This window comes from Ptychodera flava, chromosome 5 (assembly GCF_041260155.1).
Source record: "Ptychodera flava strain L36383 chromosome 5, AS_Pfla_20210202, whole genome shotgun sequence".
In the NCBI taxonomy this organism is placed as follows: Eukaryota; Metazoa; Hemichordata; class Enteropneusta; family Ptychoderidae; genus Ptychodera; species Ptychodera flava.
Window position 1 is genome coordinate 9,283,371 of NC_091932.1, and position 72,089 is coordinate 9,355,459.

General features: G+C 37.9%; 2 protein-coding genes and 2 long non-coding RNA genes across 5 annotated transcripts in view; 1 reads left to right on the forward strand and 3 right to left on the reverse strand.

The window, feature by feature from the left end:
* Positions 1 to 1,447: 1,447 nt before the first annotated feature.
* Positions 1,448 to 6,143, reverse strand: LOC139132948 (uncharacterized). 2 transcript variants are annotated; one of them, XR_011552500.1, is made up of 3 exons: positions 5,801 to 6,143; positions 4,491 to 4,559; positions 1,448 to 2,243 (listed from the first exon to the last, which is right to left on the reverse strand). It is a non-coding gene; the product is annotated as an uncharacterized lncRNA (long non-coding RNA). The 2 variants fall into 2 exon arrangements; XR_011552501.1 differs by lacking the exon at positions 4,491 to 4,559.
* Positions 6,144 to 24,315: 18,172 nt separating this feature from the next.
* On the reverse strand, positions 24,316 to 27,076 carry LOC139132949 (uncharacterized). The gene is made up of 2 exons (XR_011552502.1): positions 26,880 to 27,076; positions 24,316 to 25,973 (listed from the first exon to the last, which is right to left on the reverse strand). It is a non-coding gene; the product is annotated as an uncharacterized lncRNA (long non-coding RNA).
* A 2,798-nt stretch (positions 27,077 to 29,874) lies between these two features.
* Positions 29,875 to 33,259, reverse strand: LOC139132950 (insulin-like growth factor-binding protein complex acid labile subunit). The gene is made up of 2 exons (XM_070699290.1): positions 30,248 to 33,259; positions 29,875 to 30,187 (listed from the first exon to the last, which is right to left on the reverse strand). Exon 1 carries the CDS (start codon positions 33,175 to 33,177, stop codon positions 30,808 to 30,810), a length of 2,370 nt encoding a protein of 789 aa, XP_070555391.1. The 5' UTR covers positions 33,178 to 33,259; the 3' UTR covers positions 29,875 to 30,187; positions 30,248 to 30,807.
* A 29,874-nt stretch (positions 33,260 to 63,133) lies between these two features.
* LOC139132951 (uncharacterized) overlaps positions 63,134 to 72,089 on the forward strand; it is a 13,637-nt gene continuing 4,681 nt past the window's right edge. The window contains exons 1-6 of the mRNA XM_070699291.1: positions 63,134 to 63,291; positions 63,612 to 63,755; positions 66,065 to 66,250; positions 66,964 to 67,297; positions 67,936 to 68,268; positions 68,653 to 69,009. Coding sequence (XP_070555392.1) covers positions 66,964 to 67,297; positions 67,936 to 68,268; positions 68,653 to 69,009 — 1,024 coding nt within the window. The 5' untranslated portion in view covers positions 63,134 to 63,291; positions 63,612 to 63,755; positions 66,065 to 66,250. The remainder of the gene's footprint in view (positions 63,292 to 63,611; positions 63,756 to 66,064; positions 66,251 to 66,963; positions 67,298 to 67,935; positions 68,269 to 68,652; positions 69,010 to 72,089) is intronic.

Here is a 72,089-nt window from a genome sequence, read left to right on the forward strand (position 1 = left end):
TCTCTGAGATATCTGCGTGAACGGACGGACGGACGCACGGACGGACGGACGGACGCACGGACATGACCAAACCTATAAGTCCCCCCCGGACGGTGTCCGTGGGGACTAATAACGACAGGAGCCTAGATGTTTGTCAGTGATGTCAACATAGTTTGCTTAACTCACATAGATAACTAAGCCGTGTATATGGTGTATTTGTAGACATCTGTCTCTCATTAGCAAACAATCAAGCAAATTATTTTAAACAACAAAAATAAAAACATTAATTTGCACCTACAGGGTATAATTTCAATGAAAAGTATTTCATTATTGAAATAAGAATGTGACGGACATAAGAAGATTTACAGGAAGATTAGTAGAGGTATAATTGCTCACTCATGATAATTTTGATATTTATAGTGTGGTGAGAGTCAACTGCACCTGCTTGCCACTAATTATGCTGAAGTGCTTTCAGCTTTCTAAACAGTCTTGATATCCTGAACTGAAATTCACTTTTTCACAGTAACAATGTTGACAATATACATAAGGCTGTGTTTAACAGATAAATACAAACATTTTGACATACTTTAGCCAACAGAGTAGGTGATAAACAGAACAAAATTTCCAGAAAAAATGAAATCTTGGAGCTGCATACTCTCGAATATCATTTGGCTTGAAACAGGTTTCTAATATTTTGTCACTCAAAAAATCCCTTTGGCTCAAAGTTGGTAGTCAACGAAGATTTTTTGACCAAAAACAGGAAAACCGACCCAAAATAAAAATATGCAAAATCACTGCAATTTGACAAACCTGACATGTCACCCCTAGCAACCTGCACATCAAATTTCAAACTTGTGCAACAAACTCTTTTTAGAGATTTTTTGACCAAAAATGGGAATTGTCCCAGACTTACAAATTCCACAATTGTTCGAACAAACTTGTTACCTCTAGCAAACCACATACCAAATTTCAGACCAATAGAACAAATGATTTCAGAGGCGAAGATTTTTTGACAAAAAACCAACGAAATTGCTGGAAAATACAAATATGCAAAATTTGAACTTCAGTTATCCTTAAGAACCTGCAACTGAACTAGCAGTTCCTGAAAAGAAGATGAATGTTGATGGCACACAGAGGATGGAGGACTGAGGACAATCCACTTATCTGAATAAAGCTCTGTGTCATTGACAGCAGGCTAAAATCTCACTTATGAAGCAGTCTGTAAGAAGTGTTGTGCTTTAGGAGCAAAATTAGTGTGAAAGGAAGATATTGTATAGCACTGATTCTCGATTCTCACTACATGAAAGATGAAACACACATGCAAAGAAAATATCTGTAAAGGCATTTTTCCATCAAAAGTCACAATACTCAACATCGTCAAACTCTAAGGTGATGTTGAACTTGTTAACCCATAATGCAACTAACATTATGACACCCCCTGAAAAAGAACTCACGAAAGATGATACAGTTCAAATTGGTAAATAGGTGCTTTAATTGAAATATATAGAGACCTCTTGCATGTGATAAAAAGAAATATGTTTGAATGAAATCTTATTTGAAATTCACAATGTTTGTGCTTGCAATTCAGTGAGAAGACTCAAAATCACCAACAAAGTTGCTGTTTTTCTGTATTGCCCTTTGCATGATAAAAAGTGAAACTGATAGCAGGCCATCACATTGACATTTCAGATCTTATCACATTTGAAGAAAATTACTGGACATACGTGGGTCATGGTGCACTTTCCTCAGTTCACACCTGCCAAAGTAATATTTCCAGACATAAAAATAATAATGGCTGGCAAATTTGATAATATCAGAAAGAAAGTAACATTGCATATATGTATGCTCAAATACATTGTCCTTGTGTCTAGGGATTAAAAAGCTACTTAAGTTTGTGAGAATTACATCATCATATCAATTTTACTCCTTTGTACATGTATGTATCATTTATATGAAGATGCAATCCACATGGGGTTGGACTAATCATACCAGTGTGATAATTAATATGATCCTGCATTTGCATTGCCTAGGAGTAGTCTATGTGAAATTGTAGTCTCCTGTAAATGTTTGCTTTCCTAATGCTATGGCTCAGCTTTTAACATGCCATTTCAGTTATTTCCAGTCCCTGTTGTACAAAACTTTTCCCTGTACTAGGTAATTTTCAGCTTCAGACTTTGTTACTGTGACAAAAATGCCTGTCAATGGCTTCTTCCTCGGCCTCAGTCAGTGGTACTTTTCATCCATGAATGTAGCATGCTTCCTTCCTATGGAAAGGTAAGAAATGAGAAATTGAACAATTTAAAAATTAGAGACATGAGGACACTGAACTTTGATCATTGTTTTAACTCTTTATTACATGCTCAGGATGTCAGTTTGTTTCATCCTCTTTCTCCCAGGTGGTATTTATTTCTATGGTTTGTCTATGGAGCCTGGTAGAAAGATGATTATATGGATTCAAGATACTGCCATGCATCAAAATTAGTGTTGTTCAATGATAGCCTACACTTGAGTATTAGCCCCTCACATTGTCTAATATTCTATCTACCCCATGATAATTCCTTCCTAAGCCCGATCCCAAGTAAAATCCATGGCATGACTCTTACAAAGGAACCAGTTTTAAAGATCCCATTCAAAGCAAACAATCACACAGATATACCTTGTTAAAGCGAAGCAGTCTGTGGTACTGTCTCAGATTTTGAAGCACTGGGGTTGAATGGAGGGAGATCACTTGCTTAACTGACATAGTTTCTATGGAATTTAACTTGAATAATGCAATACAGTATAGATACAAACTACATTTAGCATCCACTACATCCTAACTGAAAGGCCACTTTGAGACTGGTTTGATTAGCTGTAATACATAAACTACACATTTGTATAGACATCACAAAAACACACATCATTAGACAGTCTAATTTAAGTTTAAAACAGTACAGTACACCTGTTACTTTTCTGATTTAAAAAAAAAATATTTTGTTTTTGTACCAACTTAACTATCTTTTCTTCTCCCTTGAAATATCAAGTTTTCACCTCATCAAAGTGCACTGTGAATTTTGGTGTGGACTAAAATTAATTTGCTAACAATCACAATTTAATATATGATGTATGCTGTCTTCACAAGTTGAACACTGGACATGCAACGTGCTTTCGCAACAGAAGAAGACAGTACAGTTGGTACAATTGAGAACAAAATTAATAATAAAATCATCAAAACTTACAGCTACTGTTCTGAGAGAACAAACACAGTGTCTGAGAGTTGTTCTGAATAGATAGGTTGCAGTCAACTAGGATTGTATAGTTTGTTTGAAAAATGGTCAATATAAAAATGGTTTCACTGAATTTCCCTGGATACCACAGAATCTGGTTTTGATGATATGAATATATGCAACCTACATGTATTTATACACATATCTAATGGAACTTGGATGTGACAGGATCAGACTCAGAATGGTGGAGATCTTTTAACAAAAGCAGTTTATACCTCACTTAAAAGGGAAGAAAGGACAGGATAAAGGTCAAGAAGAGGTATTACTGCAGAAAAACTTGGGAAGGAGAATAAAATTCCAGAGTTTAATATCATCATTACTTCAACGTCAGTGCCACATCCAAGCTGCCATGAGTGAGAGGAACAAAGAAACCCTATCGATGATCATTCATCCCTCACAGAACTGTAGATTTCCCATAATTCATTGCGATTTGTATCCTCGGAGATACTTGAGTGAAGTCTACTATATCTCCCATGTGTAGACAAATTCACAGACTATCTATCAAAATTTTGAAAACGTACTTTTATGCACACCATTCTTCTCAATTCTCATTTTAAATAATTTGGAAAATTATGCATAATTGAGAGAGGAGATAGCATTTTTGTGAAATTTGCCAGAGATTGTCCTCAGCCATACAGAATAATGTGATGGAAAGTAGGGAGACTAGTTGCACCTGTTTTATGAAACAAAAGGATATTGATTTTTTGCAATGGAAATGACAAAAGAAGTTTGCATGCTAAGATTTCTGAGAGAATGACTCCTTCAGTTTGTCATAACTTGCTAGCCTAAGAAGTATGGCATTTGTAGTACCCGCAGAATGTGACATTTATGGTTGTTTAGTGGTTATTTTCAAAATTTCACTGAAATATCTAAACATACTTTTACTAGATATTATTTAAAAATTATTCTGATGCTGCACACTAGTACTTACATGCAGAACTGAAAAAGTTTTTAGAAAAGTTACCTTCAAGGATACAAATCAAAGAGTATTGTGGGTAATTTATTGTACTGTGTCCCTCTAGTGTGCATAAATGAGGTCTATATCTAGAAACATACTGACGGCTGTAGGCCCTAATGACTGCAAGTTACCAAAATAATTTCCCCTTAACTTAAGAATTAAAGGAAATTATTTAATTTCAGGTAACTCACAACTTAACAGGCAAACACATGTACATGTACTGTGTTGTCCTTACAACCACTCAGTACACTGGCAAGGCGTCAGTATATCATTAACAATTCACTGACCAGTTTTATATGGCTTCTCTTTCCCATTTTCAGAAGAACATGGTGCTTTCTTTCCTTTGCATCTTTTCCCTTGAAGCAAAGCAAAAAATAGCATACACCATGTATAAATCATTTATCAAACTAAATATTTTTACCTGCAGTCATGTAACTAATATTCATCTTAGAAATGCAGAATGTCTGTATTTGACATTGCAGAAGAAGAGATAACTTATGAGCACTACTCAATCATGACTTGGGAACACCTGCCAGACAGTATCACTTTCCCACCTGCAGAGTCAGTAAAAAGCATTATTGAGCCATAACTATATGTATTTTCAACCACTTGGCTTTATATGTTGTAACAGCTTTAGTCTGAAAATCATGTGTACAGTATCTCTGTCTTCAGGGACCTTCAAATCTTCAAGTCTATGTTAAAATGCAATGTATGGGACATGTTTTGCTTCACAAGTTTTACTACCTTGTAGGTAAAAAAAACAATTAACAAGGAGAATATTCCCAAATCATGATAATGGAAAAAGAAGGCTAAAAATGAGAAGCTTTTAAAAACAAAGTAACTTTCATTCTCATATTTTCAAATGACTAAACGGGAGACTTGATCTACTTACAATGCCAAATATCCTTCAGTTAAAACACTCTAGACTTTATGAAGCCTGATCTTCCAGTCTATCAATTTCATGTTCTGTGAGCACCATGCCCTCAAGAAATTTGCAAGATGCAAGAACAAGCACATGTGCAGCATTCTGAGACAGTTGATGAATCCCAGGCACCGGGAAAAAGTTTATTTACCAAACATGCACACGCTATCATGTTTGCAATTTTCTTGGCAATTGATAGCTTCAGGTACATGTATATGGCACGTAAGCCCCTGATATTTTAGGAGGGGGGTTGATGCAGTTGGTCTATATTAATAAATTGATGATGAGAAACCAACTTCATTTTTGGCCTAAAAGATTGAAAAGCAAACAAAGTGATACTTTGGAATGAAATTTATGTATAGTATACATGTAGTTCATCATGTGAGTGTTTGATTTTTGATCTTGTTTATCTTTTTTTGAAGTGATCGGATTGGTTGATATGCAAATGAGCCAATGGTTATTTGAGTCCACAACTGCAGAAGTGCCTTTGCTCAATACGACAAAAATAGGAAGTAACAACAACAAATGCATAAAATGGTCATATTTATTCCTATATGTGCACACATACTGTTGCCCAGTATTTGTACCATGATAACATGACTTCTAGGTGCATGATACCATCTAAGTCTATCTGGCATATATTTATACTGCATTAGGAAATTATTCATAACTTACAATTATCACTTTTATGATCAACATCCTTGGGACAGAAATTCATGACAGCGACCTCAGGACTGGGATCCATGGTAGTGTCCTAGGACAGGTATCCATGACAACATCTTCACCCAACTCCTATAGCTTTAAAAGAACAAATCACATACACACCGAAGTGAGTTCAAAATGAAAGCTTGTGACTCTAAGTCTTTATCACCACTTCTACAACCTTGGCACTTTTTCCCCCCATGATTCAAAATAAATCAAGTTGATGAAGCCCTAAACTGCAACTTCTGTCACTAATTTAGCTACTGGACCCCATTAAAAGAGTATAAAATTGTATTTTATAATCACAGTTCTCCACAGGCCCTTAAATGTGGCAGAGTGCTGGAATTACCCACTTACAAAACATGTAACAAAATACTGTATAAGACATGTAAGGCCACTTTGGGATGTGACTCTTCTTTCAACTCTGTATTTTTAAACCTTTCAGTATTTATCATTGTCAATACTCTTACAGAAGTGTTTCAACTTCAAAGGACATTTTTTTCTAGAAAACTGACCGGTTTTATGCTACATGTAACTTCACTTGATACACAGTGAAGTTCCATGTAGTATTCTCGATTGCTTTTTGAGAGTGTATTTATCATGTGATCATCATGTCTACTGTGTAGAGTGACATATTGAGGAAAGTTGTGACAGGTACTTAAATTTTATGCAAATAGTATGCTAATATTGTTTATGCTAAAATATGGAAATGAGGCAGCACAATTTTTCAATCCAATCGTGGAGACCATTGATGTTGCAATTTGCAAGATTTATTATATTACTATGTAAACAGAATTGCTATTCCCCAATATGTCAGAGAATTTGCCATCTTGATGTTAAGAAGTGGACAGTTTCATTTGATTTGTGAATACAAGCTTTGGGGAGGGCAGAATTTGAGAAAAAAAAGGATCGGAGTGTCTCCTTGAATCTCATGCATACCAATCAACCCCGACCCATTGCTCATAATTACTGAAGTCTCCCTTAGTTTAGTTTGGTACAAGAAACATAGCTTTTGATTGTTATTGGGAATTGAAACATACCATGAGCGTTAACACACTGAAATCTTGAAAATGTTTTGATAGTACAGCATGCCAGGAAATAAAGATTGTTCATGCTTCCATGTTGATTTATTCTCAGCAAAGTCAGACACGCATCTGAATTAAATTCTGAGTGAATCATAAACCATAAGACATGGGAACTTGGTACATGATTATGGAATGTGAAACATAAATTAGGCTTACCCCTTCAGCATTGATGACTTTCTGATTAATTTTTTCCCAAAGGATATGCTCGTGAACTTTATATTTATAAGCCAAGATTAGTTTCAAACTCCCAAGAATACTATAATATTAACACATAATCTAAGTATTCTTACTTCACTTGATGATATAATTTAATAAAATCTCTTTCACCCACGCCCATAGAAAAACTTCAAATATATGTAGACAAAGAGGAAATATATAGGGGAAAGAGCATTCCTTAAAGGGGAAGTTCACCAAGGATGATTTTTACATATGTGCTAGCTTTGTGGTCACTTACCCTGGAAAAGCTATTTTCGCCATTTATAACTTGCACGATTTTTACAAAAACCGATAGAAATAGTACAGGAAGTTGCCCATGTAATTTGAATCATGGGAAAAAGCGCCAAGCTTGGAGCTTGCATAATGTGATATGGAAGGCACCATTTTCCCATGGGTATGATGTCCACTCACCCATGCTTAAACCAGGCTGTGCGTATTTACATAACTTTTGTTTATACTGAGTATCCTCGCATAAACGGTGAATCATCTATAATAAACTGTCCACTGTCAGATTTTGTGTTGCTGTTTACTACTGTATTACTGTGAGTGGACAATGTGGGGGCCATACCCATCCGAAGATGGTCCCTTCCGTATCACATGATGCAAGCTCCAAGCTTGGTGCTTTTTTCCCATGATTCAAATTACATGGGCAACTTCCTGTACTATTTTTATCATTTTCGTAGAAAATCGGGCGAGTTATAAATGGTGAAAATAGCTTTTCTGGGGTAAATGACCACAGAGCTACCACATATGTAAAAATCATCCTTGGTGAACTTCCCCTTTAAGATACAACAATTATTGAATGTTTGGACTGGCCTAGGTATTCTAAGCTGGATTTGAATGCACATGTAGGCAATGTGACGCCAATGGTAAAGGCTTACATTCACTGGGAAAGGGCTGAACGAAGGATCATAGCGAAGGACCAAGGGACAACTGAACAAAAGAAGAGTGAGCTCTGTCTCAAATATCTCCAGATTTCCATGGAAGCACATGTTTGACATGGCCCAGACGCGCACGGTTTGCGCTTCCACTGAAAGATTAGAGATTTTTGGAGACAGAGCTCATACTGTTAGCTGCAGTAGGACTGAGTCCCGGGCTCGGAGTGAGTCACCTCGACACCTGTCCGTTTCGACCATAGGGGATAGCCTATATGTCCGTCCCCAGGGGTGGGTAGGTGTTTTGTTGTATTGCTAATAAAGGTTTATTCTACCAAACTTTGGTGTTTTGGTCTTGCACTGCCCTTGACAATCTTGTGTAAACGTTTTATCAGCATCTATTATCTGACCAGTTTGATTGCCTAATTCGCCAAAGAAAGCAGGGTGGTAATTTAGTCTATTATCTGATGAGTTTGAGTGCCTAATTTGCCAAAGTAAGCAAGGGTAAATTACTAATCTGTGGACGCTGTGACCAGATTATCACCGGATTAACTTTGACAAAGTCAACAACGAGCGCACCAGCAAGGTCTTCAGTCATACCTTGCTGGTGCGCTCGTTGTTGACTTTGTCAAAGTTAATCCGGTGATAATCTGGTGACAGCGTCCACAGATTAGTAATTTACCCTTGCTTACTTACTCAAACTTATCAGATAATAGACTAAATTACCAGCTTGCTTTCTTTGGCGAATTAGGCAATCAAACTGGTCAGACAATAGATGCAGCATGCTGATAAAACGTTACACAAGATTGTCAAGGGCAGTGCAAGACCAAAACACTAAAGTTTGGTAGAATAAACCTTTATTAGCAATACAACAAAACACCTACCCACCCCTGGGGACGGACATATAGGCTATCCCCTATGTTTCGACCCCAACACTCTCTTGTCGCTAATTGTGTTCACCTCTACCTTGTCATATCTTTCTTGTTTCATGACGTTTTACTGAATATATCATGCATCTTTCCTGGGAAAATTGGCTTCTGAATAAACAATTTAGCTGTTTCGATACACAAATGCAGAGCTCAGACACTTTTACGACCAAGCGCAGCGCGCAGACAGCTGTTCGTAGAGTTTGGTGACTTTGATAGACCCGGCCCTAGCCCTGTGTACAATGCTGTGTGTCCCCAGAGTTATACGGACCGGGGAGGCCGTATAAGGCCGGGAACAAACAGCGTCGTACGCTGGGCTAGGACTGCGACCGGCCGTCTGCCAGTTGCGAGCTCGGCCAGTGCCCGCGCCGACCAACTCGGCCAGTGGGAGAGGTCGGCCACTTACATTTATATGATTGGGTACATTTTCTCTTCACATTCAACAGTGATGTTATGATGTTATTTTGTTGAACATTCAGTAAACAACGAAAAGACGTTCCACTCTGACAAACACATTGGTGGCCCTCAGCCTTTCAGCAGATCGCGGGTAGGGCGTACGATCGAAAGGTACAAATTGGCAGTTAAACATTGCTGCGAATCCGTAGCCTTTGCCACTCGGGTAGCTTGGTCATTCCCAAAAGAACATGCCAAGGACTGGCAGGGCTCGTTTTCGCAGCAAGCAGTAACAATGACTTAATCGTTGATCGTTGGATGAATAACGTTTTATGCTATGGTTTTTATGGTAGTAAATCGTAGGTTTTAAGTTTTTTTAATGGAAAGCAAAACACGATGTACCACATACACTGCGCAGCCGATTTTCATCCTGTAGTTAGCGTTGAAGCGAGGTAACCTCCATGGGGAAGGAAGTTTGCAAACATCGCGCTCTTGAATGACATTGACATCGCTTTCACATTATAATTTTAGCGAGACCTAGAAAATAGAAGAACACTGTAGTCTCATCATATAACCATACTCCTAATGGCCGAACTCGCAACTGGCCGACCTCTTTTTTATTCGGCCGGCCTGGCCCTGCATCAAGAATTACATAGCGGCCGCCGTGGTATGCACAACGGCGGCCGCTGTGTTAACCACACACTGTGCCCTGAATACCGTGCTGTGTGTTCCCGGCGTCCCACCGCAATGTATATGGTGTCCAATCCATGCCAAAATTACTACTTTTATTTTACAACACAACATGCTATTTCACAACTCAACATGCTATTTGACAACACATCATGCACTTCCAAATCCTATTTTACAACTCAACATGCTCTTCCCAATTTCATTTGACAACACATCATGGACTTCCAAATCCTATTTTACAACTCAACATGCTCTTCCCAATTTCATTTGACAACACATCATGGACTTCCAAATCCTATTTTACAACTCAACATGCTCTTCCCAATTTCATTTGACAATTCAACATGCTATTTCACAACTCAACATGCTATTTGACAACACATCATGCACTTCCAAATCCTATTTTACAACTCAACATGCTCTTCCCAATTTCATTTGACAACACATCATGGACTTCCAAATCCTATTTTACAACTCAACATCCCATTCTAAAGCTAGCTCTGCGGAGCAGGGCAGTGTTACTGGCTATCGAACAAGATTCAAAATGGCGGACGCGAAATGGTCCCCTCGCACAGAGAGAGAAATGCGAATTTGCACAAGTCTAAAAACGCAGCTTAGTACATTGTGTATCTAAACAAAATGAGCGTGCTCGAAAACTAGATCGATCACGATTATAAATTAAAAATTGGCTGTTTTTGGAAAAGAAACTGCGCGCTGCAATCAGCAGTTTTGTCTATTGTGCACCGTGCGTGGGAGGCTTATCGTGAAAGACCGAGATTTACTATATGGCGCATCTGATACGGATATGGTCCCATCGCATAGAGAGATGAAAATAGGCTTTGTCTAAGTTCAAAAGCACAGCTTAGCTCATCGTGCATCTAGACAAGTTGAGCGTGCTCAAAATAGGAGATCGATCACGATTTTGGGTGAAAAAAACCGATTGTTTTCGGTGGAGAAACTGCGCGTTGCAACCAGTGGTTGGTTTTGCCTATGGCGGTCAGCAGGGCTGTGGTGGGAGGCCTTTAGCCGGCAAGGGGTGGACCATTGGGGAGTGGAAAATTTTCGAAAAAAAAATTCCCCACAAATTTCAATAAAAATAATCAGCCAAGAAACTTGAGAAAAACAGATGACGCACTTAGGTAAAAGGAAAAAAAATCCGTCAAAAGTTACTTTCTGAAACATTTTTATTTTAGTCTGCATCAGATATACTATGATTCTTTGGCCAAGAAGGGGGGGGAGGGGAGATCTGAAGGGTATGATCGTGGCCAGTAAATGAAGTAACTTTTTTATTTTATAACTTTTGTTCTGTTCATCATATTTTTTCTTTCACTGAAGTTTGGCATCGTAAAGTAATTCGAGATATAAGATAATATAAAAATCATATCTGTGATATCGATTGTTAACAACTGTATTGTGGGTCTTTACACTATGATTAATTAACAAGAATTCAACAATTCAGGCAGCTTGCATCGGTACATAAAATGGGAAATATTCACCAACCATATGACAAACAATCACTTTCTTTGTATTTCACTATTCAACGAAACTGATTTCCATTGTAATGTTTAAACTTTATTTTACAATTAAACATTACAAATCCGTATTTTTCTTTTCAAAATTTCATTTGTACACTTGTCTTGACGGTTGAATACCGTGCGTGTGAAATGCAATAGTGCAGAAGAATACGGATAGCGACATTACAGCCATGACAACTGACAACTAAGCCTCAGCAAGCGGAGATGTAAAATACGAATATGGGGCCAGACAAGGGTCAAAGCTCTGTTGGAACGGACTTCGCGAGAAAGACTGTGTGGATAACAACCGATAGAGGTCGCTGTAATGTCGCTATCCGTATTCTTCTGCACTATTGCATTTCACACGCACGGTATTCAACCGTCAAGACAAGTGTACAAATGAAATTTTGAAAAGAAAAATACGGATTTGTAATGTTTAATTGTAAAATAAAGTTTAAACATTACAATGGAAATCAGTTTCGTTGAATAGTGAAATACAAAGAAAGTGATTGTTTGTCATATGGTTGGTGAATATTTCCCTTTTATGTACCGATGCAAGCTGCCTGAATTGTTGAATTCTTGTTAATTAATCATAGTGTAAAGACCCACAATACAGTTGTTAACAATCGATATCACAGATATGATTTTTACATTATCTTATATCTCGAATTACTTTACGATGCCAAACTTCAGTGAAAGAAAAACATATGATAACAGAACAAAAAGTTATAAAATAAAAAGTTACTTCATTTACTGGCCACGATCATACCCTTCAGATCTCCCCCCCCCCCCCCTTCTTGGCCAAAGAATCATAGTATATCTGATGCAGACTAAAATAAAAATGTTTCAGAAAGTAACTTTTGACGGATTTTTTTCCTTTTACCTAAGTGCGTCATCTGTTTTTCTCAAGTTTCTTTGGCTGATTATTTTTATTGAAATTTGTGGGGAATTTTTTTTTCGAAAATTTTCCACTCCCCAATGGTCCACCCCTTGCCGGCTAAAGGCCTCCCACCACAGCCTTGCTGACCGCCATAGGCAAAACCAACCACTGGTTGCAACGCGCAGTTTCTCCACCGAAAACAATCGGTTTTTTTTCACCCAAAATCGTGATCGATCTCCTATTTTGAGCACGCTCAACTTGTCTAGATGCACGATGAGCTAAGCTGTGCTTTTGAACTTAGCACAAAGCCTATTTTCATCTCTCTATGCGATGGGACCATATCCGTATCAGATGCGCCATATAGTAAATCTCGGTCTTTCACGATAAGCCTCCCACGCACGGTGCACAATAGACAAAACTGCTGATTGCAGCGCGCAGTTTCTTTTCCAAAAACAGCCAATTTTTAATTTATAATCGTGATCGATCCTAGTTTTCGAGCACGCTCATTTTGTTTAGATACACAATGTGCTAAGCTGCGTTTTTAGACTTGTGCAAAGTTCGCATTTCTCTCTCTGTGCGAGGGGACCATTTCGCGTCCGCCATTTTGAATCTTGTTCGATAGCCAGTAACACTGCCCTGCTCCGCAGAGCTAGCTTTAGAATGGGATGTTGAGTTGTAAAATAGGATTTGGAAGTCCATGATGTGTTGTCAAATGAAATTGGGAAGAGCATGTTGAGTTGTAAAATAGGATTTGGAAGTGCATGATGTGTTGTCAAATAGCATGTTGAGTTGTGAAATAGCATGTTGAATTGTCAAATGAAATTGGGAAGAGCATGTTGAGTTGTAAAATAGGATTTGGAAGTCCATGATGTGTTGTCAAATGAAATTGGGAAGAGCATGTTGAGTTGTAAAATAGGATTTGGAAGTCCATGATGTGTTGTCAAATGAAATTGGGAAGAGCATGTTGAGTTGTAAAATAGGATTTGGAAGTGCATGATGTGTTGTCAAATAGCATGTTGAGTTGTGAAATAGCATGTTGTGTTGTAAAATCAAGTAGTAATTTTGGCATGGATTGGACACCATACAATGTATCTGTCGAGCCCATTCAGGTGCGTTCCTGACGTTACAAGATTCAACTAAAGTCTTTCAGGATCTCTTCAAGTATGCTGCCACGGAACTACCCGGCGGACTGTACCATTATTTTCTAGGGGTGGCCGACTGTTGTGAGGGGCTGAATACATTGGCAGGAGTGGCGGAATAAATTAACTACTAATTGAAGGGCGGGACTTTGCAGTATAACTGTTGGCATTAAATGTTTTTTAACGGTATATCTCTTTTGTACGTTTATGCTAGAGGCAGAACGTACGTTTTACGTTTATTCGGTTTGTTTTTTCGCCGATTTATAGAACAAGAACTGAAAACTGGAAATAGAACTAAAAACCAGGATTTAACTTGGGCAGTTAGGACTTTACGTAGCTGATCTGGGTTGAACAGTTAGGACTTTACGTAGCTGATCTGGGTTGAACATTTGTACGTTTATGCAACGTGAGGCAGAACGTACGTTGTACGTTTATGCAACGCTCAGGCTATAAATAACTTGTTGCCATGTAGATTCCCGTGGGGAATTGTGGCGTTTGTCGGCGACCGAAAGCGTTATCGTTTTAATTCATGTCGGCTATTTCTTCTGTTTCATTTGTCGGTTCTTTCCAATTTTAATGCATGTACGCTATTTTTTTCTAGTTTCATTTGTTTTCATTTATAGTTTTCATTTATAGTAGTGACAATCACCCGCCCCTTTTGTCCCTCCTACAAAGAAACCCAATTAGCGCGCCAATGTATTCAGCCCCTCACAACAGTCGGCCACCCCTAGAAAATAATGGTACAGTCCGCCGGGTAGTTCCGTGGCAGCATACTTGAAGACATCCCGACAGGGGTCGATCCCGCTGGCTGAAGTTGTTTGCACTAGTTACTCACACATGGCAGACATTTATAACCATACGAGCTCAGAATGTAGTGCGTGCCGTGTTGCGCTTGATTGACACGTTAAAAGTTGCTAGTTTGGTGTAATTGTTTGACATTTAGCAATTACTATATTTTTAAACAATTGCTAAGTAGATGAAAATAGATGAAACTTTGAAATTATGGTCCGCTACCTCCGCTACCCTTCGCTACCCAAAATCTCATTTGCATAAATGAATCGTGCCTCGAATCATGCAATAATTGCAAACTTTCGGAACATAGTAGATCATAGCGTCGTAGCAGTCTCTCCTCTCTGAAGAATAGGCGCACGGCGAATTTTAAAATCAATTGTCTGTATTTTTATTGTTGAAACATGCATTTTATTAATAACTGTGCAAGCGGAAATCGTGCGGACAGCTTTTGAGACATCCAGTGAACAGCGCCCATCGGTGCAGTGCACGGCTAGGCTGTGGCCGTTCAACTCTGCTGTTACCTATGCACTCGGTGAATTTTAAAACCACTTGTCTGTAAATGAATGGTGAAACATACATTTTATTAATAATTGTGCAAACAGAAATCATGCGGACAGCTTTTGAGACATACAGTGAGCAGCGCCAGCCGTGCACTGCACTGATGGGCGCTGTTCATGGATATCTCAAAAGCTGTCCGCACGATTTCCGCTTGCACAGTTATCAATAAAAAGCATGTTGCAACATGAAAAACACAGAAAAGTGATTTTAAAATTCGCCGTGTGCCTATGCACACTACCATGCATTAAACGCAAACAACCAATAAATGAACGATGTGTCGAGTTGCTTAGCCTTTACTGACAAACGATAGAACACAAAACAAGACAGTCAACTACAAACAGTTTTATGATCAACCAATAAAGTGGATTTTTCGTTGTGTCTTCCGAAGGTCTGCTTTCTTCCTTCTCGTTGATCTTCTCGTCGTCTCCTGTAGTTCGTCAGTTGCTGTGGTTTACAACGGACACCTTTAGAACAAGTCGGAACAGAAAACGGCTCTGTGCTTGATCGTCAATTTCAAATTGCTGTGTCTATCACATAAAAATGATAAGATCAGCAGAGGAAAAATAATCACAACATGGTAACTGACTGATTCAAGATCCACGACTGCATCTCATAATTCTTTGTGGATATTAAATTTTCTCTCAATGTTGAATTCTACCCAACAAAACGAAATAGCGTTTTCTGCATTACCACAACACTCATTCGTTTATTGTTAATTGTACATGTACACAAACTTTTGAGTATGTACATGTACACGAGTTAAATTTAGTTTGAAAGTAAAACTTTAAAAAAATCATGCAAAAGGTTGTAGCTGACGGGCTGACAATTTGTGACGCAAATTTTGGTCGTCCTAACGTCAAATAGAACAGATTGGGTAGTATATATTTCAGTTGACGTGATAATGAGCATGTATTATACGTTGCTGTCCCGCATAGTTTGAAGATTGGGCCGATCAACTCTAATGCAGAGTATGTATAACATACCTTACCTGATTACAGATGCAAAATATTCTGCTCGTTCGGCAAGTTCTGAGAGCCTTTCAATTTTACTATTCACTCTCGTACTTTGTTGTGAAGCTGCAGGGATAAAATTCATCACTTTATGTGAGAAGATTACTTCCGACTATTAATAACGATCACTCTACACACCACAAAATCAAAAAGATGTGTTTTGTAACACACAAATTTGAGAATGATGCAGTGAGATACAACTGGCTGTGGATAAGTATTATAAAATTAAGTTTAAAATGTGTTCAAAGACAGTGATTGACACCAACAATATAAACATATACGTTAACCTCTTTATTACAATGTCATGTATTTTAAACGTGCGCCCTTCTCGTTGGGTTTTTGTGACCAGTTAAGGAATATTTTCAGACCAGTGGCCTAAATGTATCAGAATAAATTATTTATGTTTCAGTATGTACGTATATATGATGTGAAATTGCTTCACGTTGAGACCAATGCGAGAACGACAACCGTATAGCTCAAATCAATTAATAATTTTCCAAATACCTTGCCAAGAAATAAACTTTTTACAGTAATTTTTCCGAAAAGTTAAGATTTGACACTGCATTTTTGACATGTATGCAACCCATTCTTAAAGCTGGGTGGCAGCCTACTTCCTCATGATTCAAGTATGGCTCGTTTTCAGAAATATTATTCGGGATAAATATCATACAAAGCACCCTTACTTAAATAAGAGCATGTCGGCGGATATTGTTTTACGATTTTATTGCTTTCGAGGAGAAAAACGTAATAGACGAGAAAAGTTGGACTTGGATTTTGAGACATTTCCTGTTATCTTGTCAGGACTTAAAATTTGTGAACGGTTATAGAACAGACGCGAGGAAAAAACTGAATTCAATGACATAATTTCAACATTTCAGTGGGTAAGATTTGAACAAGTGACCATAGGTGGCGATATAACCAGCTATCTTGGGTTACCTCTTCATTCCCTCTGAGCGCATCTTCCAAGGCTTGTCTCCTTTTTTCCGCAAGGTCCTTCCAATATGATTCCGGCACTGGCTCTGGAATGAAAGGGAATTATGCACTAGTTTGATTCACACTGAAGAACACGATACACATCTGAATGCCACAGGGAGATATCAGGACATGCCTGCAGCAGAGTCTGATCATATCCTGTAACAGACCCTGAGAAATCCCCCTGTTCGAACGCCTTAAAACTTAAGCAGATTTGAATCAGGCATGAGAGTGCAGGACTATATATACAGCGGTGAAACTTCTGATTTTTAGAGTGCTGTAAGATAATGAACAGCATGGGTGTGTTTACAGAACTGTAGACAGTACAGAGTTTGCAGGGCCTGTTACAACCGTAACTAACTGATAATGTATCAAACCCGATAATGTAGTAAAAATGTACCGACAACGTATCCAATCAATCGATAACGTAGTAACGAACCTATGACGTAGCAAAAATTTACCAATAACGAAGTAATTTCCTTACCGATGACGTATCAACAAATTGACCAATAACGCATCAAATCAATTGATAACGAATCAATGAACCAATCACGTATCAAATCAACTGGTGACGTATTGGATCACAAGTGGGATAGATCTATTCTCGATCGACCGATCAATCCATTGATCGATCGATCGATCAATCGATCTAAGGATCGATTGATCTCTCTATCGATCTATCGACCATCTATCAAACATCGATAGGATATATCGAGAGATCTATCGATTGCAAACTGAGTAATCGTGTCTCTGGATCGATCGGTCAACCTATCTATCTATATGTCTATCTATTTATAGATTTGTCTATCTATCTATCTATCTATCTATCTATCTATCTATCTATCTCTCTATCTTTCTTTCTATCTATCTATCTATCTATCTATCTATCTATCTATCTATCTATCTCTCTATCTTTCTTTCTTTCTTTAGATCTATCTGTCTATCGATCTATCTATCACTCCCCATGAATCGCTTGATCATATGCGCTATCACTTAATTGATACGTTATTGGTTGCTTTGATAGTTGATTTTATACGTATACGTTATCGGTTCACTATTACGTTATCGATTGATTTGATACATTATCGGTAAATTTTTACTACGTTATCGGGTTTGATACGTTATCGGTTAGTTACTACTTATCGGTTGTAACAGGACCTGTCTCATGGTTTGAAAAATCGTCAAATTATAGGAATCGGGTCAAACATTTTATGGTACAGTTCTGCACAAAGTCTTGTCGGTAAAGGTAATGATGCAGGCACAAATTTCAGTCTCTTACATCAATGAGTCCACAACACTCAATACAGTCCTGTATATTGTACACGTGCTGAGACATGCATCACTGTGACTACAGCACTGTATGCAGTCATGCTCTCACAGCGCCGGATACATATTTTTATGTCAGCCACTGTCACAACCATATGTGACATCAACGTCTATGCTGACACAGATCTGTACCATAGGGTTGTGCCAGAGCTTGCAACAGGGCCTGCCCAAGGGGTGGAATGTGTTCGCTGTGTATACATGCGATTGCATTGAATTATGTGGTTTCAAACATCTGCCAGATAAAATTAATTCCAAAATTTCAAAAAGAATGATAAATTTAAATGTGTTATTGTCCTTGCACCCAATGATATTTCAGTTGATATTTATTGAAGCATGTGAAAAAGTTGTGAGACGACGAAACGGAGTCTAATACCCTGAGTTAGTGATCACATATTAACAGGCTAAAGGGTCAAACATTCTGAATAAAGTGATCGCTGGTCAGACACGCCACAAAAGACTTCACTACTCACCAACTTCATATTTTATTATTGACCATCATAGTTAGAGAGCCTCTTGTGCTGGTGACTTTGTTTTCTGCGGGAAGCACAATGGAGTGAAATTAGCATTAGATGAGCATAAATCTCCACGGGCTGTAAATGATTGAAGAATTTTGCAGTATTTTTGTTCTGATTCTTAAATACAGCTTCTAGTTGTTTTACGCGCAAAATTCAGCTTGTCACCACAGCCTTTGCGTAATGTAACGTCCAGATCATTACTAATTCTACCGCGGGCGAGAATCAATTTGTCAATTGTTGCACTGCTTGTTGTACCGTAACAATAGCTGTTTGTTGGCAAAGCTATTTATACTTCGCATTTCGTCATGCTTTTCGGAGAAGATAAAAAATAATGAAAATATCATCAAAAGTTACAGCTATTGCCTCTGTAACTCGTGGAGGAAAAACAAAAAGGGAACAGCATATACATATGTATGTAGTTCCACAGTTACTTGTGGTTTTGTGTTCCATTGCAAATTTGCATGCTTTCATATGTGATGAAGGGGGCGTTTTGCCTACCTTTACTCAAGAAGAGCATTGAACACTTGATCTATGAGGCTATCCCGTGTCAATTAAATAGCAAATTTCATTTCGTTTAGTTTCCTCAACATTAAAAAAAAAAGCTTTGTAAATGCCCCAAATATCAAGACAGAATTCTGTTGAAGGGGTTATTACACATTACAGGAAAGGCCCTTACGGATATTACAATATATGAATTCGAATAATCTTGTACCTCACAATCAAAGAGACCGTATAAACAAAGTACTAACATTGCTGGAGAGAGAGTGTATTTCATTTCATTCTCGTTTCCATTTCGGGTGTGTCCATCTGAAGCTCCTACATAGTGACACCTCTCAGTCTGGCAGGAGTGATTAGGGACCGTTCGAAGTCTTCAAATTGAAGTTGAGAAAGACTTTTTGTGACTTTAAGATTTCCTTCATTCTTGGAGAATAATCACTCACGTTCAACCAATTTCTCAGGACATATCACCTTACGTTTGCTTTGCTTCAATCAGTAAGAGTCGGGCACTTTTCAACGCACAACAAATGTGTTCAACGACCCGTTAAGTCGTGCGTGTCTGAAGACTGGTCCATGCCAGTGTAAATGTCACCCCAACGTCCGATCTGTGCGAAGTCCGTATTTCGTTTTTCCCAAGCTAGAGGTGTGTAATTAAAGCAACATTCCGGTCAATCGGAAGGCTTGCCAGGGTTCTCAGAACAAACCCCTTCGTTTCCAACACTGAGACAACAATGACAGGCATCACCAGTTACCTGTTCTCACCGGCGAATTAGAACGCCCTAACACACTAGTGAGTGAATACGCATGTAAAAATCTGACGTACGAAGTCAATCGAAGTCGAGCACTTGCAGGTAACAACTCTGAAAATCTGCCGAGCTCACGAATTCGCCGGAGGAACTCTGAGATAGCAATGAATTCATATGGGATGAGGGCTGGACTTGCTCCAAGTCTGTGGGCATTATAAATATCAAAACAGAATAGACTGATCCGTCGCGTCAGGCTGTTACATTGATTGTGGTGTGAACGCATTGGCTCGCAACTCAGTGCTGCCGAGAAAACTGAAGCAGAGCAACCTGGGGCCAGTACTAATGTAGATGAGGGCAAGTGATTCCCGGATTTTAGTTTACAATATTTTGCATTAATACTGGATTTTGATTTTACGCCAAACCTAACATCAAGTTAGACAATCGGTGATCTCCGTGAACCGTTTAGATTTCAAAAATATTTAATTAAGTAGTGCCATCGTATTCTTTGATTTTTTCCTTAATATGCATTTTCCAAGTCTTCATCCTAGTAAGAGATCTTTAAAAACGTGTCTTATGACATTTGATGATTCAAAATTTAAGCCTCTTAACCCAATATAATTTTGACTGGAAATAAGAGAAATGTCACCCGTACCGAAATGCAGTGTGGGGAGTACAAGCGCAGTTTTTCGTATCGTTGTCTTTCTTCGAAGTACTGCAGGTTCAGGTTCAGGTTCCCTGAACAGAAGGGAAAAATCTTGAGAAATATTTTTGCGGCAAGAAGTGGTATATCACTGTAAAGAACGAATAATGCCACAACCGGTTACAAACTGTCATGTAATCTTAATAGAAGTATCAATTGAGCAACTATTATTCAGTATGTATCTTTTTATGAAACGACTTTTCTTCCAAAAAGTTGAATGTCGGGTATTTGCTTGTCTCCATTCAATTTGCCTTAGCTGGACCGGGAGTTCGAATATGTCGGACATTGTCCATAGCTATTATATTCATTCAGTCCTCATCAACATAATTTTCAGTGTCATTGGGTGCCGTTCACTACGGCCCAAAGGCACCCCGTTTTGTACGATAATAGCGTCCCAACTTTTCGCCACACATACGTGTCGAGTGCGCGTACGGAACGTTTTTGAGTTTAGTTATGACTAAGACCCTCGAGAAAAACCGAGGGACTATACTATGGACTAAAAAAGAGCTCCTTCAGATGATTTCATGATGATGTCATCTGACGTGTAACATTTATGTTGTGGTCTGATGCAGCGTTTTAGAGGATTTATGATGTCCGAGACGTCAGTCGGAATGATACTAATGTTGTGACTGGGTGTGTTAATTAACTGGCCTCTGACACACTCACCGTTATATACACATTGGTTTGTACATCAGTATTTCGAAGTGGAAAATGTAACTATTCTGTAGACTACTTATTGTCAAACCATCAGAATATCCGCTTGGGTTTAGAGCCATAGTCTTCTAGTATAAAGTCGGTAACTTATAGAGGGCGCTGTGCAGTCCCCATAAGAAAGCACCCTTCTCAGCTGTCACAAACTTTAAGAGCCTCCACTCAAATGTAAAGTTTCCTTTTATGAAAACTTCACACGGTGCGGTACACGCAATTTACTCAACCCTTTACTCAACCTTGTAATTTCTGCCAGTGTGCAAGAGCAACCTTCAGATGAATATCTGTGTGAGTCAACACAACTTTTGAAGGGAATTTGTGCATATTTTTATGTTGATTGTTATTAAGGGAGACATTATTTACGGCCTGGGGTTCGGAGGAATGTCACTCAAAAAATTGAAAACTTCAAGAGGGGTTGCTCAAAATGTGGTAAGGAAGAAGGGGGTTACTAAATTTTTGGTGCGAAAGAAATTGAAACGCCTCTCAGATTGCACCATATTGTACGCATCAATTTCTCAACATTTTCGATGCGAGAGGGGGACACTCTCCCTCTTTGGGTATTCTTTACTAGTAAAAAAAAATGAAAACACCCCTCAGATTGCACCAGACTGTACCATTGCACACATCAATTTCAAAAAATTTTCACAGGATCTAGGAAACTGAGCTGTTGTGAATTCATCCTTTATTGTCACAGAAACATATATTTAAATTGACTTCAGTTCAATAGCCATTTTGACATTAACCATACCATAATAAGGTTTTTCATTAGAAGCTGGCAGCTGGAGAAATGACACCAGGAGGTCATAGATTTTCCATTCCTGCATATTCTTTGGTCTTTAATCTCTGGCAAACTGAGAACTGTTTTCACGAAGAGTAAACCAAATATTGTGATTCAATCACAGATCATGCAAAAAATGTCATAAAAATATCAGTGTTCAGTGTCATTTTCAAACAATTTTACCAAGTGCAAAATAAATTGAAACACCTCTCAGATTGCACCATTACACACCTCAATTTATCAAAATTTTTGACGCGAGAGGGGGATACCCCCTTAAGGTGCTCTGCCCCTTGAGGTTTTCTAACAGTTTTCACTTAGTAAAAATGCAAGTTAAAAACACCTCTCAGATTGCACAAAACTGCACTCTATATGCAGAGAGTGTACATTTGGAAAGCGTTTCATCGGGTCAAATATTGATAGCGTCCTTGTACATTATGTTTGAAACACCATCAACACAACAGTTATGTTCGTTGACTTTTATTGGTCAACAACAACAAGAACAACACGAGTAATATAAACATAAACAACAATACCAACAACAACTAGATTTCTGGGTTTCCTATGGTCATACAAAGCAGTACTTCGAAAACACATACAAATCCATCCAATTAGAAGAGAAACGGACGCGTGCAATAATAAATTGTGATTTTATTCTGCTGAAAATTCAGATCCGCGAACCCTGAAGATCGTCGTCGGCTATAGCAAATCAAATTTGAACACACATTCCAGCACCCTTCAATCATTGGACGAAGTGGAAGTGCAGTATTCACACAGTGCTGTCTACTTAGATAACAACACAATACGTTGGAGTGTGATGCGGCATTGCTGGATTGTTGAATGCCCCTTTACTAAGATGGGTTGAAGAGTTGGAAAACACGTCGAGAAGCCTGATAATGTAAAACGGTTGGTTTAGCTGACCACTTTTTCATATATATAAGGGTGCATGCTCATTGCATTTATAGAAGAGTCCGTTTGGCCAATCAGTGGTCAAGCTTGCTACAGTTTCCTATAAAAGCGCGTACACAAACACGTAGTTATGACGGATTATACATTTGCATAAGCAGAAATCTGCGAAAATGTTGTCGCTGGGGTCATCGTAGCTGCAATAAATAGTCTACGAGCCTTGCAGCTTTTTTTGTCATGTCTGTCGTGTTTGCTGTTTTGTGCTGGCCTGTACCGGTATGTGTTACAATGCCGGACCACTGAAAACGCAGAAAAGTTTGCCCAGTAGATCTAGATCTGCTGGGAACAGAAATAACTACAATGTTGTCATGGCAATATTCCAGTGGATACACTGGCAGGTTTTTTTTTCCAACCTCACTGTAGTGATGGAATTCATTTATCATTTCTACCAGCCAAGACAAATGTTTTCCTTATTCTTGTTAGAGCACACTAACTATGCACAAAACTGCAAGTATTGATAAGAACCATAAATTATGTTTACATTTTTATACCCGTTGTTGTAAGAATGCTGAGAGATTAAAATTCCATTGTTGTGTTGAATATGACCTATGATGAACCATACTAGCAACCAACCTACCCAACCAGATGTATGTCAATATCTGTACATAATTTCTCACTGTACAAAACTATGTGATGGCTATTCCGACTGACAAAATTGCAAGTATGGCTATTAGGCATTATGATTATCAGCATTTTTGCCTCAACCTGTCAGCATTCCAAGAACAAAACATTCTTGTGTACAGGGCTAGAAATATGTCTGCGTTGGAAGCGATAATTTGAATTTCAACTTTGATTGTGAAGAATCATGTAGCCCTCTTAACGAGTCAAGTACATGACTCTCAGTAAAATGCACATCTTAGTCACTCATCAGTGTCAGTGAAAGTTTATAAGACTAAATTTACTTTCCATAAGAGCACACATTAGGAGGTTGTGACAAAATGGAAGAGAGCTGTATTTACAATGAGAAGTGGTTTCTTAGAAGTTTACAAGTTTACAAACACATTAAAAGCACTTCCAAAAATAGAATTTTGCTCATTTTAACTTAATTTTACTAGTCTTTCGTAAAATGATTTTAAGGACAACTTTAACACAACCGAAATCTCACTTCAAGAGAAAAGTTTTTTAAAACAAAAAGTGTTAGAAATATGCCTGTTGTGCGGAGTTGCCTGTAAAGTGACAATTTTGTTTCTCTGAACGATATGGATATTGTAGATGCTTTATTATGATCATCAAATTTGATTATGCTATTCTTATATAAAAGACTTCGATGACATTTCAATAATGCAAGATTACACAGCCACATCATGCAAAGTCAAATGTGTTCTACTGTAGCAGTAAATGTAATTAATATCTTGAAATCATGTGCCATGATGTCATATTGATGATATGAAAAAGAAAACTTATCTGAGTGACACAAAGTCCTAGTTACAGATCAATGTGGGCTCTGTTATTGAAGTAGTGTCATGTTCTTGTTCTAAAAAGTTGTTATGGTTTCTAGTATAAGTTGGAAAATGAAGTTAAAAAAAAATTGAGCATAAAACCTCTCCTACTAACAAATAAAATTTCGTTTTGACCATTCGCAATAATTCGGAAACAGTTTATTAATTTCAAAAAGCTATTTAATTTTTGAAATGATTAAGCAATAAAGCACACAAAGCTACGGTATACTGCAAGATTTTGACCAGTTTATGACATGTATGCATGAGCGACAGCAAGTGCACATATGAATTGAACTGGTCAAAATCGAGTGGTATACTTTGACTGGGTGTGCTTTATTGCTATTTTATCATCACAGTATATTCAAATTCAGGCATGGAACGTCAAAAAGGGATTTTCGCTCCTGCTGAGAGCCAACTGTGCTATATCACAATTATACCACCATTTTTTCACATCTCGACCAATCAGATTGCAGCATTTGCGCCATCAATATACTGGTATGATATAATGTACATTATATCATACCATATTGATGGTGCAAATACAGCGATCTGATTGGTCGAGATGCGAAAAGAACCATGGTATATTGGCAATACTGGTATACCACGGCTAGCATATGCACGAGTTCTCAGCTTGAGCAAAAATCCGTTTTTTGACGTTACACGCCAGAATTTCAATATAGTGTTATGATATAATAGCAATAAATCACACTCAGCGACGGTATACAACTCAATTTTGACCAGTTCACTTCATATATGCACTCGCTGTCGCTCGTGCATATATGTCGTGAACTGGTCAAAATCTCATGGTATACCGTCGCTGGGTTTGCTTTATTGCTTAAATAATCGATTTGCTGCTGTTGTTAATTGCATCCTGATGCGGTTCAACAGATGAAATTATTATCAGTGCCTAATTCAAAGTGTTGAAAATCATGGATACTTACAGTCTCATAAAGATTTAACCATATAAGATGTATACATGTACACATGATACGATACCTTGAAAGTTAATCAGTTGACTTTGTTCTTATCAATAAATTGATATTTTTGCAATTTTACCTCAATACCAATAATAGACATAACAAGTCTGTACTGACAACAAACGTTTATTGTAAATTAAATCAAACAGCCTAATCTCAACTTAAAATATATCTACACCTAGGTATATTCAATTTTCTTCACCAGTTCTTTAATGTTTATTCTCTCATACTAGTCGTATCCAATGAGATGATTGTAATCATTGACATTGAAGAGCTTGGCCTCTCTCACTATCAATGTTGCTAGCCCTTGGTAGATGATCCGTTGACCTTTATCTGAACTTTGACCTGCATCCTGGCAAGGAATTGTTGCCTTCCTGGTTACCTGTCTCTGTTGAATGTATTGGATCTGTTGATGAAACCTTAGTTGTTGATGTTCTCAATAGTCACTGCAGAGAGAGGAAAAAGACACAGAAAAAGGTTACAACAGCGTCTTCAGTTCAGATAGCAACAGATAAATTCAAATGAAATAGGAATATGTACAGTTAGAAGGAGTATGAAAACATTTTCTTTGAAGCAGCTGATTTGCAAATCTACTGGTACTTTTACCAGTAGCTATACTGGTACTCTTACCAGTAGCTATTCCAAGGAGCACTATTGTAAGGATAGTTTGTGAAACCAGTTGAGAGCAGCAATCTTTGCAATCATCAAATGCACATTATTTTTCTTCATAGTATTCTATTGCTTTCTTGTAATGAATGATACTTTACAAGAGTTCATGTGAACTTATGACAAAACCAAAGTATTGAGGAATACTTGAAAATGTAATACTGCATAGTCTTAATATACATGGATAGCTGTCTGAAGTAATTCCTTGCATGGTCAAAGTGTCTCTAGAGGTCAAATAGGATCAGCCAGACCATGCCATTCAATAGATTAGATAATGCACAGATATGTACCGATATGGGTATTGGACATATAGTAGAATTATTCATGGAAGACACAAGAACAAGACAATCATGTGCCTACTACTTGGCACTGATAGAAGATCAAAAACACCAAATGCAGCCACATAAACTTTTATATGGCAATGAACTTGAACAAATAAGCTGACCATCTGATGATTGCATTGCAATTAAGGATTTGTAGATTTTATTTTTCAGTAGTCTCAGTCTAATAGACTTTTCCAGGAAATGTTAAGATCTGACAACTGAAACAGACACTGAAATCACATACTTCTAAAATATCTGTAAAGTATATGGAATGATAAAAAAGCATTATGCCATATTGGTTGTGGTTTTGGAATGCAAAAGGAGGACTGCCATTGTTAGAAATGTAATTTTAAGCTTTCTCACCATGTATGTCTTTGCAGCTCAGCTAATCCACAAAGCAAGGGCAGACAGTAAAACAGCAGAGAAAGGACGCCAGCTTTCAGAAACGACTTTGAATATTCTGCTTCATCTGTTGCTAGAATCACTGAAAGCTACACATCGATATCTTCAAACTGTAGGGTCTACATCACAGCTGCATGGAACACCTGATAAATCTTTCTATTACCCGAAAAAAGGAAAGAAATGTCAAGGTTTTTCCTGAAACAATAACAATAAAATAAATAGCTCTTCTGAGCGTGATACAGATTAATTACACTAAGTCTTGCTTTTCTTTCTATTACATGTATTATGTATACTGTTATGTTTCAAGTTCTATTATTCCACAATGGACAAGAACAAACTGAGTAACATTAATATTTAGTGACCATAAAATGCACTTGAGTCCATCAATGCGCCACTACACTTACCAGTATATGTCTATTTTCTTGTCAATGCTTGGGATAATGTTAGAGGAAGTTTATAGAAATAGTAAGACAATAGAGAATAGTATTGACTTTAAATTTACACTGTGTGACCGATGACTATTTTTGTCAGTTTGGCGTACCTTTTAGCTCTGTGCCTCATTTTTTGAAGGAGCCAGATTACAATGGACTAGTTACCCACATTCCAAACTGTGAGGGCGCTCTAACCTAAGGCAGACTTACAGCACCATATTTGATGACTGAGCATAACAATTCTGTCAATATGTCGGCTTTATATAACAAAGTGCTTCCATGGAGATATGGGTCAAAACTGTGTCACTTAATTAGGACAAACTGTATCAATAAGCTGAGAAAAACTATTTTGGGCCACTTTTTTGATATGCTCACATTTATCTTGTGTCAAATTTATGTTAAGTTCCATTTATTCTCATGGAAAACAAGCTGACATATTTCTTTAACCGAACAAATTCATTTGATCAATGTTAAGTATCCTCAGAGTCAAATATGTCAAGTAAATGTTGTCTTTCAAAACAATACTACTACAATATACTGGCCAGTATATTAGAAAGAAACTTACTAGCAATGACAAATTACCAACACATGTATTTTCTCTCGTCATCAACATTTCAGGCTTGCAATATGCAATCTATTCTTATAGAAGGTTTCAACACGGACAGACAAATCTGTATAAATACTAATCTTAACCAATTCTGAAGCCAATCAACAGCTGTCAGAGATCAACATTGCATTTCCTGAACATTTACAACTAAATCAGAGCCTGTATTATGTCTTTGTAAGTAGCATTACTGTAATGTGGACCTTAGAGCATGGTAAACTGTTACAAAGGTTAGCATGCAGTGACTATATGTGTTTGATAGTACCAGTACAGAAAACCGACAAATGTACAGTGTACAAACAAATGCCAACTACCACATACTGACAATGAAATGCCAACATCCTCCCTCTTCAATATTCAATACAGAGGATAAGGAAACATACACACACAAATATTTTTCCAAACATTGGGAAATTGTGTTCCCTTCAAAGAGAGAGCCATGGTGCATATACATCATGCAACTAAGTTGATGAGTCAAAGCTTCAATGATTATATTTTACAGTTTTGCTACAGAGAATGCCCTATTGAAATATGATTTCACACTGTAAATACAGAAGGAAATCATTACCTCATATACATTTACCTCATTCATGTCTCATTAACTTAACAAATCACAAAGTCACATGTGAACACTTTCTTGTATGTTTGGGGTTTGATCTATTCAGAGTGAACAATTTTCTTGAACCACTTCCTTGGACTCCAACAAGCTGACCTTCACAGGTACTTTTTTAGAGGTTATATACGGCAAGCACGGGTACGTATTTGGTTGCAGATGTACCGTAAGACCTCTTTGGTGAAAATCTTCACCCAAGAGGTCTCATATCTGCAACCGAATACCCGAGTGCACCGTTTATAACTTCATTATAATATGCTTAAGTCAAATACAAGTGGACAATGTCATTATTTAGGACCTAAGTTGGAATGAGGCTTCAGGCACCCAGCCTCGACACAAACTCTACAAAAGAATGTTTCAGAATGTGCGCTAGCGTGTACAATTGAATGCATACAATACAGTAACATAACGCATCAATATTGCCATTACACATCGAACTTGAAGAATTTTACGTGAAAAAGGGCTCAAAAAACTTTTAAAAATTGCATGTATTTGGTGTTACATCGCCATAACTGCTTATACAAACTCTTCATTTGTGGGTTTATCGAGCCGCACCAGACTAAAATTTGACTATCAAAATCAATCTCTTTTTCGACACCATTGTGCGTTAAGCTCTCAAGCTGGAGTTTGAAATTTGCACAAGCTCAAAAATGTTACGCAGCGCACAGGTCTTCTTGATGAGAATATAAACCCTGGCTCCAGCCAATCATATTGCCAGATTCCAGCTAAGTATATTATAATTCATTTTATGATGAAAAATAAATTGTTTGGCTAAAATATCAATACTGAATCAGATGTTGTTTGAAGCAAAGTCATTTTATTCACATGGAAATCATAGCAGCAGGTTAACTAGTGTCCTGTGGCATGGCATGCTATGATGGATAGTCAACAAAATTATCAGTGATCCATAAAGATTAATAGTTTTTGAAAACTGTCATGTATCGGTGAAACAGAACTCACAAAAAAGTCCATAAATTCCGTATTCTATGAACTGTGACCGTATCAACACTATACAGATAAAATACAAAGATTTAGTTTATATTTGAATTCTTGGTGAAATATTCTCAGCTACATGTATCTACTGTACTAATTACATGAGTGTTGCATGAGTTTTGGGGTATATCTGTCACAAAGGCACATCTGTAAATGGTCGTAATGTGACAATCAAGGAAAATATACACCTATGAGGAGATGGCTTTTCTGTACATAGAGAAATGTGTGTAGCATTACTGAATACTCCATTGAATCATAAACTGCATAGTAATTACACAAGTGAAATAAAATTGCTGTGCCAAACCTTATTATTAAAGTATTTTTCCATTTCTTTTGGAGAGTGATTAGTTTTGTAATTGCTATGATATTTATCAACAGGTATTGTTGTCAGTAACCTAGCTTTTAACCCTTTGAGCGCCAAAGTCAATTTTTGTTGCCCTTATAAAAATGTATCACAGTCAATTTTTGTCAGATTTTTGCCAAAATTTTGATAAAAAACTGGGGCCAATAAAATGTTGTGTTCCTTTGGTCCAAAATTATTTAAAAAATTACAGAAAAGTTCCTGAAAATTGGTAAAATGTTGCACTAAAATTTTTGGTGGAAAAAAATACAGCACTCAAAGGGTTAACTACATGTACAAGTGCTATGTTTAGTGTCACTTACAAAATAATGCATCTAAATCATGTACCTGTAGTAAAAGCTAAGGGTTTTGACATAGTACTGAAAGGGAAAAGTTAAATATTAGCCACTCTGTTAACTTCATTTTCAGACCTCAGTTCCACTTTCAAATTCTCCCAGAAAAGTCTTCTCCCGGCTTCATTTTCCGCCCATGTGATGTACTTCTTTGTCAGTAACATTTTACGCAAAACTCGTGGCATTACAACATCGGGAATTTCCTCCAACAATACAAGAAGGAGAACATCTCGCTTCTCCTCAAATAGATAATTCTGCGCCATTCTCATTTCAAAATAACACCATTCACTCTCAGCAAAGTGAGGTGAAAGCACAAGCATGGTTTTGTTACTGTTCTCAATGCTATCCAAAATGTTCTCAAAAATATCAGCTCCTGCCATGAAATCACGTTCATGCAGACAGAGTTTAAAATTTGGTGGATCAACGTTTTCTAAATTGGGAACTAACTCCTGCCACACCCAATCTCTATCATGTTCATTGTAACATACAAATGCATCGTATTTCTTATTCAATGGTTGGTCATCATCGTTGATCTGAAGTCTGTAGCCTCCAAATCTAAGCCTTCCAAGGAAAATAACATAACGTATATGCCAGCGAAAGCGGATTGCAAGTTACTGTGAGAAATACAGCAACGCAGGTAATGGGTACAGAGATCAGAAATGCCTGATTGCATTCCAATCCAAATTCTAAACTGTACAGTGATTTACGTTTCATACTCTCTGGTGTTCCACACCCTGACATATCAAGTTTTGTTATTTTGTCAGTTTCCATCCAATTGTAGAAATTTTTCATGTTGCATTTTGAGCAATCAAAACCATTTGATTTGATCTCTGCATTGTGGAGATTGTTCTGCGATTTCAACCATTCAGTGTCAAGATTAGCTAGTTGAGTACCCATCAATATTAATGTCTCCATGTTCTGTGTTTTAGGTAGGTCATCTATGCTAGTTAAACCAGTTACAGAATTCATGAAAAACCACTTTGTATAGGGGAAAAGTTTCAAAAATGAAATAAAATTAGATGTTTGGTGGAAAATAACATTTCTGAGAGCTAATATCTCGACCGGGACAAGCTGAGTGGGCATGCTCGTCATATCGTCAAAAACACAAATTTCTTGAATTTCAAGTTTATGAATCGTTGGTAAAAGAACCACTTGTAAAAAACGAAAGGGAACACACGGTGAATTGGAGTTTTCTAGAAATAAGTGCTTAAGTGAAGGAACATCACCTAGATGCAAAAGTTCAGCATTGAAAAATGTGAGAGATAGATTTTCCAACTTATTTGCGTACCTGAAAGGGTGAATACCATTGAAATCCAATCTAGAAAGTTTGTTTCCAATAAGCGAAAGTGATTTCAGTGAACTTAGAGGGTAGAACACCTGTTCTGGAAATGATCTGATCCAATTATATGATATATCTAACAACTGTAATCTTGTTAAGTTGGAGAAACTGTCATTATGGATCGAGGTGAAGCTATTGTAAGCAATATCCAAATCTTTGAGAGAAAACAGTGGTGTGGTAAAATTGGCAGGAATTTCACCTTCAAAGTCATTGAAACTAAGATGTAGATACGTCAAAGTTGTGAGTTCATTCATGCTTTGAAATAGTTCTGGCAGTTTGTTGAAGTGGTTGCCACGCAAGTCAAGTGTCGTCAACTGTTTTAATCCACTGAAAGTTCCAATGGAAAATGCGTAAAGTTGGTTCTCATTGAGTCTCAGGGTTTTCAAACTATGAAGACCGACAAAGGCATCGACAGTGATGTGATTCAGGGCATTTTTACTGATGTGCAGTTGTTCCAAGTATGGCAACCACTGAAAGACACCAGACAGCAGAGATAATAATGCATTGCTTGAAAGATGAAGAACAGTCAACTTTGTTTCTTTCAAACCCCGTAGTGTTGTCACATTGATTGCTGACAGCCGTCCATATTGCTCGGTCAAGTCTAGTCTCGTAACACCAGAATATTGGAAATCATAGAGAAGTCTCTCCAGGGAATCTGAATTGATTTTGTTGTTGCTGAGATATACAGACATTTCTGATACATTTTTCATATCACTGTACGTTCCTTGTTTAGATTGTGGGTTTTGCATTGCCTGGTACATGCCATACTGTCTCTTATTACTGAAGATAATATTTGGTACGATATCATCTTTCAGGAAGCACAATTCCAATGACAGCTTCTGTAGATTTTCGAGATTGATGTCACTGCAGGTTGTATCAAATTCATTTTCGTCAAACAGCACTGTTTCTATGTTGCTGAGCACTTGCAATGCTTTGTTTGGAAAGCATGTCATTTTATTACCATGGAGATGAAGTTCCTTCAAGTTTGTAAGACTTTCAAATATGCCATCAGGCAGGCTTGATATGCCTGTGTCCTTAAGTAGAAGACTTTGAAGATTATCCAATCCACGGAAAATCTGGACTGACAAAACTAGAAAAAAATTGCTTGAGAGGTCCAGCTCTGTTAAAGTTTTAAGCTGTGAGAACAGTTTATCAGGCAGCTTGGTGATTCTGTTGAATGATAGAACAAGTACTTCCAGTTTTGACAAATCCTGGAATGCATCGGAAGCTATGATAGAAATGTTATTTCTATGAAAGTTCAGTAGTTTCAGATTGTTCAGTGCTTGTAAAGACATGGAGCTGATTCTGGAAATGTGATTTGCAGAAATGTCCAAGCAATCAAGCTGTTTCAAAGTCACAAATCCATTTGGCGGCAGCGATACAATCTTGTTGGTGGTCAGGTCCAAGTACGTTGTGTACGATGGTATTTTCTGTGGTAAGTAGTGGAGTTCCCTTCCTGAGCAGTCAACATAGGTGGTATTGTAGACTTTGCATATAGGTTCTGTCTCACACTTCCAGAGACTAATGACCAGTAGGAACAGAGTAAAACAATGTTGCAGCATTTTCCACAGTGAAACTTCACACATGAACTAAGATATCAAGCTAAAGATGGCAAACTATTCCTTTCCGAAAGACTCCCCAGCAGCATACAGTTTGTACTGTAGTTGTACATAACAATCAACTGACTGGTACAAAAATGAATGATGTCATTAAAAAATAGGAAGTTTCTCCTTGTTGGTATGGAGTAAACATACAAAAATTCATATGCCACAGTTTTTATGTCAAAAGGTCAAGCTCTGGGCAAACAGTTCATAAAAATAGAATTCCTGGTAATGTGGTACTTTATGACCTGAATTTTACAATCTTCTTTGTGAATGCTGAGAGATCAAGTTTGTTGAATGGTAAATATCTAAAAAGCACAAAAAAGGGCATGGGTTGCCTATCCGGTATCTCCTGGTCATATCCAAATTAAACATTAATTTCTTGTAATGATTGACTCTCTTATAAAGTGGAAGTTGTGATAAAAATTCAGGTGTTTACGACAAAATGCTACATACATTATGTACTTCCCCTGTCATAAGACCTGAGTTTACACACTCACTGAGAAAAATTTTTGTAGCAAGCTTCTAAAATATTTTGGTTTTAGAACAATGTAGAGAATTCATAGGGTTTTAGTATAGAGGCACCGGTAGAGTGTTCAAAAGAAGTTGGTTTTTGAAAATACGTGATGCAACAAGTATTTTATTCATTAAAGTTAATCTCAATTTAATGCAATGCAAAGCTCAACCTTTTATGATAGTTTCATTATTTTTATTGAAAAAGTGAAACAAATATATGTTTTTAATTCTTCTTTCTTCTAAATTATGTTGAAACACATAGAAATAGCCCTGCTATCACAATGCATTGTATACAACATCCAGTGTTCTTGTTGACAATAAATGCTAACCACCATTAACGCAAAGGAACGACACGGAGACAAGTGTTTGGCCGAAATCCGGGGTTATGCATGTACTGCCATGGCGGGGGCAACGAGGCGTCATAGCGGCCTGGATGGCGGTACCGGGTTATTGGTACCGTGCATCGGGCAACGTGCTACCAGTCGCCCGCAGCAGACCCATGACAGTACCCCCCAAATTATGGCCAAACCGCGGGCATGCATGACTGCGGTGCGGCAGTAAAGCAGCCCCCCCCCCCGTGGTGACCATGCGTCATTGGGAGATTTCTCATAGTATATGTTCATTGTTCCTAACGTTTCATGTCTCTATAGTTCATGTAGCGCCATTACATCGTTGGTATTGTCCACCGAGAACAGAGTCCTACGTCAAATTGTTGGCAAGTTGCGAGTACCTTCGGTACTACGTCGAGGGTCTCCTATGGTGTCGTGATGTAGATCTGGTACGCGTCACTCCTCCATCTGCCCAGTGTCTTTATGAGCCAGCCAGGTAAGCCGGCTTCGGCGGTGGTTGTGGCGGCACCACCGCGGGAGCCGGTCCCCCAAATTGAACAGGCGACTAATATTGGGTACATCTCTTTCCATTCTCTTGCCATCCCATGGCAGAGGTGGCACGGCGAATGGGCCAATTGTGTGGGCCAGGTGCAGTTCGTTGTTATTGCGGTGGAGACGGTATCCGGGTTGATCGTTGCTGACTGGCGTTGCGGGTGTAGCACCGTGTTTGGTTTTCACTGGAGCTGATGTCGGCACCATGGTGAGGTCGTGGATGAGGCTGGCTGTGAATTGTTTATGCTGGTGGTCGTGCAGGGCAGCTGGAAGCTTAGTGAGGTTGATTGGTGTCGTCGGCTGTAGCATTGCGATTGTCGCTGTGTGGATGGTCGCTCCCTCGAAAGGGCTGGGGGTCTCTTGTCTGGTGCCTTGGTGGTGTTGCAAAGCATTATGGTCAGTCGCGTTACACACGGAGCACTTGTGTAGCCTGCCATATTGGCAGGGGGTCTTGCATGAGCCTCGGTTGAGAGATCGACATACCTGAGGTTCGTCGTACTGTTTCTTGTTCGCTGAGCTCTCCCAGTAGTATGGGTTGGTATGGCTGCTGCATAGGTTTGGGCAGTCGGTCTTCACATGACCATGTTGGCCACAGGCGAAGCAGGAAGGGCGCAGGGGTGTGGCTGGTTGAGGAAGTGCTGGAAATTGAGGTCTGGGTTTGGCTTGCTCCAGTTGGCCCTGTCTGGGTAACGGGCAGCGTACAGGCGGAAGAATTGTCGTACGTGAGCCAGGCCTCCGGCTTGTAGGCGGCAGCTTTGGAGGCGATGAAACGAAGGTAGGTGGTCATGGGGATCGCCAAATGTGGGTAGTAGAATGTCGATATAAGAAAAAGACGAGGAAGCACTGTAACCAGGTGTCAAAGTCGTCGATAGTTTTCCGCTTTTTCTTGATCAGTAATGATATGCACGTCTCGCTGAACTTGTTTGACCCCAGAACAGACGTTCCCATATCCAAATTTCCTCAGTTTTCTTTAAAAAAACACCGGCCACCCCGGTTTAATACAAATGGTTTTTTTTTTCACGTGCATAATTGTATACATCGTGTCTATGATTTTTGACGCAGCCAACAAATAAATTATAATCAATGTCGCCTGTTTTCTTTGCTCTATGCATTGTAAATACTACTATTTCACTCAAAATATGAAGTTAACAGTAGACAGAATGTGAACGTCAAACGAAACATGTACCGCATTAAATTAGAATCTTCCATGTTCTAAACCAGTGTCAAATCACGGTCACTCTACAATCCCAACGAGTCGTAAAAATCACGAAGACACACCAGAAGTTCCGTGACCTTTTCGTGAACTCTGCTGATCTGGCCCAAACATCGCGTACATTTTTCTCGCTTTCCCTTGTTCACTGGATATGTGAATCGAAAAGGGCGTGAAACCAACTGAAATAAAAGGCATGAATGCTTTGGCAAATAATAATGAAGGAGATTTATAGTGAAATAAAATGAAATCTATGGTAGCCAACTTGATTCACAAGTACGAGTCGGGCCCAAAAATCGCGTAAAGTTTTCTCGGCTCAATGACACGTTCACAGATCGAGTGGCGGTAAGTCTGTGCGACCTACACAATGGAGAGCGATAATGAGCCAAGAGGTGTGAAAACGACGACGTCGCTTGACGTGTACCGCTACTGTCATTATCGCAAAGCAAATCGGCGAGATGAAAGTGAAAACAATAGGGACAATAATGTAAGGCGGTCACAAGGCGGTCATAATAACAAGTACACAAAATGAACAGAATTATACGACAGAAATAAACAATAAAAAGTGAAGTGATAATTTATGCAGAAGTGGCTATAAGTACTGAAGACGAACCCAAGGTCTGTCACTCTGAGTTCAGTGTAACTGCTCAAGACATCTACTCCTGCGTTGATTTACTGTTCGATATTCTAGTTCCTAAACCTGCGTTTGATTTACTGTTCCGATATACTAGTTACATACTGTTTATACCGTGCGTTTATTCCTAAATTTGTTTTGCATGATGGCCGCTTCTTTAGTTTCCCGAGCTCTGTGTGTTGCCTGCGACCGAGTTGTGACGTCCCGTCAGCATGCCCTATGTTGTGACGAATGTTCAAGGTATGTTGAAATTATATTGTTACTTATTTTATAGAGAGATCAAGTTACACGTTCGATGAGTACGCCTAACAGATTCAAACATTTCAAGCGATTTTTCTTAACTTTTCAATTATTTGTCATGGTCAACAAAATTAACTAAAACGGCTGCGAATTGTGTACAAGTCAAGCAATTCAAGAGAAGTGCAACGTCTAACTCGATCTCTCTGCCAATTTCTGTTCCACACTTCATAAAAATGTAAACATATACTCAAGTCTTGAAGCACGAGTGCTTGTTTGTCATATTTTTCAACAAAATATAAAAATGGTTTGATATCAAACATTGCCAGATTATTGGTAAAATTAATAAAGGTATGAACTTAGTAAAAATTGTGTGTGAAAGATTGTGAAAGTCAATCCAAATGAAATTTCTTGCAAATTTCTGTGCACTGTGGCAAAATTCACCCATGCATGATCTTGAGTATATGTATCTCGTTGAGAAAACCTGTAAAATCTGTAAAGTACGTAACATTTGTGCAATGGTTTAATTTTGATGAGATTTGGCCGAATTCCACTCACTGAAGTAGACTGATTACTTTTGATGTTTGGTGACGCCAATTTTACTATTTGGTTAATATTTTGAAAATGTTAGATTGTTTGCAAAATTGTCTCATAGTAATAATTTGGTCGTACAGGAGAACTGGGCCATGTCATCAGAAAAAGGCCCTTCTGGCTACAAAATAACTTTTTGACTTCTGACACCATTTTTCAAGTGTGTTAATGCATGGGTCCTTGTATCAAACATGCTGAAATATACGAAAACGGTGATTTGTCATCAAACTACGTCAGACTTGATTGAAATTTGGCAAATTGATTGACTTGTCAAAAATTATAAAAAAAAAAAACTGATTTGAAAAACTGTCAAGCGTTTGTCTTGTTTTACAGCATCCACTACAAATAATTGGAATAATTTTATATTTACCTGTTGGAATTTGTGATTATAAACATATATGATTTTTGGCGGGAAAACGGCATTAGATCACGTGACATATACCCATTTTCACATGTACCATAAAAATTCATTATAATCAACCGAGATTTACTCTGTGGCGAAATTTCAAACCATTTGAACCAAAACTTGTTGAAAATCACTTGTAACTCATTTTAAAATCAAAAGATCTAGACCCATGCATTAACTTACTTGAGTTGACGCTAAAAATGACAAAAAATCCTTAAATTCGAGATTTTTAGAGAATTTTAGGTTTTTATGAAAAAATCACTTTGACTTCTGACACCATTTGACGCTAAAAAATGACAAAATCCTTAAATTCGAGATTTTTAGAGAATTTAGGTTTTTTATGAAAAAATCACTTTTTTTGACTTCTGACACCATTTGACGCTAAAAAATGACAAAAAATCCTTAAATTCGAGATTTTTGAGAATTTTAGGTTTTTACGAAAAAAAATCACTTTCAAGGACAATTACTACAAATTCGGATAAAATTAAAAAATAATGTCATTTTCATGAAATTTTGCACAAATATTCTTTGAAGTTATCAAATATTATGGAAACCTGCATTATGATTTATTAGGTTTCCATGTTGTCTTTGATGAAAATTTGGTTTTGAAAAAAAAATATGCGTTGGTATGTGGAAAGGGATACTAGTACTCAAATACTTCTTATACGTACGACTAATACCGGTATTAACAGAAAAGGGATATACCGGCAAGCAATGTACACCTAGTCGTACTTTTGTCGGGAACAGAAAAGAGATATACCGTTCCTACCCGGCAAGCAATGTATGCACCTTGTCGTACTTTTGTCAGGAACAGAAAAGAGATATACCGTTCCTACCCGGCAAGCAATGTATGCACCTTGTCGTACTTTTGTCGGGAACAGAAAAGAGATATACCGTTCCTACCCGGCAAGCAATGTACACCTTGTCGTACGTTTGTCGGGAAAAGAAATTCTATCCGGCAAGCAACGTAAAAAAAGTATTTGAGTACCTAATCCCATCTGAAATAAAAAGTAGCGATTTTCATATAGCGTTTAAAGTAATACTTCGTGTTACTTAATAGTCATTTATTTGATTATTTCAGATGGCAACATAGACTATGTAATAGCGGAGTTGATCATCGCCAGTATCGGCTTTTAGTGACAGGGGAAATTGATAATTTCCCCTGGCGATGCGTGAAATGTTCAGCGTCCACCGTGCCAGAACCCACTACAGTAACTGAAGAAGATATGCAGATTCCTCCAGATGATGAAGTCGACCTCCCAGTTTCACCCGCCATCGACCAATCGTTCCGCGAACTACCCACTCCACCAGAGGATGAAGTCGCCCTTCCAGTTTCACCCGCCATCGACCAATCGTTCCCCGAACTACCCACTCCAGCATCATCACCCATCCCCGAACCCATTGCCGAAAGCACTCCCGTCTCTTTCTATGCCGAATGTTCGTTTTCCCAGCCCCAGCAGATACAAGAAGACACGCTCCCCGAAGAATCGCTCCAACATGTACAACCCGAAGAAGAAGAAGTAGCAGCGACGTATGAGGTAATAGAAGGTGCATCGAAGCGAGGAAAACCAGTGGTCGTCGACAGCTACGGTTACACTTATACAGCAAAGAGCAGCAAATCATCATCCCGGATAACGTGGCGGTGCAGCAAGCGCACGAACAAGTCCGTTTCTTGTCGTGCATCAGTTTACAGCGACGACTTTACTGCCGGTCTGCATCGCCACAGCCACCAACCCGAACCCGGTGTCTCACACAGACTGAGGGCTACTCGAGACGTGAAGAAGACAGCCAGATGTGACGTCTTTCGCTCCGCCGCCAACATCGTCGAAGACATCCTTATAAGAGACGCCGAGATTACAGCAGACCGCCCCACGCACAGTCGCCCAAACCCAGCGTATCTCATCCGCCAAGCCAACAGACTCCGACAACACCTCCGCCCCGCAGAACCCACCGATTTAGAATTCACTGTAGCCGAGAACTTTATCCCGCCGAATTTCCTCCAGAAAGATGTCATCCTTGATGGTGCCCGTCACTTAGTTTTTTACACCCCCGAACAACTCGATGTCCTCAGCCGCGCGAAGTCTTGGTACATAGATGCAACTTTCAAGATCGTCCATCACCCGTTTTATCAGCTGTTCTCCATCCATACGTTCGTCAAGGGTGACAGCGGTAACGTCAAGCAAGTCCCCCTAGTGTTCGCCCTGATGTCACGCCGAGAGAAGAAAGATTACAAGAAGGTCCTCAAAGCAGTCTACAGGTCACTCCCGTCAACGAAAGTCCAGAAAGTAGTCGTCGACTTCGAAGCCGGTATATGGCAGGCCGTTCGTTCGGTGTTACCAACAGTCTCAGTCCAGGGGTGTCTGTTTCACTGGACACAGTCTGTCTGGCGGAAGGCGCGAGAACTCGGGCTACAGCCAGCGTTCCTTGAGAAAGGGGCAACACACGACTACATGAAGCAGTTGATGGGCCTGCCGCTGATCCCCCACGAGCATATCCCAGAGATGTTTGAAAGGCTAGCCGCGAAAGCAACACCGAACGTCTTGGGGTTGGTGCAGTACATCCGGTCAACGTGGATCGAGGGCAGTGTTTGGCCGCCGTCATCGTGGTGCGTCTTTATGTCCAGTGTCCGTACGAACAACGACGTCGAGGGATGGCATCGTCGTATCAACTCGAAGGCCGGCCGATGCAACCTGCAGTTCTACATGCTAATCCCACTACTTCATCGAGAAGCCGTCCTGACCAAACTACAGTTGCAGCTGGTGAGAGAGGGGAAGTTGCGTCGATATCAACGGAAGGCCTACGCATCTAGTCAGGGACGACTCTTCAGCCTGTGGAGCCGTTACAACGAGAAGGAGATATCGACGTCGAAGTTGCTGAGAGCTGCGAGCAAGCTGAATGGACCCACCATGTAAGATGTCGATTTATTTACAGGAGAGGCTATTCAAAATTTGTTTAAATATCGCCAAAATTTCCACGTTTCAGTTTGGACATTTCCAAAGTATAATAATGCCAATTTTAAAATTGTTAAAACTTCGTTTACGCCGATCAAAATGAGTTTAAAATTGTTAAAACTTCGTTTACGCCGATCAAAATTATACTGTTTGAACATTGCCAAAATCTGCACGTTTAGGTTTGAGAATGTAAATTTAAAATTGTTAAAACTTCGTTTACGCCGATCAAAATTATACTGTTTGAACATTGCCAAAATCTGCACGTTTAAGTTTGGACATTTCCAGAGAATGAGAAATTGCCATAGATCGAATTCACCGTAATGGTTAATTGAGAATATAAGTTGAAAATTGTTAAAACTTCGTTTACGCCGACCAAAATTCCGTGGTTTAAACATTGCTAAAATTTGCCCGTTTGAAAAAAGTAGACAAATAAACGGATGCCTTATACGCCTCTCCTGTAATTCCACATGAGTTCTGCAGAGTGACACCGCCAGCTTTTACATGACCACACCAGTGAAGTCCGTGAGCTGCAAGCGAAGACAACGTGAGCTGCCAAGTCGGCTCATACACAGTACCGTACATGTTTGTACACATACCAAAAGGCCCTTTTCAGGGCCACCACATCCTCCAAAAAGAGATATGCCGTTAAAAAATAAAGCGTACACAATTGTGTGCTTGCATTGATGTGAATATGTGTTGTGTTATGGAAATTTCCTCCCCCCCCCCTTTGTTGTGATTGATTTATGGCTAACGCATTGTATGATCGTCAGTGGTGAAACAATTGACCTTGTAACCTTTTGTTACTCACAATTCAGATGGAAATATACGCCAACTTAAAAGACGCCATCTTTAATATGTTACAGGTTATATCGAAACATGGAGCTCGAAACATTACCCATTTAACCGTTGATTTGTGAACCAATCAGTAAAACATTATAAAGTAAACAGAATTTAATATCCACGTTAGAACAATTCCCACGCCACGACCACCAACAGTTTCAGCGCCGGCTACAGCGTTCACCGGCAGCTTCTTCCAGCGTTTGGTTGTCTCAGACACAGTCGCTCGAGGGCGATTAGACGGCGAGCCGGGCAGCTGATGACATAGAAAAAGGGGAAGTCATGAAACCAAATCGTACAAATACACACACATCTTCAGCTCAAGCCAAATTCACGCAACAGTGGGCGGTACAGTCTTGATGGTAGCGATGTTGTGTACACATGTGTGACCTTGCGGCGACCGTTCGCTGATAATGGGCGGTGCTGTGATTGGTTGCCTACACCGAGGAGTTCACTTGAGACATTTAAATTTATGTATGCTAATTACAACATCGCACGCATCGCTACCATCAACATGACCAAGATTGTACCGCCCATTGTTGCGTGAATTTGGATTGAGCGTGTTGAAAACACAAGTCCCCTCAGAAATCGCCCCAAAACACACAGAAGATCACTATAAGCGGGCGAAACGGCTGGCAGGTATGGATTTTGAGATGGTATTGGTGGAGTCGATGTTGATTTTTTGAATAAATTTGGCCATTTTGTGAGGGAAAACATCTTCCAAACTTCAAGCTGCCCGGCTCGCCGTTTAATCGCCCTCGAGCGACTGTGTCTCAGACGTGCAGATTTCCCTGTAAGAAGACTGAAAAATATTGTTAGGGGAGATTAGTTAGACAGATAATTATGATTTCTTTAGGGTCCAATTGACTTGGGTTGGGGGTCCAATTGACTTGGGTTGGGGGTCCAATTGACTTGGGTTGGGGGTCCAATTGACTTGGGGTTGGGGTCCAATTGACTTTGGTAGGGGTCCAATTGACTTGGGTCCAAATGACCAGGGGTCCAAATGACCAGTTACCGGCTGGGGGTATTGCTGCAGAGGATTGCCCGTTGGCCCGGCGCTAGGGTGGTGGGCGCCATGGCGGTGCATTGTGACCGGCTGGCTGGGCGGTTTGAGCGTAGGGCGCAGCTATATTGTCCAGGTGTTGTTATGAGGTGCGCCGCCATCGGTAGGGTGATGTGCGCAGTGCACCACTGGTGTGGTCGAGTCGGGTTGGGAAGCTGTAATGGCGAGTTGATATCCATTACGATCAGCGAGATGATTACTTGGGTGGGCTTGAGTAAGCACGGAGCTGGACGGAGCGGCGAGCGTCGTCGCCCGGCGACGATGAGTGAAGCAGGTGATAGTGCACCAACGACTGTATCAGTTGGCTGGACTTGCAGGTTGGGCGTCGGGATAGGCGCCGGTGCTGTAGTGTTGGTAGTTCGCTGCCGTGGTTCCCGTCGGATTGAATCAATGGCGCTTGCAATGCCGGTTTCTATTAGTTGGAGACGTGGTCTGACATACCTGGATCGGCTGCCGCTGTGGCGGTTGTCGGCACGCCGCTGGCAGGGTTGGTTGGCAGTAGAAGTAGTGGTGCATGGTGACCCATACTTAGCAAGGTCTAAACCCTTCTCCCCGTGTCCCTCCAGACGTTAACAATGATTATAGCAAAGCCATAATCACCCATTAACATTCGACTGTCAACAATAACTTACTGAAGTCATATCAGGATTTCATCAAGAAACTCTTTTTAGCTAGATTTAATAAGTGTTTACTTATTTAAGATGCAGGCAATTCAAACATTTCCCAAAATCAACAATGGTCATAGTGATTTTTCAGCTAAATTTTAATTCAAATTCCCATTTCGTTACAAAAGCATGCAGCTAATTCAGAGTGATTCAGAGACAACCGTGTACAGGATAGATACTGCTCTTGGGAGAACCATTTCATTTTGGGTGGTTGGGGGTGTTGGAGGATTTTTCAAAAAACAAACATTGTTGCTAGGTGAAAGACGAAAAAAATGGGGTGCCAATTTTAATTATGACGAGGTAACATGTCTTTTCTGTCACTCTTCAACTTTGAACTATTTATTCAAAGACTGACTTAAGAGTTGCCTACGCTATGGTTCAAATTCAAGTGTAAGATCATCCCAAAAATTTGATAATGTAATGGTCTGAGAAAAAGCTGATGATAGAAAAAGAAATTTGCTGTCAGTAAATTAAACTGCTGCCATACTCTCCCCCAGAAATCAGATGGTTCTCCCACTTATCAGCATAACATGATGTACTGTTATATAATTATATATAGACAACATTCTGTCTCTGATGGCTCAATTTCCTGTGCTTGCCATAGTGCTACATGTACCCCAGTACTTGGCCAATATTCTTGTCACACAATGTCCCAAAGCCACCACCATTGCCACAATACATCAGCTGATATCGATAGATGTGTTTTTAACATTGTTTAGTCATCCCAACAACACGCATACTGGTATAACCCAATATCACATCACAAAGCCTACATATCTCTGACACAACACAACAAGGCCATTGATACAAACTTTTCTTCCCCTCCCCATACACCTTCCCTAAAACCTAGCAGGACGAGTATACACCAACACAGGTAACACGACTGAAAGTGTAAAATAGCATAGAAACACTGAATATAATAATTTATAAGGAGCAAAGTTTGATATTAACCTTGAATAACATTCCAGTTCCTAATCTTGTATCACTTCACCAAAATTACCAGTACATAGACATTCCGGCTGAGTATACTACAGGGTTCGGTCACCACTACCAGTGATTTCAAGATTGACACTATCTTTGCTTTCCTTCAGATACTGATCAATCCTGAAATGATTTATATATTTGTCGATAAATGGATTTGAAAGAGTGAATACAATAATGGATCTCAAAATTCACATAATTATGTAAATCCATCTACTTCACAGCAAAATATCTTATGTGTGTATTCATCAAATGTGTAATGAAAATACCACCAGTACAACATTGTGGTATACAGATATACGATTCAATGCTGTACAGCATGACATTGAAATTTGAAAACAGTAGATTAAACCATACAAAGTTTTTAGAAACTTGTGATGTTTTGAAGTAATTCTTTAAAACATTAGCAATAACCTCCATCGCAGGAGGGTATACAAGAGATTTTGGTACAATGCACTACATATAGCACCGTACAAGCCAATAGATGACTGCAATATGGAGCGAATTGTACCAAAATTGAGTGTACCCTCCTGCGGCGTGGGTTATTGCTATTATATTATATCAACTTGTGTATCTTTGTTGTCTTACTTGGATATTTTCATCACTTTAAGCTCTAAATGCAGAAAACAGATGTATGAGAGATCGAACATTGGAAATTCAGCACCCGAGACCGAGCATTTTTATAAGTTGGGATTATGTTGACAACACACGCATACAGTATCCTACCATAACATACGCATTACGTTTATCAACTGTTGCATTTTATTCACATGCAACGTGAACACTAACTTGGGACCTGCTTGCAGACACAGAAAATGGGCCAAAAGTTCATATCAAAAGAAAAAGTAACAATTTTTTTGTAAATTTACATAAGAACAAATGGTCCTGGCGTTTTTGGCACACTAGAAAAATACCGGTAGATTTGTCTCTTTTTGTACCAATGCCTCGAATGTCGGAACATTCAGAGGCGTTAACAGTGAGGTTTAATACTGGTGCTATTTTTGATGGATAATTTGGACGTCATTATGTACCAGAAAACAAACAGAGTTGAAATAATCCAGACTGAGGATGACAGCAACTGTGATCAACAGTTTTGCAGAGTGTGCTGCCTGATTCAGTGAGGGCTGGATGCTGACACTACTCATTACATCTGATATCACCTTTCATCGCAGTCACCAGGAATTCCCCATTGTTATTTTGAACTTCTTGGTCTACATCATAAGAACATCCTTGTCTGTTACAGCCCAAACTTTGGCAAATATAATACCTCACATACCGTTACTATGAGGAAGTGTCAATTTGTCTATGAACGAATACTAGCTTCATTTTAAAGAGTTGTATGTCGCGTCTCGACTCAAGATGAATCAAGCAAAAGTGCACGGTGTGCCATTGCCCAAATGCAATGATTTGTGTACATCAAACCCAAATGTGCTGCTTTAGAGGTGTCTTTCATCATTGACCCAAACTTATTTTCTCCAAGAGGTGTTACAGACCCATACTTTATCTGTGTATCGAAATTCAAACTTCAATCTTTGAAACAAATCGGACTGTTTCGGATTAAGTTTAGGTTGGTACGTTCACATGCACTGACTGGGCAATTTTCGAAAATGCTGGTTTAGGGGCCCATTTTACCCCCACTATCACTGCTAAAACAGTATTTTAGCATAGGTGGAATGAGCTCTCATCCAATCAGAATGGCGAATGGTAGCATGATAACATGTATTCCTGATGTAGGATGGCAGTGAAAATTGAGAAAGAAAACTGCACAGACAGAAATTTTTCTCAAACTCTTTTTTGAACAAGCCCAGTGTGTCTCAAAAATGAGCAAGGTGATTATTTATAATTTGATTTATCATTGAGGTGTGTCCCAGGGATTTTTCAGTAAACTTTTCAAGACAATACATGTATGAAACAAATAAATATGATAATTGTATATCGTAAATACATACAAGATAATATCATGGGATTTCTCCATGCTATGCCAGTAGAGTTAGCTGAAATGTCACTATGCATAGGTAATCCATTTATGTTGATAAAGTTGGCTGAAATGTCACTATGCATAGGTAATCCATTTATGTTGATAAAGTTGGCTGAAATGTCACTACGCTTCGGTAATCAACTGCATCTATAAAGTCTTAACCCTTTCACCACCATGGTTTGGCCCGATCCCATTGTTATCGATGGTGATTGTGGACCTCTTTACAGGGCATTGGGGTGAACAGGTTAAGATAGAATGTACCTTTGTACGTTTTTCAGACACTCAAATTTTTACAGTAATGTTCTTGTCCACTTCTTTTATGTCACTCAGTTTTTAGACTGTGGAGTAATATCTGTTTTTTCTCGCCATGCTTTTTTCTAAATCTAAATTTTCCCCTGGACTTAGCATGTAGAAAACTGAATATTACCAATTCTGAATTCCAAATGAATCTAAAGTTACAGAGTATTTGCAATAAACAGAAATTGTTTTTAATCGAACTCTGTAAGGTGACTGCTAATTTCAAATCTTATTTATGATAGAAAAAAAAAAAATTAAAGTATATGTATGTTCTCAAAAGTTTACAATTTTCAGTTGTACAGTGTGTACTAGGGTAACCTTAAATGATTTGTACTAAAACTGCTTTGGTTTAAGCAAATTCAGACAAATATTAATTGAGAAGCTGCTAATCATCTTGTAAATTTTTGTCATTTATAGAAGTATAAACCAATCAAAACACAGTGAGTTAAAATTTTAAAGGTAGAAGATTACGTCAGGGGTTGCCAGTCACTAACTGGTTTGGATTCATCACAATGGAACAGACACACAAGGTTCCTGGTGAAAGGTGAACACATATAAAACAGTGGAGTATACAGACACCAAAAACTCTTGCGAGAGATACTAAAATGAGTCATTTGAAAATTTACATGTCGTTTTAACCTGTCGTTTGATGCATACAGGACCATACTGGACTTTTTGATGATTTCAAATGTTCGGTGTAATAAGATAAATAACACATAAAGATCAGGCAATATCACGATTTGTGGCCTGCCTTGGTGATCCTGACTGAAATATTGATGATGCCCAAGCCTCATATTGCCCTCACAGTCATGTATTATAATTATTAAACTATCCTTTGAAAAGATCTGAGGATACAGACAGAGGCTGAAGCATAGACATATAGAGAGTTATACGAAGACTGTGATATACGACTGCATGTTACTAATCAATGGACAGTTTGCTTGAACCTCTTGGGGCCTGGGTTGGGGTAAATTTCGTGTATAATATCTAAGGAGCTATAATAAGTATTCTTGTCGTGTCCAACAAGGGTGGGGCACCAGTGACCTGTGATGTGGGTGGTGCACTTTTGACCCAAGATACATGGTCTTGAACTTCCGTGAAATGACAGAAACTATCCAGTTTTTCACCGTTCTCTAGACACGTCTTATCAAACAGGCATACAATTCACACGCTGAACAACCCCTCCCCACCCCCACCCCCCTGACAAAATTTACCAAAATAACATTGCATTTGCAATTATTTACATTGGTGTCTTCGGCGATTCGCTGCACTTCAAAGCCAAGAAAATTGGCATGATTGAAGACAGGCCCGTCCCTACTGGTGGGTGTGTCATTCAAGTCTAAACAATGGATTTTATATTACCTTGTAATAATCTATAAGATCTATAATCTATTTTATCAGAAGACAAAGTATTTACCTATTATTGATTCTACCGGACGGTAAGTAATGCAAATCAGTGTATGTATCCCAAGGTCTCGGCGATTTGCTGACAGGCTGCTGGTGAGCTTTTACATTGTGCACGCCAATTGTGCCAGTTCAGGCACCACAATCTCACGTACGACTGCCTGCCAGCAGTCTTTTGACCAGACGGGCTCCACTCAATAATCAATGGGCAGTGAATGTACTGTCTCATAGTTTCACTACTGCATCTGCTGGCTGGGACACATCTAGACAGATGGACATTTACGTCGATATGTCTGGGGAAAGGTCAATGCATTGGGGTCATAGCCTCTTTTTGATTTATTTTACAACTGCGCCTCCTATCATCAGAAAGTATGGATTCCTCCTTATTTCAGGGGGACACAGCATATGTACATATACCCCTAAAACTTTTAAATCAAGCTTGGTTTATTTGTATTTTGTATGTCATATATACCGTTAACAGAAAACTTTACTTATTTTAACATGGACATAATAGTGTAGAATTTCAACAAAAAGTGAGGGAGGATGTTTAACTTCCCCTCAACTGATGTCAAAATCAGCAAAATGGGTGACCATTCCCCCTGGATCTTGATTGCCACACAAATGTGACAACCAATTACATTTTACGGGCCAATCGCCGTAGCCTAATAATACCAGTGAATGGCAGTACGATAGCTTTGGCAGGTCAGGATTCACAAAATCAGTGTAGTGTTCACACAATTATCTTTATTTATTTATGCATAAATCTGCATGTTCCACCTGCAGGCGTGTAGGTAACCATGGGCAATGCCACCTCAAATTCTTGCGGAACTTGCAGCACTGAAAATCACTCCACGATTGATCTACTAGTTTGTAAGAAGTTAAATGTGTCCATCATATTTCACTGACGACTGTTCATTATCACAGAGACGACAACATCATTTTAATATATATCTTCATGACATGCCACTTATTTCATCATGGGAGTGATGCCCGAGGAAAATGATGTCTATTACGCGTCTTGAAATTGAAAGATTTTAAACTTTTCGTGCAATATATCACACTAGAGCAGACCTGACACTAGAGCTAGGGAAGCAAACTACCTAATAGGCTTATTTATAGACACGTGAAACTGGCCGCGACCCCGTGTTAACTCTTTGAAAACGTCTGTTTTCGATTTTCACATTAAAAAACAGCGAAAACTTTGTTTTCTCCCCGAGCTTCGAAATGAGCCCTCTGACGTGGTAGACCAAAATGCATTGTAAATGTTTTAGAGTCCGAATATCTGTCCCCCTGGTGCATTCTACGTTATAGTATACAGAGAAACTAATGTTGCATTTCACTAAATATTCTGTTATATTGATTTGTAATTTATTTGAAAAATTCAAAAATATATTGTACAGTACATTGCTTACGTCTTTTACACAAGTGTTTGGCTCCTTTTGTCGAAGTTTTTTTTACCATTTTTGGATATGTTTTGGATATGATTAATATCAAAATTGAGGTTTTCTACCCCATGTATGTAGCTGGTTCATTCTTCGAGTAAACTATTTCTACCATACCATACTGAAGATTGTCTACTTTTTGAAACTATATAAGACGTATCAGACTGGGTGCTTTCATGTCATTTTGATAAGGAATGTTCAGTGCTTTGAAAATAGGTACAGTGTGTTGGTTAAGTGCAACGCCACCTTAACAAGGAGAAAATTGTTATATTTCGCCTAATTGCCTATTATGTACATAGCATCTGATGAATTTTATTTTGTAGTGTGTGGTTGTTGAAGTGAGTCCAAGCGGCAATAGAATATGTAAACTAGATACATTCCGACGTAAAGTGAGGGGGTCGTCGGAACTTTCTTGCTCACACCAATGCATTTTATATGCATGATATCTAGATGCATTATGTCAACATAGCTGCAACATTTAAATTTTACGATGTACATTGTGACAAAAATTTACTTTTCACCAATCGCAAACGTACCTGAATACCATACATTGGTCCCATGCGATCTTTGAGCTCAGTTCCGACGACCCTCCATTCCTTATAATCAAATGAACATTCTTCCAGCAAGACTTTACCGTTGAATAAAAAACCTCATCCCAGGGAAATGAGTACGACCACACTAGGTATCTGTTCTGCATAATAAAACCACACGAACACTCTTTCCATCAATAATACAGAAGTTATGGTCAAATAAATATCCTTTGTGTTGTTGTTTGCGCAGTTACATCATAGTTCCCTTAACTTAAAGGTCATAGCAAGTCAGACATGTAACTAGTGACATGCGAGTCAATTTCAACTGATCATGAAAACCAATTTATTTCAAAATACTTAGTAAAACCGTACCGACATCTCTGCAACCAAATCAAATCAGTGTTTTCTTTCATAGGAGCATAACACGTCAGAGTATAGAAACTCCTCTTGCAAATGCAGACGCCATATTACCTGTGGCTCCCTCAGTTGATACCTGTATTTTCAACAATCGGTCTACAATTTTGAAGGGACAGTGCGCTGTCCTATTAGAAGCTCAAGCAGAGCATAGCGATGATTATACCGTGACAGCAAATAATTAATCATTGTCTGGTTAGCAGAACAAGGCATATCACTTCTGGTTTGAAATTCTATTTAGGGAAAGCAACAACGACGATACTGTGCTCGTAAAGGGATTTTATATTACTGACCCGTACTCTTTCTCATAAGACATACAACTTCCCATACATCGGCAAATAACCTCACCTAAACTCTCTGATTTCGCTATCTGCATGAATGCTCAAAAAACGTTTAAAATTTCAAATCCCGCCTGACTCCCTTGCGTTTTCTCATTCCCTCTGTACTGTTGCATTAGTAGAATTGAAATGAATTACCGCTTGCGCCGCCAAAATAATTTAAATGCGAATTTTGCAGTAGGGTTGCAAGCAACATTGTCCCATTTTCCGACGAAGATATGAAAATAAAATCCACAAGTAGTCTTGTTACGCCATTGACGGACGAAGGGCTATTGTATCATTCCCTTGTCTACATCTAGCAGAAGTAGACCATTTCATTTCGTTTTGCCGGCAATCGTTGAACAAAAATTGTATGATACCACTGACTGGTGGTTTTTCTTCATACAGGACCTTACTTTTTAGGGCACAGGTAAAATCTGAGACGCATCGACTCATCGCATCACGTGTCTGATTCTATCCCTATATGCCAGCCACGTATATTTACGGCACAGGTATTGAGGTAAGACATTTACAATGTCAAGGTTCTCAGACGCGGATCCTGAGAGTCAAGGGGTAACAGCCAAAGGGAAAGGATTAATCGACAGCACTTCAGAGCCGCTGCATTTGAATTTATCGATATTGAGAAAGTAAAATGTTGACCTCAGCAATACTTCTCGGCTCCTGCGAGTATATTTTCCATGTATATTTGTGAGCTTAATGGCGAGTGAACGACATACCCGGAAATAAGACCTGCACCGAACGGCTGTTGACAGTTGTTATTTTCACTCGCATCTGTTTTATGATGGATGACACATTTTTTTTCGCTGAGCAGTAGAAGTTGTAGAATTACAAAGTCCTGCCTCAACTGTTTTCTAGGAGAAGTTATATTATATCATGAGAACAGCAACGACACTCGATCAAAGCATAATCTATTTGAATCACGTTTTCTGAAAGCCCTATTAGCTGTAACGCTTGACCCACTTCCCTGCAGTTTGCTGTGCTTATTGGACATCAATTGTTGGGCAACTACAAACATCATACTCAAAAAATCTTAATACATGTATAGTAATTGACCCGTCAAATTAAATGCAGCCTGTAAGATGACACTCAACTCAATGTTTTTAGGTTGGGTCCCTTTCAAAAAGTAAAGTGATTGAAATTAATTCAGCCTCGTTTTACAAGTAAACGATTTCATGGGCGGGTTGCCAGAAGTCAGAATTTTCACGACACAATTTCGCGGTGTGTAACAGGCGACCCAGAGGCTCCTGTAACATCATGAGAAAATTATCGTTTATCGGTGAAATGATCTGTGTTTGTCGTTCTATATCCACTGATACATTTGCTTTATATCTTCGAAATATGACGACATTTCACTTCGGCTACATAAACGCCGATACTCGCTTCGTGAAACTACTAGTTTTATTAGTAAAACTTTAATTTATTCATTTATTTATCATCATGCTTGTTTGTTGCTTAGTTACCTCGAACTTGATGTCAGTTAAGTAAATGAACTGCCTTGATATTTTATCACAAAGCCCTCCCTATATTTTAGAATATCAGCATTAAACGATGTGCAACACCATACCATGCTTGTCATTTGCTTGTTCGATTATGAGATTTTACTAAAAGGGATAAGTTACGACAAACTTTTTACAATTGTCTACGTGTCTGTCTGTGTCTTCCTCCCTTCTCTCTCTGTCTGTCTCTGTCTGTCCTCCCTTCTCTCTGTCTGTCTGTCTCTCTCCCCTCCCCCTCTCTCTCTCCTCTCTCTCTCTCTCTCTCTCTTCTCTCTCTTCTCTCTCTCTCTCTCTCTCTCTCTCTCTTCGGAAGCAAGAGAGATAACATGATTCCGCCTATAAGTAGTCCAACCTTATAGCAGGTGAAACTGACAATTTCCCGTATGACTTTGCTCTTAAATCACACATCATTACTAAGTGCAATATTAAATATCAACTGAAGTTCATATTCAGAAATAGCGAAATCTTATGTTACACGTATGATATTACATCGGACTTGTCTTTCAAAAAGAAATACTTATCTGTGAAAGTATAGCAGTAAAATCGGATACATCATAATTTTTGTCGAAAGGGAAGTAAAAACGCCAACACTATATATACTATCAACTGCAGTATTTAAGAAATTTTTAAGAAATAAAGTAATTGTCGATCGTTAATATTGTATTTTGAGTGAATCAAAACTGTCTTATGCTAAACAAACAGCATGTTGGATGTACCGTAATATTGAATGTGCCATGATTAGACTTTCTCAGATTTGGTACAAAATGTATCGTCAATGTTTGATGGAAGTTACTCATTTGGGATATGTAATGCATACTTGCAGGTAAATGCGGCGAAAATCATGGTATAAACTATTACAATTCTGAGAGACAGTCCCTCCACAAACTCGTGGCTTAGATGAAGGTGACATTAAGCCTACATCATCAGAATGAGTTTCCGCAGCAACAAATACTTACAAGCCCTATACTTTCGCGCATCTGAGTTTCTTCAATCAAACACTCCCAATCTTGCTAAAAACTTGCAAGCCTTTCAGACTTTTTCGTGGACTCCATGCCAAGTACATTGAACACTGGCTATCCAATAAGACGTTAAGCTTATTCGAAAATATTTCAGTAGCTGAAAGACAAACATGGCCGTTATATATCCAGTTTTCATATTAAAACAAAACAACATCAAACACAAAAGTGTCATGTTGTCAAAATATAGCCTATAAAAGCGTCGCACTTTCGCCGACCATACGATGAATAGAAAAATCGTGACATTGCTTTACGTATGTTCTATTCCATTACATATCTATGATTCTTCACAAATTCTTCAAATGTAGTCTTCCACAATCATCGATAATTGGTCACAAACGCTACCGCTGAAGTCGATAGCTTAGCTAAGAAATTCTATAGTCTGCAACAGTTGCTAACTCTTGATTTCAACTTACTGAACTTCAACTTACTCTCCCGAAGGCGACGATAAAATTATTTTTCTGCATTTAGGGACTGGTCAGTTTCTTCAGCCTGGGGGGGGGGCGGTGGATTCATGGGGGGGTCACCCTGTTTTTGACTTTGGTGATAGGGGGGTCACCATGTTTTGAAATGCCCAATAGGGGGGGTCAGTGTGTTTTTGAATTTTGACACCGGCTCATCATTGCCTAAAATGCTAGTGTCAGCCACAAATTCATCATTCCGTTGTATTTTTCGTCGCGCCCTTCGGGCGCGTAACTTATTAATCAGTTCATATTTTCAGCACGCCTAATCGTCCGTGGCTAGAGGGGGTCTACGTGCCACCCCCCCACAGGATAACAAACCTGTATTTTTCAGAAGCCTTGGGATCCCTAGAATACGAAATGGAATTTTAACAGAAAAAATATAGGGATGGAATAGCTGTTATGGTCATGTTTTGAAGGGTACCGCAAAATCACGATTTTCCAAGCCAAATGCATTTTCGTCAAATCTGTCTTCTTGTAAGTCATGTGCTGAGCTCATTTTTTAACATAACCTCACTTGTTTGGTATCATTAGAAAGGGAATTTATTCCTCTTTAAGATGACATATTGCATTATGCAATATCTGCTACAGTATTTGTCAAATATAACCAAAACTTACCCTTACCCCAAAATTTAACATTACAAATTACAGAAAATCTCAAATTCTACCAATTTTTAGCTAGGCATAATAAAAAATGCAATGCTTTGTCTGAAATCTGTTTTATTTCATACAGGGACATGTCAGAAATATGAAATAGACTTTTAACAGAAAAAATATTGGGAATCTACAGCTGTAACAGTCATATTTTGAAGGGTACCGCAAAATAACTAGTGTTGCAGATTTGCATGCATTTTTGTTAAAACTGTCTTCCTATAAGTTATCTGCTGAGCTTGTTGTTGAATATAATCTGGCTTGTTAGGTATCATTAGAAAGATAATTCACTAATCTTTAGAATGACATATTGTAACATGCAATATCTTCTATAGTTTTCATGATATGTAACCAAAACTTACCCCATACCCCAAAGTTTACATTGAAAATTTCAGTCATAGCTAAAACCAAATTCTACCATTTTTTAGCTTGACACAAAAAATCTGGCCGTTTTGCTATTAAATCTATTTTATTTGGTACAGGGACATGTCAGAATTATGAAATAGACTTTTAACAGAAAAAATATTGGGAATCAACATCTGTAACAGTCATATTTTGAAGGGTACCGCAAAATCATAGTGTAGCAGATTTGCATGCATTTTTGTTAAATTTGTCTTCTTATAAGTTATCTGCTGAGCTTGTTTTTGAATATAATCTGGCTTGTTAGGTATCATTAGAAAGATAATTTACTGATCTTTAGAATGACATATTGTAACATGCAATATCTTCTATAGTTTTCATGATATGTAACCCAAACTTACCCCTACCCCAAAGTTTACATTGAAAATTTCAGTCATAGCTAAAGACCAAATTCTACCATTTTTTAGCTTGACACAAAAAATCTGGCCGTTTTTGCTATTAAATCTATTTTATTTGGTACAGGGACATGTCAGAATTATGAAATAGACTTTTAACAGAAAAAATATTGGGACTCTACAGCTGTAACAGTCATATTTTGAAGGGTCTCGCAAAATCACAGTATTGCCAACTCGCTTGCTTTTTTGTAAAATCTGTCTTCTTAAAAGTCATCTGCTGAGCTTTATTTTTGACATAACCTGGCTTGTGAGGTATCAATAGAAAGGTAATTTACTAGTCTTTAAAATGACATATTGTAATATGCAATGTCTTATTTAGGTTTCATGAAATAGGACCAAGCTTACCCCATACCCAAGGTTTACACAGCAAATTACTGCAAATCTGAAACTCTACCATTTTTACAATTTATTAACTTTATATACCAAAGGCAATGCTTGTATGCAATCTACGAAATATGTGTTTTGTTAAAAAGTATGTTACAAATATGAAATTAACTTTTAACAGGAACATAATATGATTTTGTAGCCTTTTGGATCATATTTGGAAGGGTACCCAGGTATCAGGGCAATTTGCCGAAACACATACATTTGCAATATATGGGTTCCCCTCCAAAAATGATCCAAATGGCTACTAAATTGTATCATCTTACAGTTAAAGTTAATTTTATACTTGTGACATACTTTTGTAACAAATAAATCAGATTTTAAACAAGAATTGCCTTTTGTATTATGTGCAGCAAAAAATGGTAGAATTTAGATACGCTGTAATTTGCGATTTGAACTTTTTGGGTATGGGGTAAAGTTTGACCATATTCCAGGAAAACTATGAATGACATTGTATATTACAATATGTCATCTTAAAGAAGAATAAATTTTCCTACTAATGATACCTCACAAGCCAGGTTGTGTCACAAAATAAGTTCAGCAGATGACTTACAAGAAGAAGAATTTAACAAAAAAGGTGCCAATTTGCGGTACTGCGATTTTGCATTTCCCTTCACAATATGGCTGTTACAACTATACAGTCCAAATATTTTTTCTGTTAAAAGTCTATTTCACATTTCTGACATGACCCAGTACCATATACAACAGATTTAATACGAAACAGAGCTATTTTTATCATGTCTAGCTAAAAATTCACGGAATTTGATCACGTTATCTATGACAGTACTTTCAATATAACCTTGGGGTATGGGGTACGTATTGGTCATATTCCATGAAAACTATACAAGATATTACCTGTTACAGTATGTCATTGTAAAGACTATTTAATTACCTTTTCAATGATACTAAACAAACCCGGTTATAATCAATAACAAGCTCAGTAGACGACTTATAAGGTGACAGATTTAACAAAAAACGCATGCGAATCAGGAATACTGAGATTTTGCTGTACCCTTCAAAATACAGCTGTTACAGCTATAGAATCCCAATATTTTTCTGTTAAAAGTTCATTTCATATTTCTGATATGGCCAAGTACAAAATAAAACAGATTTCATACAAAAAATTGCCTAATTTTTTATGTGTGCGTAAAAAAATTGCTTGAATTTGACATTAGCTATGACAGTAGTTTTCGATGTAAATTTTGGGGTATGGGGTAAGTTTTGGTCATATTTCATAAAAATCTGTACAAGATATTGCATGTTACAATATGCCTTTTTAAAGACTAGTAAATAATCTTACTAATGATACCTAAGAACTTACATTATATTCTATAAGAAGCTCAGCAGATGACTTAAAAGACGATAGATTCAACAAAAAGGCACGCAAGTCAGGAATACTGAGATTTTGCTGTACCCTTCAAAATCTGACTGTTACAACTACAGAATTCCAATCTTTTTTCTGTTAAAAGTCTATTTTATATTTTTGACATGACCCATTACCGAATGACATAGATTTCATACCAATAAATGCCTGATTTTATATGTCTAGGTAAAGAAAATGGTAGAATTTGATTTTAGCTATGACTGCAATTTTCAATGTAAATTTTGGGGTATGGGGTAAGTTTTGGTCATATTTCATGAAAACTATAGAAGATATTGCATGTTACAATATGTCATTCTAAAGATTAGTAAATTATCTTTCTAACGATACCTAACAAGCTAGGTTATATTCAACAACAAGCTCAGCAGATAACTTATAAGAGGACAATTTAACAAAAAATGCATACAAATCTGCATACACTATGATTTTGCGGTACCCTTCAAAATATGACTGTTACAGATGTAGATTCCCAATATTTTTTCTGTTAAAAGTCTATTTCATAATTCTGACATGTCCCTGTACCAAATAAAATAGATTCGATAGCAAAAACGGCCAGATTTTTTGTGTCAAGCTAAAAAATTGGTAGAATTTGGTTTTAGCTATGACTGAAATTTTCAATGTAAACTTTGGGGTAAGGGGTAAGTTTAGGTTATATATCATGAAAACTATAGAAGATATTGCATGTTACAATATGTCATTCTAAAGATTAGTGAATTATCTTTCTAATGATACCTAACAAGCCAGGTTATATTTAAAACTAAGCTCAGCAGATAACTTATAAGAAGACAATTTTGACAAAAATGCATGCAAATCTGCTACACTTTGATTTTGCGGTACCCTTCAAAATATGACTGTTACAGCTGTACATTCCCAATATTTTTTCTGTTAAAAGTCTATTTCATATTTCTGACATGTCCCTGTACCAAATAAAATAGATTTAATAGCAAAAACGGTCAGACTTTTTGTGTCAAGCTAAAAAATTGTAGAATTGGTTTTAGCTATGACTGAAATTTTCAATGTAAACTTTGGGGTATGGGGTAAGTTTTGGTTATATATCATGAAAACTATAGAAGATATTGCATGTTACAATATGTCATTCTAAAGATTAGTGAATTATCTTTCTAACGATACCTAACAAGCCAGATTATATTCAAAAACAAGCTCAGCAGATAACTTATAAGAAGACAAATTTAACAAAAATGCATGCAAATCTGCTACACTATGATTTTGCGGTACCCTTCAAAATATGACTGTTACAGCTGTAGATTCCCAATATTTTTTCTGTTAAAAGTCTATTTCATATTTCTGACATGTCCCTGTACCAAATAAAACAGATTTAATAGCAAAAACGGCCAGACTTTTTGTGTCAAGCTAAAAAATGGTAGAATTTGGTTTTAGCTATGACTGAAATTTTCAATGTAAACTTTGGGGTATGGGGTAAATTTTGGTTACATATCATGAAAACTATAGAAGATATTGCATGTTACAATATGTCATTCTAAAGATTAGTAAATTATCTTTCTAATGATACCTAACAAGCCAGGTTATATTCAACAACAAGCTCAGCAGATAACTTATAGGAAGACAGTTTTAACAAAAATGCATGCAAATCTGCAACACTGTTATTTTGCGGTACCTTCAAAATATGACTGTTACAGCTGTAGATTCCCAATATTTTTCTGTTAAAAGTCTATTTCATATTTCTGACATGTCCCTGTATCAAATAAAACAGATTTCAGACAAAGCATTGCATTTTTTATTATGCCTAGCTAAAAAATTGGTAGAATTGAGATTTTCTGTAATTGCAATGTAATTTGTTAATTATTTTGGGGTAAGGGGTAAGTTTTGGTTATATTTGACAAAAACTGTAGAAGATATTGCATAATGCAATATGTCATCTTAAAGAGGAATAAATTCCCTTTCTAATGATACCAAACAAGTGAGGTTATGTTAAAAAATGAGCTCAGCACATGACTTACAAGAAGACAGATTTGACGAAAATGCATTTGGCTTGGAAAATCGTGATTTTGCGGTACCCTTCAAAACATGACCATAACAGCTATTCCTCCCTATATTTTTTCTGTTAAAATTCCATTTCGTATTCTAGGGATCCCAAGGTTCTGAAAAATACAGGTTTGTTATCCTGTGGGGGGGGGGGGGTGCACGTAGACCCCCTCTAGCCCACGGACTATAACTTTAACATATCAAGCATACATACATCAGAGATATCTGTATGTTCAATATTTTCAGCGTGCTCTTCAAGCTCAATACTTTAATATATCAGACATTTTTCAGCATGCCCTTCAGGTGCATGACTTTAATATACAAGGCATATATATCAGAGATATCAGGATGTTTCATATTTTTCGGCGCGCCCTTCGGGCGCCATACTTTAATAAATCAGAGATATCTTTATGTTTGCTAAGTGAAAGTGTACCATTATGAAATCTGCATTTCATATGAAAAGGATGACAAATTCCTGATACTTTTCTGTTCTCTCTATGAGAATTCAGTATGAGAAAGCAACATGCACAAATATTTCATAATATATATTTGATACAGTGACTTATTTTAGAGATAGAAAAATGACAAGATATCTTTCCTTCTCATTGATGCAATTATTTTCCTTTGTTTCACAGGTTTTCTGTAGAAAGATGCTTTTTATGAACAAAATAACAGTCAAAAAAAGCAGTTTTTGTCATTATTAGCTGTGCTTTTATGGTTTCAATGTTACAAGAAAAGGTCCTCTCAGACACTGTACACATCAAATTTGGCTAAAAAAGCTCTCTATGGCTCCTCAGGAGATTTAATTGGATGGTTGGCAAGTTTTAACACCCATCAAAGTTTTTGATTCACTGCTTTTTCCTCTTTGATATTAATGATTGACATCCATTTCTGTACAACAGTTCAGGACATCTGGTTAAGCATAGAAAGTGTGATATATTCACAGCTCATTCAAAATACAGCTCATTCAAAATGTACTGTATTTAGACTTTAAGATTGACACTTTGAAATTCCTATCTTACAACTGACATGTCAACAATGTCATTAAAACGTAGAATATAAATATATGTAAAATGTAAAATATAATATATATATATATATATATATATATATATATATATTATATATATATATATATATATATATATATATATATATATATATATATATATATATATATATATATATATATTATATATATATATATTATATATATGTAGATGAAAGTCCGGAGCTGGACCTATAGCTCTAGTTCAACTATTGAGCACTCTGCCAGTTCGATGAAGACATCAATCTACGTCCTGCTCGTATATATATATATATATATATTATATATATATATATATATATATATATATATATATATATATATATATATATATATATATATATATATATATATATATATATATATAATATATATATATATATATATATATATATGTCCACCTTTTGTTTTACCTATGTCGCGCGCCGGGGGGGGGGGGGTCACCCTGTTTTCGAAATTGGAATAGGGGGGGTCACCCTGTTTTCAAAATTTGGAATAGGGGGGGTCAGCCACTTTTTGACGTCAGCAAAAAATAAAATACCGCCCCCCCCCCCCCCAGGCCGAAGAAACTGACCAGTCCCTTAGCTGGCGACAGTTTCTGTAACCCCTAGACGAATTCTGGTAGTTCACCTTACATTTAGGTCACCATGTAAATATGATAAACTCACCCACAAGGGTGACGAATAATTCTAGTACCTGTATCGATCATATTTTGACGACAGACCCTGAAAAGATAATTCATACTGGCGTAGCGTGTATTGGATTAAGCGATCACTTCCCTGCTTATATTATTCGACAAACTTCTAGCAAATCTATTGATAAAGGTAAACACACAATTAAATACAGATGTACAAAGAAATTTGAGTCGGAAACATTTTGTAAAGATCTTGCAGAAGTTCCATGGTCAATTGTCAGCAGTTCTGATAATATCACTGATATGTTAGACACATGGAATAAGTTGTTTCTAGGTGTTGTGAACAAACATGCACCAATCAAAGAAAAACGTGTAAAATATCCAAAAATTCCAGAATGGTGGAATGAGGATATTGAACTCTCAATCAAGATTAGAGATAATCACAAACAAAATAAATCATTTGAATTATACAAGAAATGGAGAAATAAAGTCACAGGTTTAATCAGGGCAGCTAAACGTGATTTTTACAATGGTATGTTGAACAATTGCTCAAACGATTTTTGGAAAGTTTTCAAACATCTCGTTCCACGCTCACAATCACAGAATCCTACATTCTTATCAGAGAAGGTAATGAAATTTCTGACAATAAAGACATTGCTGACACTTTTAACAACTTTTTCACAAATGTAGCTTCAGAATACATAAAACAAGCAAACAACAACGATGACCTTCTCAACAAATTGACAAATTTTTAACAAAACACCTTCCGGATGATGCAAAATTCAATATACCATTGCTAAAAGACTCAGACATTTTGAAATATCTTATGAATTTAAATTGTAACAAATCCACTGGTTTAGACGGCATCAGTTCAAAATTTTTGAAAATTGGCGCAGGTCAAATCACACCGGTCTCACAGCTCTTTTTAATTATGTAATCACAACAAGTACTTTTCCAAGTCAATGGAAGTCCGCTAAAGTAACTCCTCTGTTCAAAAAGGGTATCAAAGATAACATCTCAAACTACAGACCTATTTCAGTCCTTCCTGTTTTGTCAAATTGTTAGAAAGACATGTACATAGTCATTTTTACAATTTCTTTCATTGCACAATTTACTGTCAGATAAACAATCCGGTTTTCGTACGTTCCACTCTTGTCAAACAGCTTTGACTAACATTACCAACTCATGGTACCAGGCAATCGATAGTGGAAATCTAATAGGTGTTTTACTCGTTGATTTTAGAAAAGCCTTTGACCTAGTTCATCATGGTACTTTACTTAAGAAACTCAGACTTTATGGTTGTTCAGAGCAGACAATGGGCTTTTTCACTTCATACCTCGCAAACAGAACTCAGTTGGTGTCCTTTAATGGAACCCTGAGTGATTCTCTTCCTGTCAGTACAGGTGTACCGCAGGGATCTATTTTAGGGCCCCTGTTGTTCCTACTTTTTATAAATGACCTCCCTCTGGCTTCTGAAAATTCTGATATGTATAGTATGCTGATGACACAGCAGCTCAGGTGATCAGTCCCAAAATTAACGAAATTGAAACCAAGCTGAGCAGAGATATGAATCTGATCACACGCTGGTGCGATCAAAATAGCATGTGTGTTAATTCACAGAAAACTAAGGTTATTGTCATTGGTACAACGCAGAAAAAAGCCAGAACGAAAAATCACATCAATGTTATGTGTGGCAATGATCAGCTCGATTGTGTAACCCATGAAAAATTGTTGGGTGTAACCATTGACGACACCCTAAATTGGGAAAAGCAAGTAAATTCAGTTTGTAGTAAGGTAGCCTTTAAATTGCTGCATCTAAAACGTATTCGTCCCTTTTTAACTCAGAGAGCTAAGATGATATTTTACAATTGTTTTATTTTACCCCATTTTGACTATTGTTCTAACATATGGGTCATTGTTCCAACAAACTTTTACTTCGTGTTGAAAGACTACAGAAAGCTGTAGCCAGAGTACTTTTAGACTCAGATTTTAGCACTCCTAGTCGTAATTTATTCGACGTTTTAAACTGGTTACCATTTAGAGAAAGGATTGTTTTTAATGAATCAGTCTTGATGTACAAAGTCCAAAATAATTTGGCTCCTAATTATTTGAATGTTTTTAGAAGTGTCCAGAACGTCCACAGTCGTAGTACAAGATCTGTAGACAGAAATGAATTATATATTCCAAGACACAGAACTCAAATTTTTAAGAGGACTTTACGTATAGCGGTGTCAAAATATGGAATAGTTTACCAGCAGATGTCAAATTTTGCTCTACTCTTCACTCTTTTAAAACGAAATGTAAGTCTCATCTTTTGGGCAAAATGTAATTTTTGAGCCATTTTTGGAGTTTTTTTATATTTTGTCGTCTGTTTCTTGATGTCTTAATGTTTTATTTTCTCTGTTCTGTTTTTTTATATTTTTTTAATGTACATATTGTATATTTCTTGCATCTCGACACTGTGTGAGAAGAGCCTTCGGCTCAACAGTCTATCGAGTTTAAATAAAGTCTAATAATAATAATAATAATAAGGGCGAGAGTACAGAAGAGATGACTTATGGTGTCTAATTGTTGTGACCGCTGCTGTGCAGTGCTTTCACTGAACGACGTCCAATTTAAATACCGGGTCGGGCAAATGACCTCTGACGCATTGTAGCGTACCATTCCTTTGTTGTAAATCCGATGCCCATAGGTGTTGTGAAAGGGAACGCGTATGCATTCAAACAGAAGAGTGGGTTCCGGGTTGAATCTTACAGAAATTGGCCGGTTTTCTGTCAGCAAAATGCTATTTTTGATCGGCCTAGGTATTCAATTGATATCACTAAGCCAGCAAGGTAAGCAGACTTACTGTTTTGAGTCGAAAATACTCATCGCTATTACGCAGAAACATGTCGATATGACAGAAAATCGAAGTTTTTTTTCACGCAGACGCTACCAGGAAGTGAACTCGCCGAAATTACCTGGTCACGTCTGACTACACGAATTTGTTTAGGTCGCACCATATTTTACAGGAACTGCTTTTCAGACTTTTACGGTGTATCGATTCCTTTTTGTCAATTGTTTGGTTAATTGTTAACGTAAGCTGTACGTCGTAAATACTATAATATGGTAATCGGTCTGAGATGTAACTCTCAAATAAATTTATTTTTATCAGTTGAAGTCCGCTTAATTGGTGGTCGGACGCCATTTGAAGGAATAGTTGAGGTCAGACGAGATGGGAAGAACTCATGGAGATATATGTGTGGAACTGATGCAGGATGGGACCTAACAGTAGCAAGGGCTGTGTGTAAACAACTGGGTAAATTATATTTATATTGTACATCTTTATAAGTAAATAAACGATGAAAAGATACGTCATTACAACCTCCTTTAACGTTTCTTCCTCTGTTAGGATTCGCCTGACATTTACAGGAACCACTATTACAGTTTATACCTATTAGATATTTCTCTTTCTTCTTTTTTGTGTAATTTGTACCGACGTAATACTTATTGCAAATATCGTTCTGCTGCGATAGATACTTAATCAGTACGAGACCACGACGTTCACATTCTAGCGCAGCATGCAAGCCTCTGTCTCAGTTTGGGGCAAGGTCATTTTCCCAATGAACTCATGCTGCTCTGAGAAACTTTCCAGTCGACGTCCCTTTCTCTACACAAATGAACTTGTGTGTTACGACAATATTTTAACTTTGAAGTTCAAAAATGATACCGAAGGAGGTGAGTCGCTCGCTTAAAGATGTACTTTCATTCTGTAAATATTTTCTTAACGACAATACCTTAATATCGTAGTCTGAGATGAGTTCCCATGACTCTAAATTTGGAAAAATAAAGAAAGTGTGCATAATTAGGGAGAAAACAAAGTGCACCACTTAATTGTAGACCTCTTACCATAATCGAAGGGAAAGTATAGAAAGGCAGTATTTTCAAAGATCGAGGAGCCGTTCTAAATTCAAAATTTTGAAAATAATGTAGACTATGTTTTTAAGACGGCGAAATATAATCTTGGTTTCTCCGTAAGTTTAACAGTTTTAAGTAACAGTTATTAAGGACAATTAAACATCAGTACATCGTTCACTGACTAATTGAACACTTCTTGACATCCGATATCGTATCCTAATGGGGGATATCTCTGATAAAATTTGAAAAAAAAATCATTATGAGTTGTCAGCCTGACAGGAAGGATCATTGGTTCACTTCAGAAACAACCTTCTGAAATCTACCATCTGTTATTGGAACGACAGGTCAATCACATTTTGAAGGCTCTATCACATCTATTACTCTCTCAATTCCAAAGCCCACCGTCAGGTCGACGACTCAAGGTTGCTCGTGTGAGTAAAAATTCCCATACAACACTGAAACTCAGGATTTTTTCAATTATAGTTAGGTCTATTTTGAAGATCTATTAAATGTTACTATTATGTAAAGGTTCCAAGACAGGAAATTGACCTTTAACACGATTGGAACTAATTGGGATAATTGGATTTTTATGTTTTTCAATTTCTCAAAAGTGTTCGGTGCCCTATAGCTGGCTGTCGCAACATTACAAATTACACATAAAAACAAGTGTATAACTCAAAAAAGTAGATGAGCTTACATTTGCAGATTAAACAGACATTACCTCACCATCCAATTATCCCAAATTAGTTCCAATCGTGTTCTTTAAAATCCAACAATTTCCTAGTGGTTAATAAGCTCAGAACCCCAGTAAATTATATATTTTCGGAAAGCCTAGAAATAGGAAAACATTTTGGCTACCATTGTGTCACCATTATTTATATACCTATCACGTGACAGGTAATTTGCATAACCTTTCAAAAATCGGTTTTCGCTATGGTTGCTTTCAATGCTTTGAGATATGTGGTTGAAATTTGTGTGAGTGCAAGATGTCTTAAGGATCTTCCAAAATGTGTCTCAGAATTTTTAGAACCTTCTCAAACAATGTTTATGCCAGAAAAACTTCCAGAACGGTAAATTTAACCCTAGTTGATTTCTTTAAAATTGTGCTCAAAAAAAAACTAAGCAAGATATAAAAAATCTGAGACACACTTTTGAAGAACGTTGTGACAGCTTTTATTTCAGCAAGTTTGAGTCAGATATTTTGAAGTATTGAGACAAAACATAGGGAAAACCGATTTTTGAAAGGTTATGCAAATTACCTGTCACGTGATAGTTATGTAAACAATGGTGATACCATGGTACCAAAATCTACCCTTATATCTAGGCTTTTAGAAAATGTATCATGTATACGGGGGTGCTGAGCTTATTAACCACCAGAGAATTGTTAAATTAAAGAGGTCAATTTCTTGTCTTGGAACTTAATTGCCAGTCAACAGTAGTGGTTTCTTTTTACAGTTAAAAGTAACTTATGTGTAGCTTACATAAAATTTTATTATGTTTTTAAATTTGATAGACAATAAAGTCTTTGGTTTGATTTAATTTGTTTTTATTTGATTTTAAGAATGACCTACAATGCACTTACAGGAAGGCTTTTGTGGTCGCCTTTCATTTCCAATGGTGGCAGTGTTTTCTCAGTATAAGTGTATTTTGTTGTACATAAAACATCGAAGTCGGCATTACATTTAACATTTCTATTCATATTCCTTGCAGGGTATTTCACGGTAATGTGGGAATGGTCTAACAGTGAATTTGGTAAAAGTGATCTGCAGTCTTCTGTTTGTGACGTCAGATGTCCTATCATGTCAGAATCGTTAGAAGATTGTACCATAGATTGGGACAACAACGGACATGATTGTCAGTGTCATGACAATTACCATGTAGGAATCACGTGTTACTGTGAGTAAAAAAGGATACCGTAATAATTGCGCTATTCTTTGAGCTTTTTAGATATCTGAACATGATTTTACATCAAAAGTGATGACTTCATTGTTTAGCCCGACGGGCTGCCATAAGTTCATAGTCGAAGATGCCTTTATCAAACAGTTACTACTGACTCCAGATACCGACAATTTGTTTCAGCAATTAAGAGTCATGGGCCTAAAATTTTACAGTTCGGAAGGCCTCGATATTTTGCCGAGGCCAATCTATCTCATGGGTAGCATATCGATTCAAGTCAAAGGAAAATAGGATCGAATGTGTCATTCTATTACACACTTTGTTCTGTAAAGCGTACAGGTTACCTAGCATAATTTTCAATTCATAAGAGATATATCATTACCTAGGGGCGGGCATGACTGAGATTAAGTCACTTCAAACCTCCCTCCCTTTCATGTGAACAAAGTTTTAAGTGTAACAGTCCAACGACGTAATCCCAGTTTGAACTACTATAAAACACGATAATAATTCAGTATCACGTCCATGCACCGTTTCCCTAATGTAAACATGAAAAGTTTTAACGTTGATGTGATTTTGCGCACGATAATTAAACAAAAAATTTGCGTTTCGTCTGTCCTGTGCGTTTTTAAATACTCTGCGTGTTTTATATCCTATCAAGCTAAATAGAGCTTGTTGTTCATGAAATCAGCAACTAGTTCTCAATTTCTTTTCAGATGTTGGATTTCTTGGTCGATACAAGGAGAGTTATGACAGAATATTTCGGTAACTACATCATGGCCAATACCTCAAATGTTGTAACAATACAAGGATGCATCGGAGCATGTCGGGATCGAGGAAAGACTATAGCCGTCCTAGAAAGTACCGATCAATGTTTCTGTGGTGATGACTCTGTTGATTACGGGCATTATGGAGAGGCTATTCCAGGATTACTAATACTGAATGACACAAATGCCGTGCGATACAACACACATAAGTGTTCAGGTGATACAGGAACGCAGCCTTACGTACAAGGCTGTGGAGGGGATTGGCAATTCGATGTTTACGACAGTACGTCTATAAACTTATTGTTTACGCGTACGTTAGATGAGACTTCGATTCCAAGAATGTTGTGAACAGTAACGTTTGTCTTGTATGCCGTTTTGCGTTCTTGTGCACTGTGGTAGTTATTACTTGAATTAAAAAAAAAATCCTTGATACAGACAAAGAATAGGAGAACACAAATTCATTGCAGCTCATCATTTATTCAAATACTATGATGGCTTGTCAATCAAGTACATGTATTTAGCGTTCTTACTGTGCTTATCTGATTTTACGAAGAGACTGTCGTAATTGGTTTGCTTTTCTCTATCATGACGTGTGTAATTCATTCTTGGTATAGCAAAGGATATGAATCTCAGAAATGTCTACGCAGTGATGTTGCAGTGTTTCTGGGAGCAGAAAGTCATTCACTTATTTGTCCTTCGCTTGGGAGCATATTAAATATACTTCTGGTCCATCAAGACATGTTCATCTCTGTATTAACATATGACGTTCAGCCGTTAGAGTGAATATGATGTATAGTAAAAGAGTGGTTTCAGATACTATTATTTCACCTACTGGAAAAGATATATTTAATGAATGACGGCTTCTTGAAAAGATTATAAGCGGATATGATAAATGTAACATTTACCATCTGTCTTTCCCAGCATCTTTCGGTGCCTGTGGTGGTGACTACACTGATTCCAGTGGATACATATATTCACCAAATTTCCCCGGTAACTATATCAACGAACAATCGTGTAATTGGACAATAACATTGGATCCTGGACACATAGTAAAGCTAACCACTCTTATGCTGAGATTGCAAGACAGTGACATGGTGATTGTGAAGGATGGGATAGAAGACCATAGCTCTACTATCAGTACTTTTACTGGTTATTCACCACCACAGCCATTATACAGTTCATCAAATACTCTTCGTATTGAGATGATCACCGACATTGTTGGCAATGATCTGGGATTTATAGTGCAGTTTGAAGGTAAGAATACGGTTTATCTTCCCATTCAAATACCTTTTGAGAGTGGCGGCAGTCGGCGGAAATTGCCCTTTGTTTAGATTACATTTTGGGGGCTTCTTGCTGATTAAAAAAATGCTTTTATTTCTAGGAGGTTGTCACCGGAAACCATTTACATTGCCACTACCGATTCACTCCGAAGATTATAACAGCGTCATCTTAAAAGCGCCATCAATATATCACCTTAAACGAGTTAACAAGCTCCTAGAGTCGAAACTTAAACAGTTTTCATGCACAACGTATAAGTCCATAATTTTACAATACCCATGAAAGCCACATATCCGTTTTCGGGCTCAAATCTACATCTAGCAAAAGGGATTCATTATTGCTTCACCTTTTAACTTACAGAGTTCATAAAAGCAGAGACAACTATTAGCTCATCTACTCAACAATCAACACAAATGACTTCAGACACAACGAAAAAAACAACTGTGTCTAAAGGTCCTAGTCAACAACCACCCGCAACTGTCTCATCGACTGTGGATACATCTACTGTACAGTTACACACAGTAATATTAATATCAATTGAACAGTCAACTAAAATCAAAAATACATCAAGACAGATGACTGTGACTTCAACACCGACAAAGTCAGCGACTTCTCAGGAAACGGAAGACCGCATCATCACAAAGTCAAGGTCAACTGACGTGTCAAAGCACTTCACATCGGCAAGCGCGTCATCTGAAGGCATCGGGTCTAACGAAGGTGAGCTCGAGAATGCTTTAGATCTAATTGAATATTCAGTTTCAGTTTGAATACACGGTTTGTTTGTTTTTGAAATGTGAATGATGTTAGTTTGTTGCCATGAATCTGTAAGAACATGATAATCATCCGAGAACGTTTAAATGGAAATAAATGTTGAACATGTTGAAAAGTGCAGGAGACAATTGTTAATCTGTACTTCACACAAGCAATGTATAACTTGTTTTTCTGATTTGTCGAAAATACTTAACGTAAGGTATTTTTCTCAATTAATGAGCACAAATACAAGTAGCAAAACCTGTTTCAGGAAAAAGTGACAGAGTAAACACCAGCAAAAGATAAGCTCGTACAATTCTGTTGTGTGCGTGATCACAACAAAAATGGTCTTCACTTTACGCAAGATACGTATTGTACGGAATATGGTCGTCCGAATGGGGTCAAGACACTTCGCACCAAAACCACTTCGCCCCACACTACTTCGTCCCAAAACCATTTCGCACCAAAATCACCTCGTTCCAAGTACTGCTTCGTCCAACGCAACTTCGCCCCAAGTACAATCCCGTACCACTTCGCCTAAAGTATAGTACCGTCAACTCGTCCTAAAACAACGATGTCACGACGTATCATGAAGTTGTTTTACCAGCAACTTCGAAGCATTAATGTGTGAGGACATTTTGGCTACCACAAAACATTTATTGTTGCATGAAACGGTAGAATAAGAAAAAGAAACGCAAACTACTCAATGCTGCTACATCTCAGGTGCGCATGCCGTGCGCGGAATTGCACGATATTTTCTCGAAATGAGTACAATTTCAAGATTTCAGTCCCGGGATGATAGAAAGGTAATGAAAAACATCGATGGCAGTGATTGGTTATATTTTCAGCTTACGGTTGGCGATAAGTTTGGGGCAAAGTGGCATTGTTTGGGGCGACATGGTTTGGGGCGACGTGACTTTTTTGGTACGAGGTTGTTTTGGTGCGAAGTGGTTTTGGTTCGAAACGGTATGGGATGAGATGGTATGGTGCGAAGTGGTTTTGGTGCGACGTGTCTAGGAACCGTCCGAATGAATACAATTCCTACCGAACTGTTCAGTCAAGGCTGCAGACCCAGTCATTTTATGTTACAGTACTAGTCAGACTTGGATTTATCCGACTAAACATTGCCGAGCTTGATATTTATATTTGGATAAGATCTTTTGTTTCTTATCATAACGGTACGCTTGTCAGGTTAACATTTTCACGACTTCTTGACACAGTCACTGTTGACTTGGCTCTTATATGCAATAGAACATCCAATGGAAGGAATATAGCAACTTAACACGATGCCAAAGCTTGTTTTTGCCTTGTGCTCAAATTTTCAAAAGTTAAACATACCAGATGTCTTGAGAACAGAACCTTGCAATATTCTTCGGACATGTAAAGAAAAGCCCTAGATCTCATGACGGTAAACCAATGACTTTATAAATGGATAAATCGCAAATCCAAGAATAAAGCATTTTGGTTGGCCAATTTCCACATTCTGGACACTTGTCGTGCTATTTGACTTAATATTCGTCGTTTAACCATGGGGAAAGTTAAGTGAATTTCAGAAAGCCAATGTCGCTAGTTCAGCCGCCGACTTGTTATACAGAGCATTCAATGTTAAAGTCAATGGCATGAATTGATGAAATTATTAGAAACTCGAAGGCAAGCAAAAATATATGGAAACTTGAGAGATATAATACATTTATGGTCAATTTATTGTATGACAGGCTGTCAATCTCCATAATTATCTAAAATAATCATAAAGTTGACAGCCTGCAGCGTAAGTTGGTATTTGTTTTAATACAAATGGAAATACACTTGGTAAACTGTGAACTCTCAAGCTTTATGACTACCTCAATCATCATCCGTTAACATTAACGCAAATTACTCGTAACTTTATCAGTCTTTTTCAGTCAACTGATGAGAAGAAATATTGCTGCCTTTCTTTTTGTCTTTTAAAGAGATTATAACGACATGCGTGCAGAATGCACATCGATTTAAAATAATGTTTAGAACTTTTTTAAATGAATACAAAAACTAACGGGGAATCGAATCCGCTCCGTATCCTTTAACTGATCTCATCTATCATAGGTGATATAGGGGAAATTTAATTCCCTTCAAGATTCCATTCTAGACTTGTGGAAAGGTTAGTTGGGCAGGTTAGTCACAGTGATACTCAACTAGATGTTAGTGATTAACATGGGAATATTCTCACTTCTAGTAAAAAATGGATACTATATTTCATCACTTGAAAGACTTTGATGCACCCGTACCGTTCAATTAGCCCTGTTTCATAAGTAATAAGGTCCGGGACATGTGTACCTGTCACAGTGATTGGTGTATGTGGTCCTGTAAGGTCTGCTTACAGCCCACTCATTGGCTGGACCCTTTCTCTTATGTCTCAATAGACGTATATAATTTAGGACATAAATTTGTGTCCTAAGCCCCAGCGTCGCTCACGTTGATTGGTAGGTCTTATGTCCCTATGTCCCATTTGCGTTCATTCATTGGCTGCCTTTATGTCCTCAAGTCTCATTAATATTTACTGTTCCGAAACAAGTTCATTCATTGGCTGCCTTATGTTCTTGTCCCTGCCTCACTTTCGAGTGTTACTTGTCTCGCTCTGCCATGTGCTCATTACTGTAACCTGTAACGCATCTGCGAGCCTAGGCAATCATTACCAGGCAGGTAGAGCGTAGTCGCAATGTTTGTGAAGACAAATTTGTCTTCACAAACCTTGCGACTACGCTCTAGCTGTCTGGTAATGAATGGCTATGTTCGCAGATGCGTTACAGTAATGAGCACATGGCAGAACGAGACAAGTAACACTCGAAAGTGAGGCAGGAACGAGAACATATGGAGGCCAATGAATGAGTTGCATTCGGAACAGTAAATATTAATGAGACTTGAGGACATAAAGGCAGCCAATGAATGAACGCAAATGGGACATAAGGACATAAGATCTACCAATCAACGTGAAATCTATGAACAAATCTATGTCCTAAATGTTATACGTCTAATAGACGTATATCATTTTAGGACATAAATTGGTGTCCTAA

Excerpts from the sequence above, each read along its gene's own strand:
- LOC139132950 (XM_070699290.1), bottom strand. The coding sequence starts at position 33,177 with ATGTGTGAAGTTTCACTGTGGAAAATGCTGCAACATTGTTTTACTCTG.